The 72,089-nt window shown below is 40.9% G+C and overlaps 1 protein-coding gene across 1 annotated transcript; it reads right to left on the bottom strand.

Moving 5' to 3' along the window:
• Nucleotides 1–33,315: 33,315 nt before the first annotated feature.
• On the bottom strand, nucleotides 33,316–69,126 carry LOC114454337 (uncharacterized). Its single transcript, XM_028434729.1, has 2 exons — nucleotides 69,085–69,126; nucleotides 33,316–36,025 (listed from the first exon to the last, which is right to left on the bottom strand). The coding sequence occupies exon 2, from the start codon at nucleotides 35,428–35,430 to the stop codon at nucleotides 34,258–34,260; it is 1,173 nt and encodes a 390-aa protein (XP_028290530.1). The 5' UTR covers nucleotides 35,431–36,025; nucleotides 69,085–69,126; the 3' UTR covers nucleotides 33,316–34,257.
• Nucleotides 69,127–72,089: the final 2,963 nt, after the last annotated feature.

The raw sequence follows: 72,089 nt of genomic DNA, 5'->3' as shown, positions 1-72,089 counted from the left end.
CGTTTATATACATATTAAACAATTTTGGACCCAAAATGGAACCTTGAGGTAAACCACACACAATTTCTTGACAACTCGACTGATAATCACCTATTTTCACACATTGTTTTCTATTTTTTAAATAACTGGTGACCCACTGTAGTGCTATTTCCCTAATCCCATAGTGTTCTAGCTTTTTAATTAATATGTCATAATTTATTGTGTCAAATGCTTTACTTAGGACAAAAAATAGCCCGATTGCATATTTCTTATTGTCGACAGCATTAGTTATTTCATCAGTTATATCAAAGAGCGCGTGTGAAGTTGAGTGATTATTCCTAAAACCAAACTGATTATCAGAGAACAAGTTATTTTTTTCGATAAAGCTGTCAAGTCTAGAGTTAAAAACCTTCTCTAAGATTTTGGAGAATTGCGGTAAAAGGGAAACAGGCCTGTAGTTGGTAAAGAGATGTTTATCTCCTGCCTTGAACAGAGGAATCACTTTTGCAACTTTCATACTGTCGGGAAATTGTCCAGTTTGCAACGATGAGTTACAAATATATGTTAACGGCTTAGAGATACTGTCAATAACAGTTTTCATATCCATGTCATAATAATCTGTCGAAGTTTTATTTTTACACCCTCTTACAATGTCCAGTATCTCCTTTTCCTCAACAGGTTTGAGGAACAAGGACATAGGATTTGTGTCTATGAACTCACAGCTGTATTTTTCAACGCTTGCAATTTTTGCAGCAAGGTTCGGGCCAACATCAACAAAGAATTTATTAAATGTTTCGGCTACTTCATTCATATTAGTAAGAGTTTTATCCTCATCTCTAAAATATAGAGGATACTTGATCATTCTTGGTTTATTTCTAATTAAACTATTTAAAATATTCCATAAGCCTTTAATATTATTCTTATTGCTATCTAATAATTTATTATAGTAATCCTGTTTACATTTTCTAATGACACCTGTCAATTTATTTTTATATTTTTCATATTTATCCTCAGTTTCTTTTGTTCTGTTATTTATAAAGTTTTTGTAGAGATTATTTTTTTTCTTGTATGCATTTAGCAAACCCTTAGACATCCATAGGTTTTCTTTACACTTTCTGTTTTTACAATATTTCTTCATTGGGCAATTTTTGTCATATACTTTTTGAAATACTTGCACAAACTCATCATATGCCTTCTTAGTATCAATCTCTCTGTATACAATACTCCAGTCTTGAGGTAAAAGCTCCTTTTTAAATGCATCAATAGTTTTCTCTGTTTTAAGCCTTCTAAACCAATACATGTTTTCTTGTACCTTTCTTTGATGATTATTTTTATATAATACAAGAACTGGAAGGTGATCACTGATATCATTTATCATTAGTCCACTGACTGTATTACTTTCTATTTCATTAGAAAAAATATTATCAATTAAGGTGGCACTGTGGGTTGTAATTCTACTCGGTTTAGTTATTAGAGGAAACAAGCCTATACTAAATAAAGTATTTATAAATTCGTTCGTCTTTTTGTGTTTATTTGGATTTAACAGATCGATATTAAGATCTCCTCCCACAAACATGACTTTCTGATTTGAGCTTGGAAAGTGCTCCTCCAACCAGTTAGAAAAAACCTCTATATCAGAGCCAGGAGCTCTATAAATACAACTTACAATAATATTTTTCTTTTTCTCTCTTGTAATTTCAACAGTAAGGCGTTCAAGAATGTCATCCACTACCATAGTCTTATTTTCTATCACTTTATAACTATAATTTGAGTCAACGAACATGGCTACCCCCCCACCATGCTTATTTCTTCTGTTCATGCTTAGAAACTCATAACCTTCAATAGAAAACTCACTTTCTCTGTCACTATTAATCCATGTTTCTGTTATTAAAATTACATTGAATGGTTTTGAAAATTGTTTTAAGTAGGTCTTAATGTGATCAAAATTTGCAAAAAGGCTTCGACTGTTGAAGTGGATAATAGAGAATGCGTTAACGTTTTTGAATTTGCAGTTGTGGAAATCCTCAGTGTAATACTGACAGTCAATCACAGTTCTAGTAAAAAAGTTGTTTTCGGGGTCGATGTTGTTCTCAGTGTTCTGTAGTTCATATTGCGGGTATTTAAAGTCCAGTTCTAATGCTTCTGCATTTCTCCTTATTGAGTGTTCTAAATTGGAACTTCCTATGCTAGATGTGTTAGTGGCCATTTGAAATGAAGTGCTTCAACATACCAGAATTGTCCAACTGTCTTAATGGTGAATCGGTGAACTGCTCCGAGGGCGAATGACAAGTTTGTCGTAGCGCAGAAAGGCAATGTCCCCTCTCAAGTGCGCCGCTTTCATATCTGGTAGCAGATCCTTCCTTTTCCTACGGACAGCCTCTGTGAAGTCTTCGTTGATGTAGATATTAGTTCCTTTTAGTGCTTTTGCGCGTTGGAGAATGGCGACTCGGTCCTTGTGGCGCAGCAGCTTAACCATTATTGGCCTCGGTCTTTCACCCACTCCGGGTTTGCCGGAGCGGTGTGCCCTCTCCACCTCCACCGGCCGCTCCAGATGTAGCTTCTCCGTGAGAACTTTTTTGATTTTTTCTTCCGTGTCGGTCCACGTTTCACTGGGTGACTCCGCAATTCCGTCAAACACGAGATTGTTTCGTCTGGACTGTCCTTCAAGGTACTCCATTTTATCTGTCATTGTCAGTAAACTGTCACAGACTTTGTAAATGTCCGATTGCATTGAGTCGCTGCGCTCAGTTTGTTTAACAGCGTTTTCTTTCAGGTCATCTACGTCTTTTTGTGTGTACTGCGGGCTCACTTTCACTTCTTGTAATTCCTTTGTCAATGAGTCCAATCTGGTGTTTATATTTTCCACGAAAACTTTGACACAGCTTTGGAAATTGTCTCTTTGTTGCTGCAATAGCGCCGTGAACGCGTCTTTCTGCTGATGCAACAGCTTATTCATTTGGCTGAGTGACACGCACTCTTCCTCCAACTTTTCAGCTTTTGCCGTCTTGGGAGGCATATTGGCGTCGATTTATGAGCCGGTTTTTTGAGTCCAACTTGTCAGCGAGGCTCTCGGCGTCTCTCAAGGCGTCGCCACGGTGACGTCACGTGTGCGACTCCAATCCAGTGTTAACATTTAGATTTAGGATATACCATTTAGATTTAAAATTTAGATTTAATGCTTTTTTGACCTCTATATGTGTGGTTAAATGTTGTGTTAAATGTAGGAAAACATGCCAAATATGAGAAAAGTGAGATAAATAATGAAAATGCTACAACTTTTATACTAAATTTTTACACTTGGCACCCCATACATTTCCATGGGAACTTTTCATTGGAATTATTTATTCAAGCAGAAATTGAATTAAATTACTGTATCATATCCAAACATAAATATTGGCATCCATGCAAAATAATACACTTAAAAAGCACAGCATTTCAACAGATTTATTTGGAAGTGGAACTACAATTATTCAAGTGGAGTTTCATTGAATTTGTCCCAAGTTCAATGAAACTCTACAATACTTGCATGGTTTCACAGTTTCCCCAAACTTGTGGAACACGATTAAGTAATTTCTATTTTAAAATTGTTGAAAGAACCCTCTTTTTTCAAAAAAGTCCTGCTCAATCATCAAATTATTTGACATAATTTCCCTAAATTAAATAATTATGCACCTGTCACCTTTTGATTGGATATTGTCGGTACCTTATAAATTACATACTTTTATTTAATTTATACATGAAAAAGCGAGGTCTATTCCCAACCTCTGCTGCCCACTTGAGATCAAACGTATCTGTATTTGGCCCCTGAACTAAAATAAGTATGACATCCCTAATTTAAGGGTAAGAACAATAACTTATTTAGCTTTAATCAATGTGCTAAGCTAAGTTTGTTATTGTAACAGCCTGTAATGAAGAAAGAACAAAGTGATAACTCGCGTTCTTAGAGCGGTGAACACAATTTCCTCTTCTCTAAAAAAAACTTCTGCCCTCATGTTTATTTCTGATTTTTGTCTTTTAGATTCAAACCAGGGCAGAGATGAATGAGCTCACAAAATCTTTCAAGCTTGTGTCTCCTTTTTGTATAGCTGTGGGTTGTTTAAAGTGATTTTGACGTCTTCCTGTCATCCCAGAGAAGTGCGTCTCCGACTCGTCGTTGTGTGCATGTGGAAGAGAACCTCGCTGAGGCTTGTTCTCATCAAACAGCCCAATGCGGCGTATTTACGCATATGTCTGTTCTCACTACAGCGCATGCTTTCACCCTGCATCACACTCTCCTCTTTCATACCCTGAGAACATTACACTCCACTTTTCACCCGCTGCTTCCTCTGGGGATGTGACTTGTGCTACATCGACGCTTTGAACAAATGAAGCAGGTGACAAGCAGGATACAAGGCAGACTGTCTCGCTTCTTTAGGGAGTGAGCAGAGACAAACGGAAGCCCTGAAGCTGTCTCACAGGTACAAAATATATGGATTATCACACAGTGTGAGTGCGTGGGGGGAGCAGTGTGTATAAGCAGGTGAAAAGGCTAATAATGAAGACTTTAATAGGTCATAGAAACAGTGTTTTACCTTTTTATTACTAATTTATTCCAAGGCAAATGGTAGAATAATCTTTAAACTACTATTTCATTTAATGTTACAGATTGTTGATTCTTAACAAGAATCAGTCATTATAATATAATTATCTTCACAATCATTATTGTAAAAGTAGAAGTCAACTGCAAAAAATAAAAAACAGGTTAATCACAGATTCCAAATGAGAAGTAGATGAGGAGCACCACAAGTAAAATCAAGAGCAAACAGGACAAATTCTCATTAGGGGCACATTTGGGTAAAAATACATGTCTGGGCGCGATACTTTTTAACATATTGTTTACAGGAAAAATGTGACCCACTGAAAAATCAAGTGTGTATTGCTTAATAAAGCAGAAAAATTCTAGCTTTCTAGTTCCACCTGTTTTTTTGTTTGGTAGGTTCAATTGACAATTTTTAGTACTCTTCTCTTTGCAATGAAGGACATTAGGTATTAGAATGAGATGAGATGAGATATTCTTCATTCGTCCCACAAGGGGAAATTTGCATTTTAGTTACATCCCTTTCCCCCCGTCCAAGGGTTGGGGGTAATGAGGGGTTGGGGTTTAGGGTAAAGAAAAAGAAAGGACTGCCAGCCTCTGGTGGGTGGCCGCTGGTAGCTTGCCGGGAGGAGGCGTGAACGGAGGGCCAACTAAGGTGTTCAAATATAATTCCTTCACTCTGTTCTGATACAGTCAGATGCTGTGTGATGACCTTGAGTAGATCTGGTTCAGAGACAAAGTTCCAGGTGGTGGTGGGAAAGAGGAGGAGGAGGAGGAGGGGGAATGAAGCATCTTTCTGCACAACATCCTGGTGGATAGATGAGACAGCCTTGATGGCTGGCTTTGGGAGCCTATGATAAGGGATTTGTTTTTTATTCAGGCTAGCTCAATTTTGATAGCCTTTAGTCCCGTTCTCCAGCAGTAATCCAATAAGGTGGTCTTTTAACTTGCAAGCTGAGCATTTAACTTCTCCAAGTTGGATTAAATTCCATGTAAACGTTCCAAAGTAGCCTGCTTACTTTTGAGATTGTTCATCACATGAGTCTGAGTGTTGAGAGCCCTGTTCCATCCTTCAGAAATGACTGGCAGCCTTCCCAAAACAGCTGCTGAGATATTACTGACTATGCAATAGGTCAGAAAGCTGCCAGCTCCAATCAGCAGCATGCCTGCTACCATAACTCCAATCATGCGGATGTCTTGCATGTACTCTACAGAAAGAATCAACAGACAAACAACTCACCACTTGCTCCAAGGGTCGAGTGCGTATCCAGCCACAAACGTACCGCTTGGACAGGCGGGTTCACCACTGCCAGTTTTTTTTGTTGAAAAAATTTGGTCGATTGCAGAGAGACCAACTGATCAATTCCATCATTTTGGTTTTGAATAGAGATGTAGAGAGAGGCTCCTATTAAATTCACAAGACCAGACCAAACGAAAGAAACAGCAGCAAGGACAGATACAGGGGGGCGAGAGGGAGCAGAGAAAATGCAACCGCCCTCGTTGAACACATTAGGTGAGTTCCTGTAACTTAACCATTACAATGATGTATTTTATTGCATTAGCCTCAGAGAAAGTAAATATATTCAAATAATTAATAAAAATAGTGTTTCTTTTTTGCTGTAATATCTACATATCCATAAGATCACAGTGGTGCACATATGCTACTTTTTCAAAAGAATGAAGGGCAGCATAATCAACTGTAGTGGTTTATTTCAATAACTATTTACCAAAATAAAAACACAGGATTGACTCTTACAGCTGCTTGGTTGTTGACAGCACATCATAACACAGAGAAATGACAGTTTCTACTGGCCAGTTTGGATCCTCAAATTCTCGTGAAAATGTCCCCAATTAAATTCCAGATTTTACACATTTCCATTTTGTGGGTGATTCACCAGTCGGTGATATTTTTAACTGAAAATGAAATGGAAAAAAGCTATAAAACTTTATACACTCATATGTTTTAGGACCAAATCACACATTTACATGGTTTTCTCATTAAATGGGTGACATCAAATTTTCCAGGAGGTGATCTCACGAGGTGGTAGCTTAACGCTTTAGGAAGTGGGCTTGTAATGTTTACTGGTTTAAATACAGCCTGGTGTTGAGGTGTTAAGCAAGTCTCTTAACTCTAACTGTCTGTGTTGTACGTCACTTTGGTTAAAAGCGTCTAACAAATTAAATTGTAATCTTGTAATCTCATTGATTTCAACTTAATCTTCCCAGCCTGCATAAATGATTTAAATATTAACCCTATTTAGCATGATTGGTATAATTTCGGGAAGTTTAATAGCCGGTAAAATCATCTAAATAAGGAAAAACCATGAAACTGAAAGAAAAAGGAAATGGGAAACTGACTGAGGAAATTTGGAAACTGAAAAGTGGAGTCCTTATGCTAATTATTGGATATGTTAAAAATGTCAATAATAAATGCGTATTTAAAAAGATGAAGATATAGGAAAACAACTGCGTCTTTAGTATAAAGACTTGAACTCTTCATAGCATGGGTTCCACTCAGTGAATAATTTGGTTCTCTATTTAATCAAACATTCCATTAGAAGCTGCCACAGAGCTACCACCTGACCCCTCTCTCATTACCAGAGGAACATTCAACTATGTTCTGAACCTGAGATTAGGCCCAGTTCTTCAAAAGAATCCCCTGCACTGGACAAAAGACAAAGGAGGATCTCTTTTAATGAGTCTTTCCTCTTTTCCCACTGACCATTCAGCTCAGACTGAGCTCTTCCTCTCAGTCTCCAAGGATAAAGCCCAGAGCTCGGCCTGCTACACCAACTACTGCTAACTTTCTCCTAGAAGCTCAGAGCACAGGCTGAATGTGGACATTAGTGGATGAATGAGGTGGTGAAATTACTAAACAGCTGATTCATCTTCAGCATTTCTTTAATCACTGGAAAATCTTTCCATGATGCTCTACAGTATGTGGGATATAAAAACAAACTACAACTAAAACCATAATCTGAGCTAAATGACCTGCTAATAATCATATAATTAAGTGCAAATCGCTAACTCATCCCTTAACCGCAGTTTAAACTCCTAGAATGAATGATGCATGTTGTACCACCTAATTATATTCTAAATAAGAAATTAAAGTGCAAGTCCACCCTACAATCACTTTTTACAGCTGAATAAATATATGATCAGGTATGAAGTAATATTATTGATTGATACAAGTCCTATTCTTTACATTTTAGTCTAAGCATTTTAATCTAGTGTTTTTAAATGTAAAATGTCAGAGTGACTGCCCTCTATGGGTTGAACACTGCTATTACAAGATAATTTTGCTATTGGCTGAGATTAGACCAGTAACATCACTGGTGTCACTGTTGGCCCCGCCCCTCCTATAGCGCCATGTGGATTATGCAGTGCTGTGGGGATGGGGTTGCTGTGACGGGGCGTATCTTAACTACTCTAGGAGCAATGTCCATCATCAAGGCATTTTTTTAATTTCCCCATAGTGGCAGGTTAGCAAAAACCTGGTGGTGGACTTACCCTTTAAGTTATGTTCAAGCTGCTGAAAACGATACTTTTTTGTAATCAGAGAAACACACAGTTTAGGCCTCATAGATCAATAAATCAAAGATTATTTGCTCGAAAAAAAAAAGAAGTAAAAGGTTGAAACTGCTGCTCTAAGCTCTCCAATTATTGACATCGGCATTGTGGGATATAGAGTCCTGTAGACGGATGCGTAAAAATGTTTTTACTTCATTCTTACTGTGATTTTTTTGTTTGCCTCCAAAAACTCCACCAAAGGGACTTCCCCACACATTTCTGGTGTTTTCATGGACTCAGAGTTGTGGGGGCTCTCTTCGCGGGGTCTCTCCGGGCGGTGTCGGCCCGGCGGGGAGTGGGGGTGCCTCTTCCCTATGGGTGTGGCTTGGCCCTTGTCTCGTCTCCTGGTCGCCTTGGGGGCTGTCCTCGGTGTGTGAGGGGCCCGGGGCGGCCCGTCTCGCCGGTGTGGGGGGTGGGCGTGCTGGCGTTTGTAGCGGGGTTGGGGCGGAGTTGCTTGGCACTTCGAGATGATGCTGTTTGGTGGGGGGCTGCGCTAGCTGTTCCGGTGGTTGCCGTCGGCTGCCTGGTAGGTCTGTCCTGCTATCTGCGGATCGGTGGGTGGGTCTGGGGCGCCCTTAGTTGAGGACTGCTCTTCCGCACTGGGTGGGTGCCATTGGAGTGCCTCCCACTTGCGGTGGCGGCCGCGGGTTGCTCGCGCGCCGGTGGGTGGCATTGCCTTGTGGCTTGCGCTGTCCGGTGGGCGGCGGGGCCTGGGCTACTTACTGTCTGGTGGGCGGCGAGGCCTGGGCTACTGTCCTTGAGCAGTCTGGGGCTGTGCGGTCCTGCTTGACTGTGGCTGTCGGTGGGGGGCCTTGGGGTTGGGGGGTTGGGGGCGGTGGCGGAGTGCGCTGGCTCCTCGGCTTCTAGGTGCTTTCTCGGGTGTGTACATGTATGTGGGGGGCGGTGGCTGCCTCTCGGCTTGGTGTTTTGGGGGCGTCTGGGGGGCTGCTCGGCCGGGGGGGGGGGGGTTGCCTGGGCTCCCTGGCCCCCGCTCTTTCTGCTATTCTGGCTGTGTCTTGCACATACATCAGTCTACGATGCACTAGCATGCCTTGGACTATGGGCTAAAACTTGTAATGGGCTTAACTTTAGACACGTTGATCCCAAATACCTGTTTCAGGTATTACCACTCACTCCTTCCCTCTGTCCACAGCCACCACCATTATAGTTAAGCCTCACACCTACAACTTCACATCTCACTCTCACTTTACAGTAATCAACTCCTCCCCACCCTTCCATTTCTCTACCGTGAATCACTGCCCTCTCTTTTTATATTCTCCCTTTAATAAAGTGTTTCTTACCTTTCCTTAGGGAGGGCTGGTGATGGTCACAATTATGCAATAAAATAATGCAATTTATTTAATTGCAATAACAAAAAAAAAAATGCATTGCTGTCTAAAAAAGATTGCACTTCTTGTAGTGTTGACCTTTGACAGCATGTGCAGACAAAAAAAAAAAGAAAAAAAAAGGTGTACAAGAAATCTAAAATACCCAATTGTCAACCACTTACTGATTTTAATTATGTGATTATAATCTGGTAGGTCGACCTTTATTAACATTAGAATGCTGAGAAACATTCCTACTAGGGCTGTGTGAAATGGACCAAAACTCATATCTCAATATATTTTCTCAAAATGGTGATATATGATCTCGATAATTTCATTAAATAAAGTCTGACCAGAAAGACAATTCTGGGTTAAATTTGCTGATGCAAAATGCCACACAGGGACATTTATTAACAAACAGCTGATCAATATGTGACACTCAGAAATCCATCTAACTGAGCTTTACATGTTGTTCTGAGAAGTAAATGAGCGACTCCTAAAACTAGTATTTTGTTTCAAATGATATATGAAATATTATAGTTTTCTATATCGCCAAAATAGAAAACTCAATACATCTTGAATCTCGATATATCACCCAGCCCTAATTCCTAAATTATAAAACAGCCTAAACAAAAACATACATGTGTATATATAGCACGTGTTTATTTAATATACTTACAGTTTATATACAAGTCAACACATTGCATATTTACTGTTAATTTCACATTGCTTGTCTTTACGTTAAAGATTAACATTATATATTATATTATATATTAAATTATATTAAATATTATGTATTTTCTGATAATTTTTCATGCTCACTCATGTGGTTCTCTGGTATTCACTAATGACTTATTAGACACATTTATTACAGACTTTAACACTTTTTGAAAGCAGTGTATACAGTATTTTTGGTGCTTGTGATTGGCTGATTTTTCATGGTGACTTACATCTTTCCTTCCGCTGTGGGAGACGTTAAAATCTGAGTTATTAATCTAACAGAACGTGTAACTGTGTCCCATCCTGCTGCTCTTTATGAAGATAAACTCTGTCAGATTTTACAATGTATTTACACCAGTTCTTTGTTTTTTTCGCTGGAACGTCTTCATTCATCATCTCTTTTCCGAGTTGTTTCCGGGTTTGTTGCCGCTGTCGGCACTAATCTTGCTAGAACTGACACTCAGGTCATTTCAGGTGGCAGTTCTCGTGAGGCTAGTGATGGCGTTCAGTTTAGTAAGGCATCTTTTAATTATTATTACATTAAAATACGGGATATTTACGGGAAAATACTAATACGGGAAGATAGTGGGAAAGAGGGGTAAAATACGGGAGTTTCCCGGCTAAAACGGGATACTTGACAGGTATGCCTTAGACGGCCAAATATGAATGTCATTTGGAGTGAGGTGATATGATGGGGGAATACCAAGAACAATCTAGAACAAAAATGGAGTCAAACAAATCACTGTCCTCTTTGTCTGAAGAAGAAACACAAGAAATTAGTTGCCTTGACTTAAATGAAACATCAAAGCGATCAGCCTCTGACGAAGACTGGCTGTTGACAGTCGAAACATGTGAGGAGATCAAAGTGGATTTCTTTAAGAACATTTGTTGGAATAAATTAAACCTTAACACATTACTCAAAAAGGAGACAAAAATAATCTTGATGGAATTAAAAACACTTCTATACATCCGTCTACAGGACTCCACAACCCACAATGCAATGCACCAAAAAAGTTTAAAGCGGCAATTTCAACATTTTTTTTGTCGAGCGAATTATTTATTGATCTTTGAGGCCTACACAGATTAACATAAATATATGTATCATCCCAAGCAGCTTTAGGTTTTGTAAGAATAGGACTCTAAATGCATCACATAATTTATTTGTTATCATCTTATCCTGCTTGTAGAACCAAAAAAAGCAGATGAAAGTAACCAACATGTGTTTTCTAACACAGAGGTGACTGTGACTTGTTTTCCAGGTTACCAAACGACATCATCATCATCCACATAATGTTTCTAATAGATCCAATTCTAGCCTAAAGGGCTCCCGGGCAGCCCGTGATGATGCCTGAGAATCTGCCCTCTTGTTTCATGTTGGTTAATATTGTGCAAATTGCTCCCTTCTTCCTCTACGTCTCTCTTTTTCTTTCTTCCTGGTGACTCTTTGATGCTGTGACAAATGTTCAAAGTGTTGACAGATATGAACACAGGTGGAGAAATTGGTTCCATCCTCTTACTGTAGGCCTGTTTTCAACAAGTTGAATAGGAAGGACCTTGATGGACGTGAGTGCTCCTGCAGCCAGCAGACTTGTAGCAAAAGATTGCCATAAGGTGTATTATTTAAAAAAAATACTTTATTTATATGAAGCTTCATTCAAGTTACAAAGGAGAGTCCAACAATTTTGACTTGTGAGACATTCCTGAAGAAATGCAAATATTGAATGTGTGTATTTGGAGGAGCTGAGATATCTACAATCTAATTAGTTGGTCATTTAAACAATGATTTCTCAGTCATTTCTACTTTCTTCTACGGGCCGAATTGAATGCTCCAAACCCACCGATTTATATCCAGACAAGCACGCACTGAGCTCATACGCTGTTTCAGTCGACTTGTTTTTCTCGTTGCATCACTACAAACAACAGACTTATGGATCTATAGATCACCCGCGATGTCCGCAATGTTGTGAACAAACAAATCTCTGAGCTGCTACGGGAAGCAGGAGGGTCAAATGTCATTTGCTGCAGGTCCTTCAAAACTTTTTTACTTGATTTTATTTTGTGAACGTTTGAATTTTATATTGCCGTTTTTATCATTTTCTAGTCACTGTGATGTTGGCACTTAAAACATTTGTACATTATATTAAGAATTTTATTTTTTCAAACGCCCACCCAAAATTTAAAAGGCTTATTCAAGGTGCATAAAGCTGTAAACGTGCGCCCGTAGAAGAAGTGTACAGCCCTCTCGCTGCAGCTCTTTCAGTCACTTGAAAAGTTCAACATTATTTGAGCGACTTGTCGCGCAACTCAATCGCACGATCTAGTTGCTGGAATTGCGTGGGTCACGTCGCTTAAAGGGAGGTTGCTCGTCGTTGCTTCATTTACATTGATTTTAAATATGATCTGGTCACCAGAGTCGCTGAAGTCACGTTTGATGTAGACTGAGAGTCTCTGTTTTTGGTGAAACCTGTGTTGATGTTCCTACCATTAGAGGCGAGTTTTAGTTCCTGTGATTCACAGTGAAGAGAATTTATTTTTCCAAGTCTTTGAGGCTAATCCAGCCCTTCTTGTAATATCTGCTTTTCCCCTCTTGATGACTTCTCTTACGTCTGATGAAGCTGCTTTGATCCAGGTGATTTTTCACCACGTCACTTTGGTTAAGTGCTCAGGCTGGATTAGGATGGATAGACGAGGAGAGGAAGGAGGCCCTATCTGTGCTCTCTCTCCTCACATCAGCCCACGGGGAACTGACAGCTGAAGATTAACCTTGTCTCCTACCTGGTTCAGTGGGGGTCTGCTTCCTCCGTCAGCCATCCTTTCACTTTTTGATCACTCTTCTTCTACCTCACCCTCCAGAGACCCTCGTTGTAGAGGATTAAAGGTGCTTTAGAATGATTCATGAGGTACTGAACTCATTCTCTGCTGGTTAGGAAAAACACAGAATCCTGAGAGAAAGAAAAGAAAAACATTGCAGCAATAATCTATTGCAGTTTCTGTGTCTGTGTTGCCAAATGAAATGTTGCTGTCTAAATGAGGGCTGTCGTTGGGTCCCTGGTGGGGTTATCTCTTCCCTCTCTACCCATGCGCATCGCCCAGACTCCGTTGGCTGCTCCCCACTTGGGAGAACAAGGAAGATGATCTGCCGCTCCACAGCTTCCAGCAAATATAACACAAACTAAAGAACCTTTCAAAGTTAAACAAATCACCCTCGGGCGTCGTGTCCTTCCATATTTGGCTCCAGCTCTTTCAGCTCACTAATGTTTGCAGACTGTAGAAGACTCAGCTGCACAGAAAAGCAAGAGGCATAAGCTCGTCTGTCTTTAATCAAATTATTTCTCAATGCTGAACTCCCGCCAAAGAAAGAGCGACGCAAAGTGATATCTTCAATTTGGACTTTATGATGCTAAGCCGCAGATTTGGCAATGACAATTTGTGAGTTTTCTCTTTAACTCTTTCAACATGCCATAATATGATGTATCACACATTCACAGCTGGAATGTAGATAAGAAGCTTTAACACAAGATGTGTTATGGTGTGAAACGGGCTGATATTGGATCTCTGTCTGTTGTTTCTAAGTAGTAAAACTAGATGGAGACAATGGACCTCATAAAGGAAGTAAGTAAATCAAATCAAACACCAGAAAAATATCATATTTCAGAGCAGGGTTGGGGTTAATTAAAATTGTAATCACGTATTTGATCATTACAATTATGGCATAATTATAATAGTAATTGTAATTTTAAAAATTTGTTGCGGTCGTAGTCATAATGAAATTGTAATTGAGCTCAGATAATTGACTGTCATTGTAATTGCCATGAAAATTCTATAAAAATTCAAAACTGAGGAACCATGTTACAGTTCTATGTATACAGTTCTACACATGTAGTTAACATGAATTGAAATATGTTTCATATTAAGCTTTCCCACATTTTACCATTTTCAAAAATATTAAAACCAGTGACGTGCCGTGACCACTAGGGTTGGGTAGCCACGTTGCAAACCGAGACCACCAATGACAATTTCATATGTTTCTGCAGTCAAGTGTTAATTCAATTCAAATCAATTTTATTTGTATAAAGCAATTTCCAACAAAGTCATCTCAATGCACTTATCAAAATATAAAATTCATAATAAGAAAGAAAAAACCCAACAAGATCCACATGAACAAGTATTTAGCCATCTAACAAAATCAACATTGTAAACACCATTAAAGAAACATAAACAATTATTTAATATAGCCTCCATACTCTGCCAACAAGACATATCTCATGACATGGCAGCACATACGTTGTTTGTGTTGGAAACACAGAAACACGGAGAAAATGACAACAACAACGCACCCTCAGTGAGGCTCATCCACAAAGTCAATCCTTCCTTTTGTTCCATTCACTGTAGAAAGTATGAAACATTTCCTGACTTTACCTTTGAAGTTCTGGTAACTCAGGTGTTGGTCTCTCATCTCTTGTGCTGTCATCCTGACTGTAGTGTTATCCTGCCCACTAGCTAGAGAATGTAGCAGCAGCGGTCACATGGCATCTATTCACTAATGTACTGTGAACTTACATATAGCATTTAGAATAGCGCGATTACGTCCAAAGGCAGCTTAGAGAGCTGCCTTTAGACGTAAATGGTTGTCGTCTTGGGGACCTGACTGCGCATGCACAAACACGTAAAAACACACAATGGGAACAGAGGCAGAGGAGCAATGTGCCTTTGGGAGGGGGCGTGGCCTCCCTCTGCCTTACAGCGGAGTGAGACTGTGCAGCTGTTCCAGGAAATAGCGCTGTTTAGTAATTTGGGCTATGAAACGCACAAAATGCGGACACTTTAAAATTTATAGGTACTGTAGGCTATTGGAAATGGAAAAATAAATAATTCATAATTATTAATTAAAACAAATAAACAAATAATCAAAAATATCAATTCCCCCTTGGGTAGGCACTGCCTACCACGTCACTGATTAAAACCTATATTTTCATTGATTAGGAAGCCTAACAAGGTAATCAATAGACAGGAAAGAAATTAGATGATAGATATTTGTTTTTAGTGTATTTTACAGCTGATTTAGGACCAGTTATCATAAGAGATGCTAACAGAAAGCTAAAGAGGAAGATTCACTTTTATTCGGTTATTAATTTCAGGCTCAGTATTTGTGATGAATTGTAATTGAACTTTAGTAATTGACTTTCTGAGGATAAAAAAAGAAAAGAAAAATAATAATAATAATTTAATTGTAATTGGGGGAAAATGCTGGTAAATGTTAATGTAATTTACAGACACAGCAAAAACAGAGCCATGTAAAAACATGTGATGCTGTGGATACTGGGTCAGCATAGGGATACACAGTTGCAGATGCAAAGAAAATAATTTCATGTTCACCTTTAAAAAGTTCAGTGAAGACCAAAGGATTTAGGAAATAACTGGAGAGGAAGTACGGGCATGGAGTATTTTTTTATCTCTTAAAGTGTTGGGAAAAAACAGATAAAATGTTAAAGTAAAGAAAGAAGCAAAAGAATATTGTTTAAATGCTCGTGGCATTTGAAAACAGCTCTAAAGCAACATGTGTCAATTGATCTCCACACGTGCTCTCTTCTTAGTAAGTGTTTGGCTATAAAACGTGGCGATAAAAATAATTTTATCATGATTTTGCTACAGTGATATACATCTCTTTAGCCTCATTCAGAGGAACAAAGCTGAAAAAGTTCTGTTTCCTCCCTCCCTTGTTATGACACATTTTGTAAAAAGGCAGGTCTGATCGTACTACACGCAATTTTCCTCTGCTGGCTTAGCTTGTCGCACTATTATCGTCACTTACGCTCTTCGTTTGATTGGTTACTCTGCGTGTTTGTCCCACCCCTGTATTAAACATTGAATAATACAAAGAAATTAGGATGGATTCCAGGCTAGAAGATGACAGAAAATGGTAAAAAAAAAAACTATAGGAATAAATCTATTCAGGATGCACTAAATACTGTTTTATTCTACTTATTATATTGTGTGTTTTATCACTCATTTATTGTATCATGATGCTCTATAGTTGTATTTTCAGAGTATTATAGCAAAATGTAGTCGACAATGCGGATATTTGAGCCAAACAAGTTTGAGAACCACTGCTGTAGACCAGAGTTTCTCAAATGGAGGCACGTCTACCCTTAGGGGTACGCAATGGCACTACAGGGGGTACTTGAGAGAGAGAGGCAGGAAAATTAACAAATTACTTTTATAATGTTTACTTTTTTTAAAAAATTATTATCATATTAAATATTAGCAGCAACTCACAACGACAACAAAAACATACAAAGAGAAAAATATACTGAATAATTAAAAGAACAAACAACAACAAAATGATACCAAAAACACACACACATCAAGAGAGAAAAATACTTACTATCACCAGCAACACACAGAACGACAACAAAGACACACTAATTGAGAGAAAAATACACAAGATCCATACAAAATACACAAAAATAACATACAAAACAATACCAAAAACACACACACCGAGTGAGAGTAATTTAAATGCTACCAACAACACACAAAAACAACAACAAAAACACACTAAATAAAGAGAAAATATACTGAATAATAAATAGAACTGACAAACGATAGTAAAATACACAAAATAACACAAAACAATGATAGACATGATCTTGATTAGAACATGAACTGAAAATTCAAGGGTCGGTATTGGTCCCACATCAGGAGGGAGATGACAGGAAATTATAAAAACTATAGAAATAAATATTTTCAGGAGGCACTAAACATCGTTTCATTCCACTCATTTATAAAACTAGTACAGTGCCCATTGGAAGTATGTATTCATATAGTGGGAGGAGCTTAATTAGAGTTGTCAGTTATGGCCAAATGAGTATGTGTTTGAAAGTTGGATATACAAAGAGGTGTACATACTCTGTAGTTATATAAAGGGGTTTATTTGCGGGTGCAAAGTGTACGGAATCAAATCCTCCAAGTTGAACTCTGACTGAGATACTAGTCTCACCATTGAACGGAGTCAGAAGGTCTGTCTCCCACAGTGAAATGCAAACATGCCTCACAGGGGGACCTTTTCCCAATTCCTGTCCGAACAAAGGAACAGGAGAATCCATGAACAGTTTTGCTCCTGTTATCACCTCTCTGTTACATTACGATCAAAAGGAGCAATCAGTCAATGTTTACATGCTAAAATTTCAAACTCTGGGCTCCGACCCCCTGCAGATTTTGTCACCTTCAGAACCCAAACCAGAGGTCCCACAGGACGTTGGAATAATACCAGCTTTCTGTTTCCCGCTCAAAACAAAGAACATGTACTTGTTTGAAAAGTCACAAAAGAAAGCATTATTGGAATGGTTCCTGCAGAAATTTAAATTGCAAATATTGTCTGTCCTTTGCCACACTTCAGGTAATTCAATAATCAACAGAATGTTATTTTTTAAAAATGTTTCATCATTTAAAAGGTGCTTGAAATACTAGAAAACATCACAAAGCTTAGTTTAAGGTATTTACAGTTAACCATATTGTAGGAGGATGAGTCATTATTAATGGGTTATATAAATAAGAATATTAATTATGATTATTAATATTAATATTACTTCAAATTTTGCGGGGTGCCACTCCTTTTAACAGGAAAAATATGTCTAAGTTTTTAGACTAAACTCATTAATGTGAAAACAGGGAAAAGTGAATTCGAACAGCAACATCTCCACCATAATCACAGCTTTAATGAATCAGAGGAATCAAAGATTACGTTTAACCTTTTATTCAAAATTCAACAATTAACACAGTCAAAATATCAATTGAAATTAGATAATTAAATCATTATAAAATTCATTTCTAGGCTAATAAAAGTGAGGATTATATGTAGAAAGTGAAATCACTATTCTAGGAGAATGCTAGTCTACTAAATATTGAATAAAAATGCAGAGTACATATTCGAATAATAAGATCATAAAATCAAAGAATAAAGAGAGCTCATAAAACAAAGGGGAAGACAGACAGGGGAGACAAACAGACATGAATGAGATGAAGTGTGTGTGGAACATGTTGTGAGTGTAAGTGTGTAGTTATGGAAGTATGTATGTGATCTATTGTGGATGAAGTTTGCTGATGAAAGTTCATTTAGGTACCTTGAAGATGATGTCAGGGTTGGACCTGGAGGTGCTGTTTGAAGAAATGCAGTAGGACGTGCCACCGTTGAGTTCTGTTGTGTTTCAACAGTATAGCCCCTTCAGCCGATCAAAGCGGTTCTGGCCTTTGCAGCTGGGTTAGAGAGTGACTCGTGGCTTACCCCAGTGGGTCGCGGGCCAGGCTTCTTTTTCTGCTGTTACGCACGTCACTAGATGCTGGATTCGTCTGAACCAAGCAGCTGTTGATTCCAAAAATCTAACTATTTCAACTAAAAATATAATTAAATAAATGAAAAGGTGGGGAAGGGAAACGCGTTGAGCATGAAACGCCAGCGTCCCAAAACTAAAATTTTTAAAAGGTTATCTTTGAGACTCGCCTCCCAAGAGGGAAGCTTCGTTGATTGGTTTAAAGTTGCCAGCATCTCAGCTGGCTGCCTTTGGGTGTGTCTGGGGTGTGTGTTTATGTGAGACAAAGACAAACAGGAGGGATGATTCCTAGATTTACACATAAACCATAATAATGAGTTCAGCATATTCAAATAATCTTTTCAACATCATATCTTGAAATGTCATGTATTACGAAAGAGTTTGATACCAAACACGACTGGAAAATAGCCTAGGATCACTTTAGGAACCGGTTAATGAATTTTACTTGTAATTACTCATAAACATAAATGTCAAAAATCATGTTATGCCTCTTCTTTACTATATGGTTGCAGTAGATACCTAAACTAACTTTTGTGATGTTTTCTGGTATTTTTAGCACTTTTTAAATGAGGAAACATTTAAAATAGCATTCTGTGGGTATAAAATTATCTGAAAAGAGTGGAATAGGAGAGACAATATTTGCAATTCGAATTTCTGCAGAAACCATTCCAATAATGTTTTCATTTGTGACTTTTCAAACATAATACAATTTCTTTGTTCTCCCTTCTTCACTGGGGAAACATCTCAGAGAAGGGGCCCTGGCAGTGTCCTTGTGTGTCAGCTCACCACAGGGGTCAGGGGTCAGTGGGACAGTTCTGTGATCTTACAGCATCCCAAAGGTATCTGTTTGTAAAGGAGGGAGAAGACAGATGTTCTTCCCCCATGTGGAGTTGTTAAAAGAGTTCGTACTGAACATTTCAAAGAGTTGGGTCAGTCTTTTCGGCTACGTTACTGGGTTCAAAAGGCCGCATAGTGGGGTTAGATATGCACCTCAAAGTTGCTGGGGCAGTTGTTCTGTAAACAGTTCGTGATAAAGAAACAGATTCCTTGGTAAATTCCTGTGAGGAAGAGGGTCTTTAGGCTTGATGTGGTTTGGTTCCCTACAATATGGTAAAGAAAAAGCCTAACATGAATTTAGACATTAAGGTTTATGATGTACTAACAATGCTATTTTTCAGCCGTGTCTGGTATCTAACTGTTTCATAATAGATGATATATTAAGATATGATGTCGAAAAGACGCTTTGAAATATGTGGAATTATTTATTAGGCACGCCCACAAGCTGAAAGCAGAGACATTGACCAATCACCGATATGATCTCAGAATGATCAACCAAGACACCGATAGAAGGCGTCTCCAAATTTTAAAAAGACGCGCTGCTCCACAAACTTTAGTTTTGGACGCAGGCGTTAATGCTCACTCGTGTTCCCTCATGTTTCCAGTCTTTCATTTCTTTTTCTTTTATTTGTAGTTGCATCAGTTAGACTTTTTAAGAACCTTGCTCGCAGCAAAAGTGAAAGACGTAAAACAGCATGCCTGAAAGCCGACCTTCCAACATCTGAATCGTGGACCAAACCGTGGTCCCTCTTGGTCTGAAACCGGCTGTGATCATCCAAAAAAGGGTTGTGGATTGGCCAATAGAAACCCTGCTGTTTAACAAAACAGAACTCAACGGCGACACGCAGACGTTTTTCCTGCAAACCCAGAACGTCTCCAGGTCCAACCCAGATCGCAACAATGGACCAGCAGAACTGACTCATTTAAACTACAATACATCCTCATTCAAACACTCATATCTATACTCCAGTTACATATGTTTCACTCACAATCCGCCACATATATGTTTATCCGTTCTCCCCTGTCTGTCTGTCCCTCTTTGTTTTATGGGCTCGCTTTAGGATTTTTTTCTTTGATTTTACAGTAGTTTGTCTAGATTAGTTTAGAATAGTGATTCACTTTACTACACAGTACAATAATAATCAGACAACCATTCATTCAAAGAAATAAACTTTAGCTTTCCAGCTCTAACTCTTTTCACATAATTCATGCAGTTATCCGATTTTTAAACAAGTAGCACTTTCTAGACAGGGTTTCAACCTTCAATATAAGTCCATTATATTTAATCATTTTAACTTCCACACTTAGTGTTTATTTTATTTATTTAACAAAGAAACAAATCATCTCTTTTTATCATTATTCTTTTTTACCACCTATTTAGCAAACCCAGATTGTTGAAAGAAAGTTAACTTAATACCTAATAACTCATGTCTCTTTTTCAACAGCTTTAATATTTCTACTGAATATAAATCATTTTAAACTACTTATTTAATAAACTATTTTTAACCATTTAATGTTATCTTATTTATACTTATATGTATATAGTTTTACCAACACAGTTAACTTTGCACCAGACATAAATTTAATAACCCCTTAAACTAAACAAAGTATCAAACTCAAACATTTTTTCACTGCCTGTTAAACAAACACTTTTGTAGAAATGAACAATAAATGGATTCAACTCAATTTTCCATTTTAGCAGTGTTTACGTCTTAAGTCTAATGAATTGTCCGATAAACAGAAGTTATCTCTCAGCGCTTACCAGCTGCCCATCCAATCATTTAAAGAGTCTTTTGCACCTCACAGTAAGTTCAGTCCCAGGTGAGGGGACAGAACACTTTCCCACTGGAGCTAAGCACTGCTACTGTCTCAGCTTCACCCACAGTCACTGGTTTGCCATTAACACCCTCAGGTGTGCTCACTCATCGGTGGGAAGGACTTTTACCTGGCCCCTCCCCTGGACTAGCAGGAGGGTGAGAGGCAGCTCACATGCAGTTTAGCAGAACACCTCCCACTCGGTCTTCATGCAGGCACTGTCGGGAAGGCCGCACTAAACAGCAACTGGAAAACTGCTCATTAAAGTCCCTTGTTGGAGCTTCCCGAAGTCTCCACCTTGTTCCTCGACCGGCAGAAGAACCACCAACCGCCGGACGTCTCTATGAAGTATCGTACTTTGGCAATCATTTCCCGTGGGTCTAGGTTCTTTGGCGAAAGGTTTCAGAGTCTTTGATGCACACACACTTGGAGAGAACTTTACGTGGACTTCCCGGACGATGCCTTTAGGATCCGCATTCACGCTGACGACTCTTGCTAGCTTGAACTGGCCTCTTAGTGCATTCTGGTCGCAAAGCCAAACCACATCTCCACTGGCAACGTTTCTTTCAGTGGTATGCCATTTACTGCGAACAAACAGGTTTGGGCCTGCAAGTTGACTTCAGGACTTCCAAAAGTAGTTAACTTGATTTTGCACTTCCTGCAGCCTTTTGAATGGGTAGGTGGCATAGTCGAACGTTTTGAAGTCTCCACTCTGCGTGGCTCGACCAAGCAACAGGGTGTTCGGCGTGATGTACAGGACGCGATCCTCACGACTCTGTACTCTGGCATCGTTAGGCCTCTCATTTGCTAGGTTGGCAGCTAGTTTGAGTGCAGTCAGGATTTCGCTGAAAGTAAGACCTTCTCCTTTACCAAGACTTTGCAGTGCTCTTTTGGTGACCTTGACAGCAGCCTCAGCAGCGCCATTTCGGTGAGGTGAATCGGCAGGAAGGATTCGCCACATCCAGTCGGTCCCACTCTTGGCAGCATATTCTTCAAGCGACTCTTTGTTCTGCCGGCTTAGGTAGGTGTACATCTCCTCCAGGACCGGTTTCGCTCCAATAAAATTTGTGCCTGGATCCGACCAGATTTTCTGGGGATGACCTCGCACAGAAGTGAACCTCTGGTACGCAAGTAGAAAACTTTCCGTTGTTAGTGTGTTTGCTAGTTCAACATGGATGGCTCGGCTTGACATACAGCAGAAGATCACGCCCCAAACTTCCATGCTTACTCTTCTCTTGATATCGTCCTTTACTTGGTATGGCCCGAACAGGTCAACAGATGTGAATTGAAAGGGTGCAGCTGGTCCCAACCTCTCTTCGGGCAAGTCTCCCATCACTTGTCTGCAGGTTCTTGCATTTGCCTTTCTGCAAACAACAGACTTGTTGACAACTTTTCGGGAAATTATTCTCCCTTTGATGACCCATGCTTTCTTTTGCATCCGTAGCAAAGTTCCTGCTACCCCATCATGTCCCTCATTGTGTGCCTCTCGGGCCAGGAGGGTGGAGATCCAGGCATGGAAAGGGAGCAAGGGGACAGCTTTGCGGTCCTTTTTGAAGGTTTGGATCCTGCCGCCACACATCAGGAGCCCATTTGCTGGATCTCTGTAGACAACCAGCCTATCAGTTGTTGTGTTCGGAAAATGCACACCATTCTGTTCTGCCAGGCACAGGTCTAGAAACACATCTTTTCTTTCTCTCACTGTGATGACACCAGAGGAAGGTACTACCTCCCACTTTTCTTTGTCTTTAATCTTGCCATGCAGGAACTTTTTTGCGGCTCTCCAGGTCTACGCTATTGTCCCGACCAGCCGCCTTAGGTTGCTGAAGCGCTTTACGTCCAATAGCTCTCGGACCGCTACTGCTGCCGGTGCATTATTTGAATTGGCCGCTGCCTTCTGGTCACTGTTTGGACTTTGTGTTTTGAGTTGCAGCATAGCAACAATTTTGCTGATCTTGTCTTTAGCCTGAGCAGCAACATTTCTGGCTGATTTCCTCGGCCACTCATCCTCAGGAAGCTGAAGAAACTTTGGACCCATCTGCCACTTGGATTCCTCAGTAAGGTCATTCGGGCTGGCCCCTCTAGTGACAATATCAGCTATGTTTACCGAACCCGGAATCCACCACCAATCTTGAATGTCAGTACTGTTCTGGATCTCTCCAACTCTATTAGCGTAAAAGGTTTGGTAGCCATAACTCTCATGTTGTATTGCGCCTAAAACGGTTTGACTATCAACCAAGTGGTACCACTTCTCAACTTTAATACGGCAGTGTCTCTGGAAGTAGTTTCTTAGCCGGGCTGCAAAGACTGCACCGCACATCTCTGCTTTCACGGGGTCGCCCTTGTGATCAAGAGGGGTCAGCTTGGCCTTAGACTCCACTAGCCTCACGACAACACCATGGCTGCAGCTCCAACGCAAGTACAGTACAGCACCGTATGCATGCTCACTGCCGTCAGAGAAGGTGATGCCACTTGCCTTTGCACATGGATCATTTGGTGTCAGGGGTCTGGTGAATCTGAGTTGGCTCAAGTCTGCATACTCTTCGAGGAGTTTTATGGCGTCTTCTCTGAGTTCTTTCGACAAAGCAGCATCCCAGGTGTCCTCTCTGTGATACATTACTTTTGCTTCTTGAAAAGCCCTTCTGATCAGGATGGCCCCTTTCTGCTTGGCAGGGGCTACCAGGCCAAGTGGATCATAGAGACCAGAAACTTGGCTTAACAGTTCCCTTCTGGTGAGTGGGTCGGGGGTTTGTCTCCTCACTTCCTCCCTCCATAAGTCCAGACCAAGTCGTATCTTCCTCTTCTTCCTGGAGAAATTAACTGCAACCATGACATGCAGTTTGTAGTCTCCAATTGTGTAACCCAGACCAAGGGCCTTGTTGTCCCCTTCTTTAAGCTGGTTTGGCAGGATCATAGTCTTTGAGTCCATCTTGTTACCTCCCTGAGCCTTCCTCCCACTTAGATCGGAGTAGGCCCAAGGTTTCATGATGAACCCTCCAGCTTTAAGGATCTGCTCCACATTTGAGGTGAGGACTTTCAAGTGGTCAAGGTTATTATGGGAGGTCAGGATGTCGTCGACGTATGTGTCTTCCTCCAGCACACGTTTCTCTTCCTTGAAGTGACTGAATGGAGTCAAGTTGGCAGTCTCTCTCATGGCGACTTGGGCTATGCAACCTGCAGGTATGTCTCCAATGTTGACCCTAGTTATGGCAAAATCTTCTATTTCAGCATCTTCGCTGTCACGCCACAGGAAACGGTGCAGGTGGGTCTCTCTCTCCACCAACCAGACAGTTATACATCTTGCGGATGTCACCAAGGGCAGCAAAGCTACCAGCTCAGAACCTTAGCAGGACAGCTCTGATCGGATTGAGGACATCAGGACCTTTAATCAGTATGTCGTTCAGGCTTAGGCCCCTGTACTTCTGGCTGCTGTTCCATACAAGCCTTACTGGGGTGGAGACTGAATGTGGATTTGGTGCGATCAGGTGACTTATATACCACACTGGACCAGTATAGCCCTGCAGATCTTCTTTGGACAGTTTTATTGCAGCTTTGCGATTAATCATCTCATGGATCTGTAAAGTGTAGGCTCTCTTCCATTCTGGTTCCTTTGCCAACTGCTTTTCTGTTTTGAGAAATGTGGCTTCAACTGCTCTCTTGTTGTTGGGTAGAGATTCTGGATCAACTGTCCATGGATATTTGGCATGCCAGTGTGGTTCAGGACTATGGTGGTCTCCGATCACATACGTCAAGCCTTTCTTCACCATCTCCATCTCCTTTTCTTCAGCCAGGGTCATTTCTTTTCCCCCGGGTTGGCAATTCCCACAGCGACACCCTCCACATTGCGGTACACAAGCAGCTCCTATGCTTTCCCACTTCCACCACTTCAGAAAATCTTTGCTGCTTGTGGTTCTATTGGATTGGGTGTGGAGCTCATCAAGGGGCGGACAGGAGGGGGAATTTCTACAAGTGAGTTCACTGTACTTGACTGCTGCAGTTCTCATCAATCTAGCAAAGTGTGTTTTTGACATATGCGCTGCTAAGGTGACTTCTTCAAAGAGGTCCGGGTGTGCGCCTCCGATTGTTTTGTCAAGCGGGCCATCCCAGAGCACTAAATCACCAACTAAACGAACTTTCTGCGGCACCAGCTGGCCTTCTTTATGGCTGATTAGAAGTTGTATTTCCCTAGGTCTTTTGAGGTCTTTGAGGGAAACATCTGGGAAGATCTTTTGCAACTTGGAAGCTTTAACATGTCTGTGGACTTCTGCGATTTTATCAAGCCCATAGCAGATCAGTTGGTGGGACTTAAGAGTACCTCTCGGAGTACTGACGCGTATCTTGAGAAGGTAGCGTTTAGTTCTTCCTGTGCTTTAGGTCACCGCAAATGATGCATCCCATTTCACCACTGGACTCGGTTGTCCTTGTTCTGGCATATTTTAGGAATCTGTTCTTCTCCTTGGCAGGCTCACTGACATCCCTCAGCTGATCGAGTTGTTCATATATGGACTCTTGGGACTTCAGGAATGAGATGAGCTTATCAAAGCGGTTCTGGTGATTAACAGCGTTCCCTACGTCAGCAGCAAAGGTTAGCCAGTCTTTTTTCAGGGTTTCAGGCAGCTTGCCCTCAATGGATTTAGTCATTAGTGGGTTCTTTATATGGCATCTACATTTCCCAGTTCATTCAAGTCATAGAGGGCCTTTTCCACTGTTTGGATGAGTTCGAGAATCCTCCTTGGATGGTTGCTCCTGACCGGTGGAGTTTCTTGCAACTCTTCGACAATCTCAAGAGTAATGGCGGCTTGGTTCCCAAACCTGTTTTCAAGTACTTTGAAGATTTCGTCTGATGAGCTGTATGGTGAGAGGCGAAGATCTCTGGCTACTTTGTCATCAAGGCTATCAAGTAGCTGAAATTTCTTCACCTCTTTCGAGCCAGTTGGCTCCCCTTGCTTCTGTAGAGCCTCCCATTCTTTCCTCCATCTGTAGAAATCACGCTGGTAGCCAGCAAACTTTGGCAAGGCAGTGGCCTTTAACTTTATTGCTGCTACTGCAGGTAAGCGTTGGACTGAGGTGGGTTCTTGTTCTCTGTCTGATTTTACACCTGCTGCTTTGATGAGGGTTGCCTTCCATGACACTAGTTCTGGGAGGCGTATCTCCAGCTCTTTTATCCGGCAATCAAAATCCCTCTGATCGGCAGGCGGAGCCCAGCGGTTCCATTTCTGGTGCATTTTTTTTACCTTGTTCACCAATTTCTCTAGATGGGTCAGCATAAACTCATATGCCTCCAGTGTTGTGTCTGGTTGAATGGAGACTTTCCTGTAATCAGTCTCCGCAACATGTAGAGCCAAAGACAGTTCTTTTTCCCCAAATGAGGCCCACACTGTCTCTCTGATTAGGAGTTTAACTTCCTTTGTCTTTTGCCCACATTCCTTCTCAGTCTTCATTATGTCCGCTTTCCGAAGGTCACTTAACTCTTCTGCAGTAGCTGCATCGCCCTCTGCCATGTAAGCGGCCTCCACCTCGTCATTTGCCTCCATGACTCTGGAGCTCTCTAGTGTCAGCTTCTTGAAGTTTTCTACTAACTCCTCCACAGACATCTCCATGCAGGTCCTTCTAATTCTATTGGCAAGACGTGAGAAATGTCTTTTAACTGTGCTCCTTTCTACTTTCAGCTCATCGAGTGACTTTGGCATGGCCATCTTGCTCCTCTTTGGCTGCAGACAACAGACTTTATTTCCAGGCCCCAGGTGGTGTATCCTCCCACTCTTTTGTGGCCGCACTTGGAGTCTAAGCTTGTCACGAGTCACGCTGGTTTTTCACTGTCAAGTCCTCCTTAATTTTGTGCTGTTCCTGACTTGATGGAACCTCTCTTTACTGGATGTTTGCCCCGGATTTCACTCAAGAACCAGACGTTCATTTACTTCTTTCTTTTTTATTTTGAAGTAATGGCTTTAGGTTTGCACATCAGTTTAGCCTCAGCTTTAACTTCAGCCTTAGGTGAAAAACCTCGAAAGAAAAATACACAGTACAATAATAATCAGACAACCATTCATTCAAAGAAATAAACTTTAGCTTTCCAGCTCTAACTCTTTTCACATAATTCATGCAGTTATCCGATTTTTAAACAAGTAGCACTTTCTAGACAGGGTTTCAACCTTCAATATAAGTCCATTATATTTAATCATTTTAACTTCCACACTTAGTGTTTATTTTATTTATTTAACAAAGAAACAAATCATCTCTTTATAATCATTATTCTTTTTTACCACCTATTTAGCAAACCCAGATTGTTGAAAGAAAGTTAACTTAATACCTAATAACTCATGTCTCTTTTTCAACAGCTTTAATATTTCTACTGAATATAAATCATTTTAAACTACTTATTTAATAAACTATTTTTAACCATTTAATCTTATCTTATTTATACTTATATGTATATAGTTTTACCAACACAGTTAACTTTGCACCAGACATAAATTTAATAACCCCTTAAACTAAACAAAGTATCAAACTCAAACATTTTTTCACTGCCTGTTAAACAAACACTTTTGTAGAAATGAACAATAAATGGATTCAACTCAATTTTCCATTTTAGCAGTGTTTACGTCTTAAGTCTAGTGAATTGTCCGATAAACAGAAGTTATCTCTCAGCGCTTACCAGCTGCCCATCCAATCATTTAAAGAGTCTTTTGCACCTCACAGTAAGTTCAGTCCCAGGTGAGGGGACAGAACACTTTCCCACTGGAGCTAAGCACTGCTACTGTCTCAGCTTCACCCACAGTCACTGGTTTGCCATTATCACCCTCAGGTGTGCTCACTCACCGGTGGGAAGGACTTCTACCTGGCCCCTCCCCTGCCTAGCAGGAGGGTGAGAGGCAGCTCACATGCAGTTTAGCAGAACACCCATTATTAACTACCCTTATCCTCCTCCAAAAGTAAAATAACATGTGCAATTTCCCTGTTATAATTCTGTGGGACATGTGCATGATAAATGTGTTTTTTTACTCATTTTTATATTTTTTTTGTTTGGTGTATTTCTGTAATGTATGTTTTTTTTGTGCATTTCTGTTGTCATCTTCTATATTTTGTGTATAAATATTTAGTTTTGTTTATTTTTTGCTGTAGCGGGTCCCGGTCTGGTCTCCGCTAGCAGATGTATATATAATTTTCCTGAGCGGAGTGCTGTAAGTGTAGGGAAGACACAGCAAAGCCGGACACATGTGACTCTTTCTCCATTCAGTTGGATTATATTTATTTACACATTAAAATGAACCCTTTTCTGCATTTATGAATTATTCTTATTATTTCTGCTTGCAATGAAGCACTGTTATAACCACAGATGTTATCATTTACACAGAATGTCCATTTTACATATTTTCACAAAAATATGAAGTTCAGTATAAAACCAAAAATAAACATATTTCTTGGCAATCATGTCATCTAACTGTATTACCAATCATGTATATATTCTTGTTTAAACACCTTGTTTTTAACCTCTTAATTAAGAGTGTACATTTTGTCATAACTAAACATATTTTAAGTATTTACTTAATGTAACAAAATAACCTTACATGCAGTTATCGATTTACACACACACACCATTAACTAACCAACTTATTAACAATCAGAAACATGACTAACTCCTGGCTTGTCACCAAACCCAAGAACTCTAACCACACCAACAGTCTCAGTTTAAGTACAGGCTCTAAACCTAGGCTTCAGATGTAGCACATTTGTATCCCTACATTAGCATTAGCTTAAACAACCAAACAATGTATTGCACTCACACATCATATTTCACACATAAAGATAAACTACAAACACATTATTGTCCCACCAAACAACCCACAAATGACCAGGAGCCAATAGAAATAGCTAAAGTACATAAAGTACACACTTACTACGGTGTCGACCGCCATTTTGCTTACTCTCCTCGTCACGTAGCATGAAACTTACATTTCTACACACATTTACACATTTTAGCTAACAGGCAACTTATCACTGGAGCACCGTATTATGTTTTAAACACCTGTACTCACATAAAAGGTGAGAAACTAACCTGTAAGTGTAGGGAAGACACAGCAAAGCCGGACACATGTGACTCTTTCTCCATTCAGTTGGATTATGAGGCACTTCCGGTGTGCACTGCTTACGTTTCAGGTTAGTGTCGCCATCTAGTGTCCGTTTCACAGCATTACATGGTAAAGTAAAATGAAACATTGCAACTACAATAAACTTAAATTGACTTTGCATGGGAAGGAAACAAAAATAAAAACATCTCAACAAAACACTCATTTTGTGAGTATCACATCCACCCCGACAAACAAAAATGGCTCCTGACATTTGTTACCACCAAAATAAAAACACCTTATTTTCTCTCTAATAAACTTGAGGAATGACAGGCACATAGTATACGTAATCCATGTACATTTGTGGCATGAAACAAGTAGGTAGAATGAACTGTCTGGTTGAATGTGGCATGAAAGGTAAGGACACTGAGGTAATCTGAGAGGAGATGGAATCTACATGAGTTTGTATTGAAGGTTGGCCCAGTGACTCATACGTGAACACTGGTCTTGGTCTCCTCTCTCTGGCTGACCTCCTAATCTCTCTGTGTGCATCTTCTTTAGGTACAGTCATCACAGGGGGGGGATTTGTCCTGTCCACCTGTATTTGTTCAGCATGGTCAATTTGTTCATCTTCTTAAGGCTGAGATGAATGTACAATTTCACTTTGTTCATTCGTCTGTGATCCATCACTTGCTAGTTCCACTTCACTTCTGTTTGAGCTTTGTTTTTCTTCTCCTTCAGGTAAGATAACCTCATCCGTGCATGTGCCAGTGGGTCTGCTTTCTCTCAACGATACTGTATTTGAATGACTCTTGTAGGTCATGACTGGTCCCTTCAGATTTTGGGAGGGGACTGTTGGAGGTAATTGCTTTGACACTGTCATATGCTCCCTATCCGAGGCTGTTGGTCTGCCTTGTACAACCTGATCATTTCCCACCTTGACTGAAGGTGTTCTCAACCAATAACCTCCCGTAGACTCAATCTCATCCTCAGTGTCTGTGGTCTCAGCATCGTCGGCAGGGCTCACTTTCTGTTGAGGTAGTTTTTGTCTTTGGGGGCATTTTAAGACAGTGTCAGTTGGCTGTGCCGGGCTTTCAACAGGCAAGTCATTGGATAACAGTAGCAAGTTTCTGTGCATGGTCCTGTTCCTCGCATATGGGTCACCTTCAGGGTGAATGACATACACGGGGTTGTCAGAAATTTGCTCTTTCACCACATACATTTTCTTCTCCCAGTATGAGCGTAGTTTACCTGGTCCGCCTCGCTCACCCATGTTCCGTACGAGTACTCGATCACCGGGTTTTAGGACCACTCCTCTTGCCTTTTGATCATAATAGGACTTGTTCTTTGCACTTGATGACAAGCTGGTTTTGTTTGCTATCTTGTACGCTTCTGTCATCCTTTTTGACCATTTCTCCACATATCCTTTGTGTGTTACTGATTCAGTGTTTTCCAATAGACCAAACAAAAGATCTACGGGAAGACGGGGATGTTGACCATAAAGCAGAAAATGAGGTGAGTAACCTGTGGACTCGTGGCGAGTGCAGTTATAGGCATGGATCATTTGCGGCAAATGTTCTTTCCATCTCTCTTTTTCCTTGTCGGTCAGTGTGCGTAACATTTATAACAGCGTGCTGTTGAACCGCTCAGCAGGGTTACATTGTGGGTGGTACGGAGAAGTTCGTGAGTGTCCTACCCCTGATAATTGTCCGAGGGTGCGAAAAAGGTTGTTTTCAAACTCGCGTCCTTGATCGTGGTGAAGACGATTTGGATAACCAAGACGAGGTATGTAGTCATTGTAAATGCGTTCAGCTGCAGTTTGTCCAGATTTGTTTTTGGTCGGGTAAGCTTGAGCAAACCTGGTGAAATGAGCTATTACTACCAGAATGTACTCGAAGCCTCCTTTGCTCTTTTCCAGGTGCATGTAGTCTATGCAAACCGAATCAAGAGGGGAAGCCGAGGTTAGGCCACCCATCGGTGCACAAACATGTGTGGAGGGTTTCTTTTGTTTTATGCAACTGCATCTTCTTGTGACATAATGCTCTATACATCGCTTCATATGTGGCCAATAGAAGCGTTCTCTGGCAAGGTGTAGCACACGCTCTGTGCCAACGTGTCCCATGTTATCATGGAGGTGTTTAAAGGCAACTGACCGATACTTGACAGGTAGCACTAACTGTTTTCTCTCTGGTGTTCTGCGGTACAGGACTCCATTCTCCAAGTAGAGTTGACACCACTCATGAAGAAGCTTGCGGGAGAGCCCACCCACTGAGTTTCTGACTTCACTAGTAAGAATACTCTCTTTCAGTTTTATCACTTCCCCTATTTCAGGGTCCTCTCGTTGGGCTTTTGCCAGCTCATCTTGACTTATTTCAGGCAAAAGTGAATGAGACTGTGGCATTATATCAACAGAGGAGGCACAGAGTGCAGCTATCCATGCCACATCTTTCTTCTGAGCTGCTCTACCACCTTCCCACGTTGCATGCAGCACTTCATCAGACAGTTCCTCAGTGCACGTTGCTACACAGGTGTCAAAATCAAGTGGGATGCGTGAGAGGGTATCAGCGTCAATATTGTTTTTCCCAGGTCTGTACTTAATATTGAAACGAAACTCTGACAATTCCCCAACCCAACGGTGCCCAACTGCATTGAGTTTTGCCGTACTCATGACATATGTGAGTGGGTTATTATCAGTGTAGATGGTAAAAGGTGGGGCGTAGAAAAGATAGTCTCTGAATTTCTCACACACTGCCCACTTCAAAGCCAGGAACTCGAGCTTTCCACTGTGAAGTCTGTAATTTCGTTCTGCAGGTGTCAGAGTTCGTGACCCATATCCAATCACTCGCAATTTCCCACACTGTTGCTGATAAAGAATTGCGCCGAGCCCTTTCTCCGATGCGTCAGTGTGTAGGACGAATGGCTCTTCGAAGTTGGGGTATGCTAGGACTGGAGGATTGGTCAGCATGGTGACTAGTCTTTCCAAGGTGCTTTGATGATTAGCATTCCACTCAATGGTTGTTTTGGAAGGGAGTTGAGGACCTTTAGACTTGCAGTTACGTGGAAGTAGTTGGGACATGGAGGACTTGACTTGGAGCAGCTCATACAATGGTTTTGCTATTTTAGCAAAATCTTGTATGTATGAACGGTAGTAACTTAGGAAGTCGAGGACCTGGCGGAGGTCACCAACTGTTTGGGGTGTTTTGGTTTTTAAAGCCAGCACCGCGTCGAGGTCTTTGGGGTCAACTCAAACTCCCTCAGCTGACACCAAACGTCCAACATAGCGAACTTCCTTCTAGAACATCTCACACTTCTCTGCTCGTAACTTCACCCCATGGTGTTGTAATGCTTGGAGAACCTTGCGGGTCACCTCAACATGGTCACTGAAAGATCTGGAGTAGCACAATAGGTCATCCAGGTACGGAATGCAGCACTCATCTCTAAGGGGGCCCAGCATTTCCTCCATGCTCCTCTGGAAAGCTGCAGGTGCATTTGAAAGTCCAAATGGGATTCTTGTCCATTCATAAAGCCCCCAGGGGGTAATGAAGGCAGTGAGATGGCGTGAATCTTCTGCTACAAACCCTTGGTGATAACCTTTACCTTGGTCGAGTATGCTGAACATTGAATATCCACCGAGAGTGTCTGTCAAATCCTGTATCCTTGGCAGTGGATGTCTGTCCGGTACAGTTTTTTGGTTTAAGAGTCTATACAGAGGCGCAGAGTGCCATACTTCTTCCGTACACACACTACTGGGGCAGAATAAGAAGACTTCGATTTTACTATCCATCCCTTTACAAGAAGATCTTGGATGTATTCTTTTACCTCTTTGAAGAGTGGTTTAGGAATGGATGTGTACGCTCTCTGCACAGGAATGTTGTCTTTGAGGTTGATGACCATTTGCAGATTTGGAATACAGCCGATGTCATTTCCATCCCTCGCAAAGGCATTTGACTCCTCATGCAGCAGCTTTCTTGCAGCCTCCTGCTGTTCCTCCTCCAGGTGGTCAAGCTTCACTGGTGGGTGCCACAGGGATGAGTCTGAGCTGCTGATTTGAGTCGTGGTGACCTCTCTTACAATCGCAGCAGGTTGTGATTTGTCCCAGGTATCTGCCTCCACCACATTTTCAATATGCTGCAGGATTCCTAGAGCGGTTTTGCCTGATATTGTGATGTCATGGTTAGTATTGTTACAAACTGGAATGGTGACATAGGGCTTTGTTGGATTCTGGATTTCTAACAAATCTGGACCTGCATTCCATTGTTCAGCTGACAGGGTGTCTTCATCTGTTTCAAAAAACACCAGCCGAGTAGAGGCATCCATATTTGATGGAACCCGACATTTCACCCATGACACTTGCCTAGCTGGGAGTACAATGGTTTTGGCCCCTGTTCTTAATTGTCCCTGTTGCATGACTGATTTTGCTGTCTGAACAAAACTGACAAGAGTTTTAGCTGTTTCGTTGGGGACAGATATGGCATTACTGAGAAGGTTAGTAAGTACCGGCATTAGTCTCTCTGGTTGGCCACAGATTAACACTTCCAAAACATTAAAGCCAATCAGTGGTTTATCTGTGGGATAGCTGCTGATCAGAAATGGAACACTAATTGACATAATAGGATCCAAATTCCCTGGTAAGTTCACTGTAATAGCTACCCACCCATCATATGGAATGAGGCCACCATTTGCTGCAATGACCTTCAGTTCCTCCTCACCTAAGATCTCAGAAACTGGGTGAATACTGAGGTCAGGTAGGTATTAATTTTTCCAGGCACGGCTGATTATACTAACTTGTGACCCCGAATCAAGCAATGAGGCAACTGCTAAGCCATTTAAATAACTCTGAACTAGGGCCTTTTTCCCAATCAGACCAGCAACCACTCTAGCTTTAGCTACACGGGGTAGTTGGGAGGGGGGTTGAGCTACTTGCATGTTGTGACTTCTGATGTTTATTATTACTGGTTGGGGGGTGGATGTTGGAGATGAGAACGGTATTTTGTCATTTTTGACCTCACCCACTGGCTGGGACTCATTTACAGACTCGGCCACTAGATGCCCCCCTCCAATGACCGGTTGAAGTTTCCCTGTCTCTTTGACCGTCCTAAACAGCCTGCAGCTCGGTGTCCTTCCCCCCCACATATGAAACAGTGTTTACAGTCTTCTCTGTCTTGTTCCACGCAGCTTGGACACTCATAGTGTTTCCCACGTTTTGATTGTGTCCTATTTTGACTGTACTGGTGGCCATTGTGAGCTTGCTGCTGGTGGGTTTGCATCGTCATGACCAGCTTGGTGAGTGCCTCTACTTTGCTAGTGAGGTCTCTCAAGGGATCTGGCTTTGTTTGGGTTGACTTTACCTCTTCACTCACCGAATTTGTGTTAGGTCTTTTGACCCCTTCAGACTCGAGCTGCGCGCTGTGTGCATTTGTTACATTCTGTCGGCGGGATGAACCAAGTCTTTTCATTCTCTCGTTTTCCTCACTGGTGGTTTTCATCACCTGTCGAGGGATCATCTCATCAGTGACCCCACTGCTGGATAATAAATGTTTCAGTTCTCTCCGAATATCAGTGTGTTTGTGTCCAAAGCCTTGGTACACTGTATGCAGGAAGACATCTTGTACTGTGGCTGCCGAGTATTTAATGTCAGTATCAGTCAGTTTTGATGGAAATAGGATGCGTCGCTTTAAACCTATCACACAATACAGAAATTGCTGTGGCGTCTCATTATCGTCCTGTCTGGTGCACATCAACTCCTGGAATAGTTCTGTACTATTTTTTTCTCTTAGGTGACTTTGGAGAAACCCCTTGAGTTCAGTAACTGTAATGTCATCTTTGTTTATCAGCATCTCTTTGAATATGCCTGGCCTTATGATTTTGAGCACCCCACGAACAATTTCTGATTCAGAAAATCCTTCTTTAATCCCATCATCAATTTGTTTGCAAACATTGCTGTAGCTGATGTCGGAGGATTGATCACCAACTTGACCACCTTGCACTTTGAATTCTCTCCTAGGAAGGTAACTGAGGTCTCTTAAGGATACCATCCCCTCACGAGCTGACTGGGGGACAGGCTCACCCAGCATATTTCTGCACGGCTGACTAGGTGGGGCAGACGGTGATGTAGCATTTACTGGTAGAGACTGTATGAGTTTCTTGCTCAGTTCTTCGTAGTTAGAGAGTGCTTTCAGCAGCTCAGCATTCGCTGTGTCAGATGTGTTTAACATTGTAGCCCTAACTGAGCTAAAAGCTTGTGCAGCAATATCACTAGGTGATGCATTACTGGCTGAAATGGGTGTGAGCTGACTCTGAACCTGCGTATAGGTGGTGATTTCAGGTGGTGTTTGGCTAACGACTGAAGCATCAGACAAGCTAATAAAGTCAACCAACTTTCACCATCATGTGCAGTATTTAACCCATAATCACCTTTTACTTTTTCCTGTGACGTACCATCATGAGATTTCACTAAATCATCAATAGCATCTTTTAACATCAGCAACTGGACCATTCCTTCGTCCTCTCTTTCGAGTAACTCTTTACTATACATGAACGAGTTGAGGTGGTCATAGTATACCTCCTGATCCCCCTCCAAAAACTCTGACTGGTCCACGTCCAATGCTGGGTCCACCGCTTTGGCTAACCGAAGAAGCTCTTCAGCTGAGAAGGTTAGTAGGCTCTTCCTGATGTCCCACACCAGGCTCTTCCTCCCACCATTTGACATGATGGCTCCTCTTCTCCCTCACGGCTGGCAACACAGTTCGACGATGGTGCAGTCGGCTACGGATGGCTGATCTCCAACTGGATAGGACGGTTGATTGGTGGCTGGATCAGAATCAGAATCAGAAATGTTTTTAATGGCCATGTACAGTTTTAAGGACAGTACAAGGAATTTGTCTTGGTAGTTGGTGCACAAAACAAACAAAAAAAAACCAAAAAAAAAAAAAAAAAAAAAAAACCAAAGAACAACCCAGCAACAATAATAATATAATAATAATAAAAATAATGATAAATATAAAGGATGAGGGATAAATAAAGGATAGATAGAGAATAAAGGATAAATAGATAAATAAATGGACTTGATTTATATAGCGCTTCATCACCACACTGAAGCAGTCTCAAAGCGCTTTACATATCAGCTCATTCACCCAATTACTCTCACATTCACACACCAGTGGGACAGGACTGCCATGCAAGGTGCTTGTCGACCACTGGGAGCAACTTAGGGTTCAGTGTCTTGCCCAAGGACACTTCGACACATAGTCAGGTACTGGGATCGAACCCCCAACCTCTCGATCAGAAGACGACCCACTACCACCTGAGCCATGGTCGCCCATAAACAAAAATAGAAAACATATATACAGTATATATATATATATATATATATATATATATATATATATATATATATATATATATATATATATATATATATATACAGTGCAGCAGATAATGTCATCATGGAGGTGGTGATCGGGTCGGGGGGGTTCAGTGGGTGACTTGGGGTGTGTTCATGTGGATGGTGGCAGAGGGAAAGAAGTTGTTTTTGTGTCTGAAGGTTCTGGTCCTGATGGACCGAAACCTTCTTCCAGAAGGGAGAGATTGAAACAGTTTATGATCGGGGTGGGAGGGGTCGGCCACAATCTTTCCTGTACGCCTCAAAATCCTGGAGGCGTACAGGTCCTGGAGGGAGGGCAGATTGCAGCCGATGACCTCTGCAGAGTGGATGATACGCTGCAGTCTGGCCTTGTCCTTGGCCGTAGCTGCAGCGTACCAGATGGTGATGGAGGAGCAGAGGATGGACTGGATGATGGAGCTGTAGAAGTTCACCATCATCTTTGTTGGCAGACTGGACTTCTTCAGCTGCCGCAGGAAGTACATCCTCTGCTGAGCTTTTTTGATAAGGGAGCTGATGTTCAGCTCCCACTTGAGGTCCTGAGTGATGATGGTCCCCAGGAAGCAGAAGTACTCCACAGAGCTCACTGTAGAGTCTCCCAGGGTGAGGGGGGTGAGGGGGGCTGGGTTCTTCCTGAAGTCTGCTATCATCTCCGCTGTCTTGCGGCCTTTCCTCCTAGTTGCTGATCTGCGTTGTTATTAACGTCATTCGGCTTCCGATCCAGTAGGTGGCGCCCAACAATCCCGGACGAGTCCCCAAGAATCTGTAGCGGGTCCCGGTCTGGTCTCCACTAGCAGATGTATAGATAATTCTCCTGAGCGGAGTGCTGTAACTGTAGGGAAGACACAGCAAAGCCGGACACATGTGACTCTTTCTCCATTCAGTTGGATTATGAGGCACGTCTGGTGTGCACTGCTTACGTTTCAGGTTAGTGTCGCCATCTAGTGTCCGTTTCACAGCATTACATGGTAAAGTAAAATGAAACATTGCAACTACAATAAACTTAAATTGACTTTGCATGGGAAGGAAACCAAAATAAAAACATCTCAACAAAGCACTCATTTTGTGAGTATCACATTGTCGTTTGGTAGTTTTTTTGTAATATGTTTTTTGGAGTCATTTTGTGTGTTTTTGGAGCCTTTTTGTATATTTTTGTGCACTTCTGTTGTCGTTTTGTTTAGTTTTTGTTTTATTTTACTCATTTAGTATATTTTTTATTATAAATACTGTGTGTGTGTGTGTGTGTGTGTGTGTGTGTGTGTGTGTGTGTGTGTGTGTGTGTGTGTGTGTGTGTGTGTAGGCATACATGGTTTACAAGACCAATTTTCAGGTTTACTCACCAGCATTACAAGACCAATCGGGTTAAGGAACCAATTTTGATGGTCTCGAAAGCATAAAACTTTATAATGTTATAATTATTGAATATTAATTGTAAAAGTCATTATAAATATATGTGTGAATACTTAGTTTATAGTGTAATCAGTTAATATAGTTGTTATAGTGTTATGACACACACCCTGCCTTTCTGAGCTTCACACAAATCGGTCTCATAATGCAGGTTAGGTTTGTGAGACCATGACGTGTGTCTAACAGCGCCCCCAGAGGCTGCAGGAGACATTGCAAGTTACACACATTTGCGGGAAAATAAACACCATTTCCCGCCAAAAATACACACAAGGCTGGAAAATCATCAGCTAGGTTGTAATCCAGTGTGAACCAGCCAGCACTACAGTTAGCTGCTAAGCTAATTCTGTCATCACAGGTTCCTGGCTTTAGCACTTTAGTTAGAAGCTAAGCTAATGCCCAAGCCTATTCATGACTGCCTTGAAACATTTCCCATCATGCTTTGCGCTTTCTACTGGCGCCATTTACGGTAACTGTGGCTCGCCATAATAGAAAAAAGCATATAACTCTAATATACAAAGTTCAAAATGCCTCATAATTGATACACATGATGACTGTCTATCCCTAAACAAGAATCATTGTGAAAACTACCCATCATGCATTGCGTTCTCGACTGGCGCCATTTAGCACGCCATATTAGAAAAACCATTATAACTGTCATATACAAACTTCAAACTGCCTCATATTTGACACACATTATGACTGTCTATCCCTAAACGAGACTCAATGTGATGATTACCCATCATGCCTTGCGTTCTTGACTGGCACCTTTTAGCACGCCATAATAGAAAAACCGCTATAACTCTCATTTACAATGTTCAAACAGCCTCATATTTGATACACATGATGACTGTCTATCCCTAAACAAGACTCAATGTCAAAATTACCCATCATGCCTTGCGTTCTCAGAGGGCGTCGCTTTTAGTGGCGTCCGACGCTAACAGCTCTAGCGGAAAGACAATATGTCATATTAACGTCAAATTAGTGTTGGATGAATCTTATAAGATGGGAGCAGGTCGCTGATGATGAAAAAACAGGGTGTGATCAGTGGGAGGGGCCTAAAATGTCACTGGAAAATCCTTCGCCATCACATCTAAGTGCTGTATCTGGGTTATTTTTCAATGGATTTGCATCAAAATTTTTAACTGGTTTTCTCTTCATAGTGGGTTTTTAACTAATACTACTGGGTAAACAGGCCTTCTAATTGGTTTTACTAGTTATACTGGTTTTTTGTGTTCTACTACAATATCATTGCTATTGCTAGACTAATGCTAGGTTATGTTAGGTTCGTGCTAATGCTAAGCTATTGCTAACTAATGTTGATGCTAGGTGAATGCTATTGCTAGGTTCATGCTAATGCTAAGCTATTGCTAGCAAATGTTAATGCTAGGTGAATGCTATTGCTAGGTTCATGCTAATGCTTGGTTAATGCTATTTCTATGCTAATGCTAATGCAAGGTTATTGCTAATAGTAGATTAATGCTAATGTTAGCCCAATGCTAATGCTAGGTTAATGCCAATGCTAGGCTAATGCTATTGCTAGGTTAATGTTATTGCTTGGTTAATGTTATTGCTAGGTTCATGTTATTGCTAGGTTAATGTTATTACTAGGCTAATGCTAATGGGCAAATGCTAATGTTAGCCCAATGCTAATGCTAGGTTAATGTTAATGCTAACTTAATGTTAATGCTAGATTTATGCTAATGCTACCTTAACGTTAATGCTAAATGTATGCTAATGCAAAGCTATTGCTGTCTAATGCTATTGTCACACTAATGCTATTGCTAGGTTAATGCTATTGCAAGGTTAATGCTAATGCTAAAACATTTTAAATGCAATATGTCAGCTGTTTTTCTACCAATTTGCACCAAATTTGATCAGACCGAACCCCGATCCCCAACATTGGGATACTCGACCTTGGGTTACCAACCCCGGCAACTTCTTTGAACCCTAAAACGCCGCTCACAGCTTTAATTTTAGCTGTATTTTAGACGAGGTCTGGCTGATTCGATTGATGTATCACAGAAATAGTCAACTTTTATCACAGCGGGGCCACAAAAATGTGTTTGTTTGATCGGAGGGCCACATGATCAACATTCATGTCAGCATTTAGTATAATGAGCAATCTGAGCATTAATACAGGAAAGAACAAAGTCTGTTTTTCTATCATTTTGTGTACCGTATTTTTCGGACTATAAGGCGCACTTAAAATCCTTTAATTTTCTCAAAAATTGACAGTGCGCCTTATAATCAGGTGCGCCTTATGTATGAAATTAAGAGGGTAAAGAGTTATGTATGACATGCTGGTGACGTGCTGACGTGCTGACGTGGTGACGTATCGATCATTTCCTGTTTACGCTCTACCGCTGCTTGCAGCGCTCTACTACTGTGTTCTGCTAACTCTAATCAAACTTGTTGTCATTGATATTTTAGCCTTGAAAACACTTGTTTTAATTTTTTACCGTAGAGTTAAATGTACGAAGGTTAAGTAAAAAGCAATCTCGCCTCTTATAGGAAGTGTAATCTCCTTTAAACTTCCTTTTGTCCTTAGCTTAGTTTAGCTTAAATTTAGCACCTATGGCTTCTCTCTCCTCCCCTCCGCTCTCCTGCCCGGTGTGTCAGATGTTTAGTTACTCCTCGTCCTCCTTTAGGGACAATGATAGTTGCATAAAGTGTAGCGTACTGTTAGATATGGAGGCGAGGATCAACAATCTGGAGAAGCGGTTCCGCACCCCTGATACCAAAACCGAAGCTAGCAAGTAGGACCTAGCCGGTGCGGACCGTGCTAGCTCTAGCTTAGCCTCCCCCCCGGCCAGCAATGAGTGGGTTACTGTCCGTGGTAAGCATAGTCGAAGGTCAAAAAGCCGCTCGGGACACCACCATGTTCACGTCTCAAACAGGTTCTCCCCCCTCTGTGAGGACAACACACTCACCGGGGAACAAACTCTGATAATTGGCGACTCCATAGTGAGAAACGTGAAGCTAGCGAAGTCAGCGGGCATCGTGAGGTGCATCCCAGAGGCCAGAGCGGGCGACATAGAATCAAATCTAAAGTTGCTGGCAAAGAGTAACTGTAAGTTTGATAGGATAGTCCTCCATGTCGGCACTAATGACTCCCGACGTCGTCAGTCGGAAGCAACCAAAGTGAACATTGAATCAGTTTGTGCTTATGCTAAAACAATGTCGGACTCCGTAATTTTCTCTGGTCCCTTACCAAATCTGACCAGTGATGACATGTATAGCCGCATGTCATCATTTAACCGCTGGCTATCGAGGTGGTGTCCAGAAAACGAGGTGGGCTTCATTGATAATTGGAGATCCTTCTGGGTAAAACTGAACCTGAAAGGAAGAGATGGAATCCATCCTACTTTGGAGGGAGCATCTCTACTATCAGAAAACATGGCACAGTCACTGTTATGACATCTCATGAATGAGACCATGTTACAGAGGTGGAGTCCTCCACGCCCCTCTGCGCTTGCCTTAGGACAGTTTCCCTCCCATTGCTATTATGTTAGCTGTGTTCATCGCCATGACAACTGTTGTGATGGTGATGAACATTATTTTATGGAGACGGTGTCTGTCCCCCGACCCATATTTCACAATGATTTTAACATAAAATCAAATAAAAGAGCTATCAATTATAAAAATCTGAAAAAAATTAAAATCTCAAATCTAGAAACACCAAAACATAAAACCATTAGATGTGCTCTATTAAATATTAGATCACTGAGATCCAAATCTCTACTAGTAAATGACCTTATCTCAGAAAATAACTTTGATTTATTCTGTTTAACTGAAACATGGCTGTATCAAGATGAATATGTTAGTTTAAATGAAGCCACTCCTCCCAGTCATTTAAATACTCATATGCCACGAGACATAGGCCATGGAGGTGGTGTAGCAGCTATTTATCATTCCTCTCTGCTAATCTATCCTAAACCAAATGCCAATTACACTTCCTTTGAAAGCCTGGTTCTAAATTTATCTCATACCGAATCAAAAACCTGCCAGCCAGTCTTATTTGCGATAATTTACTGTCCTCCAGGCCCTTATTCTGAATTTCTATCAGAATTCTCTGAGTTTATATCAAACTTAGTCCTCAGTTCTGATAAAATACTGATAGTAGGAGATTTTAATATCCATGTTGACAAAGATAGTGATAGCCTGAGCTCAGCCTTTATGTCCCTAATAGACTCAGTTGGCTTTTTTCAAACTATTAATGAAGCTACTCATCGTTTAACACTAGAAGTCCCACAGAGGGGTCAAATGAACTTTTTACCCATAAAACCCAGAGAGGGGTCATTTGACCCAAAGGATTTGAGCTAACGCCTGTCCTCAGCTGCTTTTGTTATGTCAATGAGGCAGTAAGTGTCGCACCACAGGAGGGGCCCTGCATCCTGGGTTCAGGAAGAATTTCAGTTAATATATAGTTATATACAGTTGCATTGATATTTTAACTCTTTTTGTTTTTTTTTACATGTGTTAATGGATTATGTAAGAAATAAATATTTAAAATTCTCATAAGGTGGAGGCTTTAACCCTCTATGACACAGCAACCTTTTTTTCCTGATTTTGTCATTTTTTGTATAACATCTACAATTTTTCTGGTTACTTTTTTTATTTTTAAATGCCAACTTTCCAACACAAGCGTCATTCAAAAAGAACACAAAAATTATTTATTTTTAATGACTGTGTGTTGGAAGCAGTCAGCTATTTATTCCCCACAGCACAAAAGGCTGCATGAAAATAGGCTTTTCCTATAGGTATGGAAATTATCCCAGCTCCTCCCTACCCCACCCCAACCTGTGAACATACTCTGAACACATTCTGAACATGCTATGATTTCATCAAAGTTCATAAATTCTGATGCACATCAGCGTCTTGACCAGGTTGTGAAGGGATTGTGATAATAAAATATATATATATATATAATTTTACACTATGGCCCTTATTATACAGTTTATTGTTGAGAGGCACACCCAGGTTCTTGAAGTGCTCAGTAACAATGTCCTTACTGGATTTGTCTCAGGCCCCATTTACACTACACATTAAATCTGATGTTTTTTTGCCTTCAAGTGACTCTGTTTCTTTCAATGTTTGTAGTCTGTGTTTGTTCTCCCCCAGCATCAAGCAGAACGAGTTAATAAACGGGGCATTGTGACTTTAGCTTCCAGGGCACTTCCCCCTAACATTCCAGACTTCCATTGTTAGAGTCAGGCTCTCCCCCCTGCTGATTTCTCAGGTGATTCATTTGCAAATGAATAGATGCAAATTGTAGCCATCAGAGTCGTCAGTTTGGTCCTAGAGTTCATTTGACCCTGCTCTGGGACTTCTGGGGGGATATAGAAATCCCTGGGACTTCTAGTGTTAAATCATACTCTTGATCTTGTTCTAACATATGGCCTTGATATTAATGAACTAAAAATCTACCCTGAAAATCCTCTGCTATCAGATCACTTTGTAATATCTTTTAACATTATCCTAGAGGATCTCGCACTGTTCAATAAAATAGTTACGAGTAGAAATCTGTCCAATAGTGCTGTGGCTAAATTTAAAGAGGCCATTCCTGCTGCCTTAAACTCAGTGCACCATCCAATAAATAACTATGATATTAATTATAACCCCTCTCAACTGGATCTGCTTGTCGATAGCTCTGCTAGTCTACTAAAATCCACCTTGGACTCAATTGCCCCATTGAGGGAAAAAACTATTAAACGTCAGAGGAAAGCTCCGTGGTTTAGCTCTGAAACTCACACACTCAAACAAACAACCCGTAAATTAGAGAGAATGTGGCGCTCCAATAAAACAGAGGAGTCACGAATACTCTGGCAAGAAAGCCATAGTAAATACATGACAGCCTTACGACATAGTCGATCTACATACTATTCCTCACTAATTGAAGAAAATAAAAATTATCCGAGGTACCTTTTCAGCACTGTAGCCAGGCTAACACAAAGTCAGAGCTCTATTGAGCCCATGATTCCTTTAGCCCTCAGCTGTGAGGACTTTATGACATTTTTTAACCATAAAATTCATAAGATTAGAGATAAAATTAGCCACTCCCTGCCTTCACCTGGGCCTGCTGTACCATTAAATGTAAATAGGCCTAACCTAAACTGTTTCACACATATAGGAATTCAGGAACTTAACTCTATTATTTCATCCTCCAAACCATCGACCTGCCTTTCAGATCCGATCCGAACTAAGCTGTTTAAAGAAGTTATTCCCCTAGTCTGCCCATCTTTGTTGGAGACAACAAATATATCCCTCTCAATAGGCTACGTGCCACAGTCCTTTAAAGTAGCTGTAATCAAACCCCTTCTCAAAAAACCTACTCTTGATTCCAGCACTTTAGCAAACTACAGGCCTATATCTAATCTTCCTTTTATTTCAAAGATTCTTGAGAAAGTTGTGGCGGCTCAGCTCTGTGAATTTCTTCAAAACAACAGCCTGTTCGAGGACTTCCAGTCAGGTTTTAGAGCTCAACACAGCACAGAGACTGCTTTAGTTAAAGTAACTAATGATCTACTCTGGGCTTCAGATGAAGGACGACTCTCAGTGCTGGTTTTATTAGATCTTAGCGCAGCTTTTGACACTATAGATCACTATATTCTACTAGAGAGATTAGAGAAATTACTTGGAATCACAGGGACTGCCCTAAACTGGTTTAAGTCCTACCTATCTGATAGGTACCAGTTTGTACACGTGAATAATAGGTCTTCTGTGTACACTAAAGTAAGCTACGGGGTTCCTCAGGGCTCTGTGCTAGGTCCAATCCTCTTTTGTATCTATATGCTCCCCCTTGGTAATGTTATGAGAAAATACTCTGTTAACTTTCATTGCTATGCTGATGATACCCAACTGTATGTATCAATGAAGCCAGGTGAGACAAATCAGCTATCTAAACTTGAGGTCTGTCTAAAGGACATTAGGGCCTGGATGGACCAAAATTTTCTTCTTCTCAACTCAGACAAGACTGAGGTCATTGTACTGGGCCCACGACACCTTAGAGAAACCTATGCTAGCCTAACTGCCCTAGATGGCATTACTCTGGCACGAAGCACAACTGTTAGAAACCTTGGGGTTCTATTTGATCAGGACTTATCCTTCAACTCTCACATAAAACAAACTTCAAGAACTGCCTTCTTTCATCTCCGTAACATTGCTAAAATCAGATCAATCCTGTCTCAGGGCGACGCCGAAAAACTAGTCCATGCTTTTGTTACCTCTAGACTGGATTATTGTAATTCTCTTTTAGCAGGCTGCCCGAGCAAGTCGCTTAAGACACTTCAGCTGGTTCAAAATGCTGCAGCACGTGTACTGACTAAAACTAGGAGAAGAGATCACATTACTCCTGTATTAGCCTTTCTGCATTGGCTTCCCATAAAATATAGAATAGAATTCAAGATTCTTCTTCTCACTTATAAAGCCCTAAATGGACAGGCACCAGTCTGTCTCAAGGAGCTTGTAGTGCCATACAATCCCCCCAGAACACTACGCTCTCAAAATGCTGGACTACTCGTTGTTCCATTTGTCTCTAAAAGTAGTATAGGAGGAAGAGCTTTCAGTTATCAGGCCCCACTTCTCTGGAACCATCTACCAACCATGGTTCGGGGGGCAGACACCCTCTCTACCTTTAAGGTTAGGCTCAAAACATTCCTCTTTGGTAAAGCTTTTAGTTAGGAACCAGCTCATAGCTCATAATTAAGATGCAATAGGCATAGACTGCCGGGGGGGGGGGGTCTGGCATGCTCGGTTGGAGAGAGGTTGGAGAGGGCGTTAAGAGAGAGGTCATTTAGGCTAGAGAGGGACCGGAGAGGGTCCCATTCCTCTCTCAAACACTCCCTCTATGTCTGCTTCTTCCCTTGTGTGTTTGCTCCTGTACTCCATCTGGCTTTTGTCTTGCAGGTCAGTGGGATCCTTAGTGTGGAGTTACAGAGTCTCAGCGGCTCTGTCTCCACCCTCTCCTTTGCACACACCCAACACAGCATAACGTGGATGGCTGTTCATCCTAGGAATGGGATCCACACAAGGTTCCTGCTGCTTAACAGAAGGTTTTCCTTGCCGCAATGATGAATTCATGTTGGGTGTGGGATACATATGTATGTGTATATACGTATATATGCATATGTGTGTATCCATAAAATGAAGAGTTCGTCCTTAAGACTGCTCTACTGTAAAGTGCCTTGAGATACCATTGGTTATGATTTGGCGCTATACAAATAAAGATTGATTGATTGATGATTGATTGAACTACTGTGCTTCAACATACTGAACTGAAAAAGTGAATGTATTGTTCTGTATTTTATGTGTAAAACCTGAACAATGTTGAGCGTTATTGTTAATGAGTTGAATAAAGTTTGACTTATCTGACTATTTTATTTCGCTTAATGCGTCTTAATAATAATAATAATAATAATAATAATAATAATAATAATAATAATAATAATTAAAGCCGCGAGCGGCGTCATAGGGTCCGATGAAGCGGCCGGGGGCGGTAATCCACGGTCACGTATACCACTGTTAGGGATTTGGGAATTGGCCTGAGCAAATTTGGTGTAAATTGGTGTAAAAACAACTGAGATATTGCATTTACCAAGAAATGGCAACAGATTTTCCTGTCATGATAGGCCCCTCCCACTTTTCACAGCCTGCTCTATTTGCACATAGCAATGTGCTTCCATCTAATAAGATTCATCCTACAGTGTTTTGAAGTCAACACGACATGTCGTCTTGCCGCTAGAGCTGCTGGCGTAGGACGGCCCAAGAAGCGGCGCCCTCTGAGAGCGCAAGACATTGTGGGTGTTTTTGGTTATTGTTTGTTGTTTGGGGCTGTACGGTCATCATGTGTATCAAATATGAAGCACTTTGAACTTTGCATTCTGGAGTTGTAAGCGTTTTCGTATAACGGCGTAGTTATGGCGAAGGATTTTCCTGTGTCATGATAGGCCCCTCCCACTTTTCACAGCCTGCTCTATTTGCCATAGCAATGTGCTTCCATCTAATAAGATTCATCCTACAGTGTTTTGAAGTCAACACGACATATCGTCTGTCCGCTGCAGCTGCTCGTGTAGGACGACCACAGAAGCGGCGCCCTCTGAGAACGCAAGGCATTGTGGGTAAATTGGTTATCGTTTGTTGTTTAGCTCTGGACAGTGATCGTGTGTATCTAATATGAAGCAGTTTGAACTTTGCACTCGAGAGTTATAAGCGTTTTCGTATAACGGCTTAGTTATGGCGAGGGATTTTCGTGTGTCATTACAGGCCCCTCCCACTGGCCATGATGGGTGATTTGGTAATCGAGCGTTGTTTATGGATGGACAATCATCCTGTGTATCAAATATGAAGCAGTTTGAACTTTGCATTGGAGCGTTCTAAGCGTTTTCCTATTACAGCGTACTGATGGCGAGGGATTTTGCTGTGTCATTATAGGCCCCTCCCACTGGCCATGATGGGTAATTTGGTCATCGAGCGTTGTTTATGGATGGACAATCATCATGTGTATCAAATATGAAGCAGTTTGAACTTTGCATTGAAGCGTTATAAGCATTTTCCTATTATAGCGTGCTGATGGCGAAGGATTCTCCCGTGTCATTATAGGCCCCTCCCACTGATCACAGCCTGTTTTTTCTTCCATAGCAATTTGCTACCCTCTGTGTAGGTTCATCCTACAGTGTTTTGAAGTCAACACGACATATCGTCTGTCCGCTACAGCTGCTCGTGTAGGACGACCACAGCAGCGGCGCCCTCTAAGAACGCAAGGCATTGTGGGTATATTGGTTATTGTTTGTTGTTTAGCTCTGAACAGTGATCGTGTGTATCAAATATGAAGCAGTTTGAACTTTGCACTCTAGAGTTATAAGCGTTTTCGTATAACGGCGTAGTTATGGCGAGGGATTTTCCTGTGTGATTATAGGCCCCTCCCACTGGCCATGATGGGTAATTTGGTCATCGAGCGTTGTTCATGGATGGACAATCATCGTGTGTATCAAATATGAAGCAGTTTGAACTTTGCATTGGAGCGTTATAAGCATTTTCCTATTACAGCGTGTTAATGGCGAAGAATTTTCCAGTGACATTTTAGGCCCCTCCCACTGACCACAGTCTGTTGTTTCTTCAATAGGAATGTGCTCCCCTCTGTGTAGGTTCATCCTACAGTGTTTTGAAGTCAACACGACATATCGTCTGTCCGCTACAGCTGCTCGTGTAGGACGACCACAGAAGCGGCGCCCTCTGAGAACGCAAGGCATTGTGGGTAAATTGGTTATCGTTTGTTGTTTAGCTCTGGACAGTGATCGTGTGTATCAAATATGACGCAGTTTGAACTTTGCATTCTGGAGTTGCAATCGTTTTCGTATAACGGCGTAGTTATGACGAAAGATTTTCGTGTGTCATTATAGGCCCCTCCCACTGACCATGATGGGTAATTTGGTCATCGAGCGTTGTTTATTGATGGACAATCATCGTGTGTATCAAATATGAAGCAGTTTGAACTTTGCATTGAAGCGTTATAAGCATTTTCCTATTATAGCGTGCTGATGGCGAAGGATTCTCCCGTGTCATTATAGGCCCCTCCCACTGATCACAGCCTGTTTTTTCTTCCATAGCAATTTGCTACCCTCTGTGTAGGTTCATCCTACAGTGTTTTGAAGTCAACACGACATATCGTCTGTCCGCTACAGCTGCTCGTGTTGGACGACCACAGAAGCGGCGCCCTCTGAGAACGCAAGGCATTATGGGTAAATTGGTTCTCGAGTTTTGTTTATGGCTGTACGGTCATCATGTGTATCAAATATGAAGCAGTTTGAACTTTGCATTCTAGAGTTATAAGCTTTTTCCTAGAACGGCGTCCTGTAAATGCTAACCGTGTACATGACCTTAAAAGACACCGGTCGAAAACACAAGGCATGATGGGAAATGTTTCAAAGCAGTCATGACCAAGCTTGGGCACATGTCCTTTGTGTGAAATTTGAAACTGATGGAAGTTTGTGTGTCAGAGTTATGGAGATTTGGAATTTTTTGCGTGCTAACGAAAATTAGCATTGCATTTTTGTGGCGGCGCCACGACCAAACCGTGACAGATACGAAAATTCTTTGGATAACTTTTCATCTTCAATGGGTCCTATGTGGTGTTGCCAAGTTTTAAGCGAATCGGATGAATCCCCTCAGGCTAGTTCGCGCAGATGCGTTTCGAGGGCGAAACGCCATGTTTGACCTTTGACCCAAGATGGCTGACTTCCTGTTTGGTTTTGGGCGGGGTCACAATGTAACTTTTTGCTCATTCTGGGGCGAAGACTACATGTGGCGATTTTCGTGCAAATCGGTCAGGCCTGGCGGTCGTGTGGTTCCATCGTTTGTTTTGGCGGCGAAAACGCACGCTATGCGTGCGTTTTCTGTCCATTTTTTTTCACGCCACCAAATTATCAAATTTTTCGCCAGGCCTGAGGTGCGTGCAAATTTCGGTGAGTTTTCGGGCATTTGCACGCACCTCAGGCCTGGCGAAAAATTTGCTAATGATACACAGGATGATTGTCCATCAATAAACAACGCTCGATGACCAAATTACCCATCATGGCCAGTGGGAGGGGCCTATAATGACACACGAAAATCCCTCGCCATAACTACGCCGTTATACAAAAACGCTTACAACTCCAGAATGCAAAGTTCAAAGTGCTTCATATTTGATACACATGATGACCGTACAGCCCTAAACAACAAACGATAACCAAAAACACCCACAATGCCTTGCGCTCTCAGAGGGCGCCGCTTCTTGGGCCGTTATACGCCAGCAACTCTAGCGGCAAGACGACATGTCGTGTTGACTTCAAAACACTGTAGGATGAATCTTATTCGATGGAAGCACATTGCTATGGCAAATAGAGCAGGCTGTGAAAAGTGGGAGGGGCCTATCATGACACAGGAAAATCCCTCGCCATAACTACGCCGTTATACGAAAACGCTTATAACTCTAGAGTGCAAAGTTCAAACTGCTTCATATTTGATACACACGATCACTGTCCAGAGCTAAACAACAAACGATAACCAATTTACCCACAATGCCTTGCGTTCTCAGACGGCGCCGCTTCTGTGGTCGTGTTACACGAGCAGCTGTAGCGGACAGACGATATGTCGTGTTGACTTGAAAACACTGTAGGATGAATCTTATTAGATGGAAGCACATTGCTATGGCAAATAGAGCAGGCTGTGAAAAGTGGGAGAGGCCTATCATTACAGGAAAATCTTTCGCCATTTCTTGGTAAATGCAATATCTCAGTTGTTTTTACACCAATTTACACCAAATTTGCTCAGGCCAATTCCCAAAACAGTGGTATACGCGTCCGCTTCATCGGAACCTATGACGCCGCTCGCGGCTTTAATTAGGTTCCGATGTCCCAGAATGGGACAGAGGAACCTATTGTTTTCGCTTTTATTTCCTATTATTAGGTTCCGATGTCCCAGAATGGGACAGAGGAACCTATTGTTTTCGCTATTATATCGTTTTATTATTATTATACCCCGCCCGCCTTTGATCGCTAATTCGACCCCCTAAAAATGCCCGAAAACTCACCGAAATTTGCACGCACCTCAGGCCTGGCGAAAAATTTGATAATTAGGTGGCGTGAAAAAAAACGGACAGAAAACGCACGCGTAGCGTGCGTTTTCGCCGCCAAAAAAACGATGGAACCGCACGACCGCCAGGTTTGACCGATATGTACGAAAATCGCCACGTGTAGTCTCCGCCCCAGAATGAGCAAAAAGTTACATTGTGACCCCGCCCAAAACCAAACAGGAAGTCAGCCATCTTGGGTCAAAGGTCAAAAATGGCGTTTCGCCCTCGAAACGCATCTGCGCTATCTAGTCTGAGGGGATTCATCCGATTCGCTTAAAACTTGGCAACACCACATAGGACCCATTGAAGATGAAAAGTTATCGAAAGAATTTTCGTATCTGTCACGGTTTGGTCGTGGCGCCGCCACAAAAATGCAATGCTAATTTTCGTTAGCACGCAAAAAATTCCAAATCTCCATAACTCTGACACACAAACTTCGATCAGCTTCAAATTTCACACAAAGGACATGTGCCCAAGCTTGGTCATGACTGCTTTGAAACTTTTCCCATCATGCCTTGTGTTTTCGACCGGTGTCATTTAAGGTCATGTACACGGTTAGCATTTACAGCACGCCGTTCTAGGAAAAAGCTTATAACTCTAGAATGCAAAGTTCAAACTGCTTCATATTTGATACACATGATGACCGTACAGCCATAAACAAAACTCGAGAACCAATTTACCCATAATGCCTTGCGTTCTCAGAGGGCGTCGCTTCTGTGGTCGTCCTACACGAGCAGCTGTAGCGGACAGACGATATGTCGTGTTGACTTCAAAACACTGTAGGATGAACCTACACAGAGGGGAGCAAATTGCTATGGAAGAAAAAACAGGCTGTGATCAGTGGGAGGGGCCTATAATGACACGGGAGAATCCTTCGCCATCAGCACGCTATAATAGGAAAATGCTTATAACGCTTCAATGCAAAGTTCAAACTGCTTCATATTTGAGACACACGATGATTGTCCATCCATAAACAACGCTCGATGACCAAATTACCCATCATGGCCAGTGGGAGGGGCCTATAATGACACACGAAAATCCCTCGCCATAACTACGCCATTATACGAAAACGCTTATAACTCTAGAGTGCAAAGTTCAAACTGCTTCATATTTGATACACACGATCACTGTCCAGAGCTAAACAACAAACGATGACCAATTTACCCACAATGCCTTGCGTTCTCAGAGGGCGCCGCTTCTGTGGTCGTCCTACACGAGCAGCTGTAGCGGACAGACGATATGTCGTGTTGACTTCAAAACACTGTAGGATGAATCTTATTAGATGGAAGCACATTGCTATGGCAAATAGAGCAGGCTGTGAAAAGTGGGAGGGGCCTATCGTGACACAGGAAAATCCCTCGCCATACCTACGCCGTTATACGAAAACGCTTATAACTCGAGAGTGCAAAGTTCAAACTGCTTCATATTTGATACACACGATCACTGTCCAGAGCTAAACAACAAACGATAACCAATTTACCCACAATGCCTTGCGTTCACAGAGGGCGCCGCTTCTGTGGTCGTCCTACACGAGCAGCTGTAGCGGACAGACGATATGTCGTGTTGACTTCAAAACACTGTAGGATGAATCTTATTAGATGGAAGCACATTGCTATGGCAAATAGAGCAGGCTGTGAAAAGTGGGAGGGGCCTATCATGACACAGGAGAATCCTTCGCCATCAGCACGCTGTAATAGGAAAAAGCTTATAACTCTAGAATGCTAAATTCAAACTGCTTCATATTTGATACACACGACGACTGTCCAGCCATAAACAAAACTCCATAACCAATTTACCCATAATGCCTTGCGTTCTCAGAGGGCGCCGCTTCTGTGGTCGTCCTACACGAGCAGCTGTAGCGGACAGACGATATGTCGTGTTGACTTGAAAACACTGTAGGATGAATCTTATTAGATGGAAGCACATTGCTATGGCAAATAGAGCAGGCTGTGAAAAGTGGGAGGGGCCTATCATGACACAGGAAAATCCCTCGCCATAACTACGCCGTTATACGAAAACGCTTATAACTCTAGAGTGCAAAGTTCAAACTGCTTCATATTTGATACACACGATCACTGTCCAGAGCTAAACAACAAACGATAACCAATTTACCCACAATGCCTTGCGTTCTCAGAGGGCGCCGCTTCTGTGGTCGTTCAACACGAGCAGCTGTAGCGGACAGACGATATGTCGTGTTGACTTCAAAACACTGTAGGATGAACCTACACAGAGGGGAGCAAATTGCTATGGAAGAAAAAACAGGCTGTGGTCAGTGGGAGGAGCCTATAATGACACGGGAGAATCCTTCGCCATCAGCACGCTATAATAGGAAAATGCTTATAACGCTTCAATGCAAAGTTCAAACTTCTTCATATTTGATACACATGATGATTGTCCATCCATAAACAATGCTCGATGACCAAATTACCCATCATGGCCAGTGGGAGGGGCCTATAATGACACACGAAAATCCCTCGCCATAACTACGCCGTTATACGAAAACGCTTGCAACTCCAGAGTGCAAAGTTCAAACTGCTTCATATTTGATACACACGATCACTGTCCAGAGCTAAACAACAAACGATAACCAATTTACCCACAATGCCTTGCGTTCTCAGAGGGCGCCGCTTCTGTGGTCGTCCTACGCCAGCAGCTCTAGCGGCAAGACGACATGTCGTGTTGACTTGAAAACACTGTAGGATGAATCTTATTAGATGGAAGCACATTGCTATGGCAAATAGAGCAGGCTGTGAAAAGTGGGAGGGGCCTATCATGACACAGGAGAATTCTTCGCCATAACTACGCCGTTGTACGAAAACGCTTACAACTCCAGGCCAATTCCCAAATCCCCAACAGTGGTATACGTGACCGTGGGTTACCGCCCCCGGCCGCTTCATCGGAACCTATGACGCCGCTCGCGGCTTTAATTAGGTTCCGATGTCCCAGAATGGGACAGAGGAACCTATTGTTTTCGCTATTATATCGTTTTATTATTATTATACCCCGCCCGCCTTTGATCGCTAATTCGACCCCCTAAAAATGCCCGAAAACTCACCGAAATTTGCACGCACCTCAGGCCTGGCGAAAAATTTGATAATTAGGTGGCGTGAAAAAAAACGGACAGAAAACGCACGCGTAGCGTGCGTTTTCGCCGCCAAAAAAACGATGGAACCGCACGACCGCCAGGTTTGACCGATATGTACGAAAATCGCCACGTGTAGTCTCCGCCCCAGAATGAGCAAAAAGTTACATTGTGACCCCGCCCAAAACCAAACAGGAAGTCAGCCATCTTGGGTCAAAGGTCAAAAATGGCGTTTCGCCCTCGAAACGCATCTGCGCTATCTAGTCTGAGGGGATTCATCCGATTCGCTTAAAACTTGGCAACACCACATAGGACCCATTGAAGATGAAAAGTTATCGAAAGAATTTTCGTATCTGTCACGGTTTGGTCGTGGCGCCGCCACAAAAATGCAATGCTAATTTTCGTTAGCACGCAAAAAATTCCAAATCTCCATAACTCTGACACACAAACTTCGATCAGCTTCAAATTTCACACAAAGGACATGTGCCCAAGCTTGGTCATGACTGCTTTGAAACTTTTCCCATCATGCCTTGTGTTTTCGACCGGTGTCATTTAAGGTCATGTACACGGTTAGCATTTACAGCACGCCGTTCTAGGAAAAAGCTTATAACTCTAGAATGCAAACTTCAAACTGCTTCATATTTGATACACATGATGACCGTACAGCCATAAACAAAACTCGAGAACCAATTTACCCATAATGCCTTGCGTTCTCAGAGGGCGTCGCTTCTGTGGTCGTCCTACACGAGCAGCTGTAGCGGACAGACGATATGTCGTGTTGACTTCAAAACACTGTAGGATGAACCTACACAGAGGGGAGCAAATTGCTATGGAAGAAAAAACAGGCTGTGATCAGTGGGAGGGGCCTATAATGACACGGGAGAATCCTTCGCCATCAGCACGCTATAATAGGAAAATGCTTATAACGCTTCAATGCAAAGTTCAAACTGCTTCATATTTGAGACACACGATGATTGTCCATCCATAAACAACGCTCGATGACCAAATTACCCATCATGGCCAGTGGGAGGGGCCTATAATGACACACGAAAATCCCTCGCCATAACTACGCCATTATACGAAAACGCTTATAACTCTAGAGTGCAAAGTTCAAACTGCTTCATATTTGATACACACGATCACTGTCCAGAGCTAAACAACAAACGATGACCAATTTACCCACAATGCCTTGCGTTCTCAGAGGGCGCCGCTTCTGTGGTCGTCCTACACGAGCAGCTGTAGCGGACAGACGATATGTCGTGTTGACTTCAAAACACTGTAGGATGAATCTTATTAGATGGAAGCACATTGCTATGGCAAATAGAGCAGGCTGTGAAAAGTGGGAGGGGCCTATCGTGACACAGGAAAATCCCTCGCCATACCTACGCCGTTATACGAAAACGCTTATAACTCGAGAGTGCAAAGTTCAAATTGCTTCATATTTGATACACACGATCACTGTCCAGAGCTAAACAACAAACGATAACCAATTTACCCACAATGCCTTGCGTTCACAGAGGGCGCCGCTTCTGTGGTCGTCCTACACGAGCAGCTGTAGCGGACAGACGATATGTCGTGTTGACTTCAAAACACTGTAGGATGAATCTTATTAGATGGAAGCACATTGCTATGGCAAATAGAGCAGGCTGTGAAAAGTGGGAGGGGCCTATCATGACACAGGAGAATCCTTCGCCATCAGCACGCTGTAATAGGAAAAAGCTTATAACTCTAGAATGCTAAATTCAAACTGCTTCATATTTGATACACACGACGACTGTCCAGCCATAAACAAAACTCCATAACCAATTTACCCATAATGCCTTGCGTTCTCAGAGGGCGCCGCTTCTGTGGTCGTCCTACACGAGCAGCTGTAGCGGACAGACGATATGTCGTGTTGACTTGAAAACACTGTAGGATGAATCTTATTAGATGGAAGCACATTGCTATGGCAAATAGAGCAGGCTGTGAAAAGTGGGAGGGGCCTATCATGACACAGGAAAATCCCTCGCCATAACTACGCCGTTATACGAAAACGCTTATAACTCTAGAGTGCAAAGTTCAAACTGCTTCATATTTGATACACACGATCACTGTCCAGAGCTAAACAACAAACGATAACCAATTTACCCACAATGCCTTGCGTTCTCAGAGGGCGCCGCTTCTGTGGTCGTTCAACACGAGCAGCTGTAGCGGACAGACGATATGTCGTGTTGACTTCAAAACACTGTAGGATGAACCTACACAGAGGGGAGCAAATTGCTATGGAAGAAAAAACAGGCTGTGGTCAGTGGGAGGAGCCTATAATGACACGGGAGAATCCTTCGCCATCAGCACGCTATAATAGGAAAATGCTTATAACGCTTCAATGCAAAGTTCAAACTTCTTCATATTTGATACACATGATGATTGTCCATCCATAAACAATGCTCGATGACCAAATTACCCATCATGGCCAGTGGGAGGGGCCTATAATGACACACGAAAATCCCTCGCCATAACTACGCCGTTATACGAAAACGCTTGCAACTCCAGAGTGCAAAGTTCAAACTGCTTCATATTTGATACACACGATCACTGTCCAGAGCTAAACAACAAACGATAACCAATTTACCCACAATGCCTTGCGTTCTCAGAGGGCGCCGCTTCTGTGGTCGTCCTACGCCAGCAGCTCTAGCGGCAAGACGACATGTCGTGTTGACTTGAAAACACTGTAGGATGAATCTTATTAGATGGAAGCACATTGCTATGGCAAATAGAGCAGGCTGTGAAAAGTGGGAGGGGCCTATCATGACACAGGAGAATTCTTCGCCATAACTACGCCGTTGTACGAAAACGCTTACAACTCCAGGCCAATTCCCAAATCCCCAACAGTGGTATACGTGACCGTGGGTTACCGCCCCCGGCCGCTTCATCGGAACCTATGACGCCGCTCGCGGCTTTAATTATTATTATTATTATTATACCCCGCCCGCCTTTGATCACTAATTCGACCCCCTAAAAATGCCCGAAAACTCACCGAAATTTGCACGCACCTCAGGCCTGGCGAAAAATTTGATAATTGGGTGGCGTGAAAAAAAACGGACAGAAAACGCACGCGTAGCGTGCGTTTTTGCCGCCAAAACAAACGATGGAACCACACGACCGCCAGGTCTGACCGATTTGCACGAAAATCGCCACATGTAGTCTTCGCCCCAAAATGAGCAAAAAGTTACATTGTGACCCCGCCCAAAACCAAACAGGAAGTCAGCCATCTTGGGTCAAAGGTCAAAAATGGCGTTTCGCCCTCGAAACGCATCTACGCTATCTAGTCTGAGGGGATTCATCCGATTCGCTTAAAACTTGGCAACACCACATAGGACCCATTGAAGATGAAAAGTTATCGAAAGAATTTTCGTATCTGTCACGGTTTGGTCGTGGCGCCGCCAAAAAAATGCAATGCTAATTTTCGTTAGCACGCAAAAAATTCCAAATCTCCATAACTCTGACACACAAACTTCGATCAGCTTCAAATTTCACACAAAGGACATGTGCCCAAGCTTGGTCATGACTGCTTTGAAACATTTCCCATCATGCCTTGTGTTTTCGACCGGTGTCATTTAAGGTCATGTACACGGTTAGCATTTACAGGACGCCGTTCTAGGAAAAAGCTTATAACTCTAGAATGCAAAGTTCAAACTGCTTCATATTTGATACACACGATCACTGTCCAGAGCTAAACAACAAACGATAACCAATTTACCCACAATGCCTTGCGTTCTCAGAGGGCGCCGCTTCTGTGGTCGTCCTACACGAGCAGCTGTAGCGGAAAGAAAACAAACGATGGAACCACACGACCGCCAGGTCTGACCGATTTGCACGAAAATCGCCACATGTAGTCTTCGCCCCAGAATGAGCAAAAAGTTACATTGTGACCCCGCCCAAAAACAAACAGGAAGTCAGCCATCTTGGGTCAAAGGTCAAAAATGGCGTTTCGCCCTCGAAACGCATCTGCGCGAACTAGTCTGAGGGGATTCATCCGATTCGCTTAAAACTTGGCAACACCACATAGGACCCATTGAAGATGAAAAGTTATCGAAAGAATTTTCGTATCTGTCACGGTTTGGTCGTGGCGCCGCCACAAAAATGCAATGCTAATTTTCGTTAGCACGCAAAAAATTCCAAATCTCCATAACTCTGACACACAAACTTCGATCAGCTTCAAATTTCACACAAAGGACATGTGCCCAAGCTTGGTCATGACTGCTTTGAAACATTTCCCATCATGCCTTGTGTTTTCGACCGGTGTCATTTAAGGTCATGTACACGGTTAGCATTTACAGGACGCCGTTCTAGGAAAAAGCTTATAACTCTAGAACGCAAAGTTCAAACTGCTTCATATTTGATACACATGATGACCGTACAGCCATAAACAAAACTCGAGGACCAATTTACCCATAATGCCTTGCGTTCTCAGAGGGCGCCGCTTCTGTGGTCGTCCTACACGAGCAGCTGTATTGGACAGACGATATGTCGTGTTGACTTCAAAACACTGTAGGATGAACCTACACAGAGGGTAGCAAATTGCTATGGAAGAAAAAACAGGCTGTGATCAGTGGGAGGGGCCTATAATGACACGGGAGAACCCTTCGCCATCAGCACGCTATAATAGGAAAATGCTTATAACGCTTCAATGCAAAGTTCAAACTGCTTCATATTTGATACACACGATGATTGTCCATCCATAAACAATGCTCGATGACCAAATTACCCATCATGGCCAGTGGGAGGGGCCTATAATGACACAGGAAAATCCCTCGCCATAACTACACCGTTATACGAAAACGCTTATAACTCTAGAGTGTAAAGTTCAAACTGCTTCATATTTGATACACACGATCACTGTCCAGAGCTAAACAACAAACGATAACCAATTTACCCACAATGCCTTGCGTTCTCAGAGGGCGCCGCTTCTGTGGTCGTCCTACACGAGCAGCTGTAGCGGACAGACGATATGTCGTGTTGACTTGAAAACACTGTAGGATGAATCTTATTAGATGGAAGCACATTGCGATGGAAAATCTACCAGGGTGTGAAAAGTGGGAGGGGCCTATCATGACACAGGAGAATCCTTCGCCATCAGCACGCTGTAATAGGAAAAAGCTTATAACTCTAGAATGCTAAATTCAAACTGCTTCATATTTAATACACACGACGACTGTCCAGCCATAAACAAAACTCCATAACCAATTTACCCATAATGCCTTGCGTTCTCAGAGGGCGCCGCTTCTGTGGTCGTCCTACACGAGCAGCTGTAGCGGACAGACGATATGTCGTGTTGACTTCAAAACACTGTAGGATGAATCTTATTAGATGGAAGCACATTGCTATGGCAAATAGAGCAGGCTGTAAAAAGTGGGAGGGGCCTATCATGACAGGAAAATATTTTGCCATTTCTTGGTAAATGCAATATCTCAGTTGTTTTTACACCAATTTACATCAAATTTGCTCAGGCCAATTCCCAAAACAGTGCTATACGTGACCGTGGGTTACCGCCCCCGGCCGCTACATCGGAACATATGACGCCGCTCGCAGCTTTAATTTTTGTTTATTTCTGTTGTCGTTTTGCTTATTTGTTAGTACTGTGGGTTTGCAGAGTCATTTTTTGTGTTTTTCTTGTATTTTTGTGTATTACTGTTGTCGCTTTGTTAATTTTTGTAGTAATTTCTGTGTTTTTCTCTTGTCTTTTTCTGTATATTTCTGCAATGTTTTAATGCTTTGTGTTTTTTAATATGTTTTTGCTCTTGTTTTGTATACATTTACTTTGGGGGACGTATAAAATTTCACCGTGTGTCAAATTTCACAATGTTTTCATCAAGTTATGCCTTTTGCCATTGAGGGAAAAAAGTAAATATTGTGAATCTGTACAGTATAACAGTAGATATTTGATGAGTGAGTTAACAAACGTACAGACCCTTCAAAAACAAAAACACAAAAACAGATCCCAAGCTGTTTGAAGTCCAGTGTGAAATATCCACAGTCAGTCATGATTTTGGGTGCACTGTTCTGTTTTGTTCCTCACCCGTCTTCCTCCAAACACTTGGACCTTGATACCTGAATAAAAGACAGTCCAGTCCTTCTTTTCCTCTTTTTTCTGCAAAAACTGAGAAATAAATGGTGATTTCTTCACAGTATTCTAATTTTATGAGCTGGAAGCCTTATATAAAATTAAACAAATAAGTACTTGAAATTGTTTAAATTGTATGCCCTGAATCTGTAATCTATGAAAGTTTAACTTTTTTAATGGGTTTTTGGAAACTAAAATACTTTTTCATGATATTCTAATTTTTTGAAAAGGGTCTGTACTTATGTCATTTCTTTAAGAAAAAAAAAAAATCTGCTTTTTACTGTTGGGTCAGACTTGGATGAGAAAATGTGGCCCGATCCTCACTATAACTGTGATACAGTTATTTATTTACTCGTCGTTCATGTGACTGTTTACTGCAAGACCTGTGCACATGCCTCTGCGTACATCTGTCGACAAGTACACTCATCTATATACTACTGGTGTACTAAGTATATACTTTTTGGCCACATTTTAGTTTATTAAAGTATACTTAGATTATACTTTAATAAACTACAATTTTTTTTACGAGTTTACTTGTTATACTTTAAGCATACTTAGAGGTTTGCTTAACATATTTGCAGCATACTATCTATATACTTGAAATATGCTAACTCATTGCAGTCTACTTACTGTACGTTCACGAGACTACAATAAACTTGATCAATAATGTCAAGTCAAATGTTTCTCTGTTTTTGAACATGTTTTTAAGGTACATAAAGTTAATGCAGTTGAGCACACAAACTATTACTGTAAACTTTTAAACTCCAGCACTATATGATGTTGAACATGTAAGTTTATAACAACGGTAATACCCCAAAGCAAATGTGTGTAGTGAAAAACTTTTTTATTCTGCTAAATGAAATGTAAGCAAAAGGACTTGACCTTATTTTGTACTTGGATCAAGATACTAAATAGTAATACTTTGTGGTAGAAAGAAGTAAAAAAAAAGTATACTAATGTACAAGTATAAGCTTTAAGTGTAAGTCTAAGTTCAATGTACTTAGTCTTAGCTTTTACTGAAAAGCATAAAGAATAGTCTAAGTATTCTTCATTATACTTTTCTTAAGTATATAAAACATAGTATATAAAAAAATATATTTCAAGTACGCTGTTTCAGTTTTAGTATAAAATAAGTACACTTATAGTACAAGTATAAGCTTTAGTATTAAAATGTAAGTCTAAGTATTATTGTACTTAGTCTTAGACTATTCTTTATACTTTTCAGTATCAGCTAAGTATACTTCACTATAGTATATAAAACATAGTATATACTGTAAAAAGTATACTTCAAGTATGCTGCCTCAGTTTTAGTATAAACAGGTATACTTGTAGTACACTTGAATAAACTACTTTATGCTAAGGGTCCCACAGTCTTAATCAAAGAGGTTTGTCAGTACACTGTGTCAGTGAAGATTAAAACACAGGAAGTGCTTTAAAATGACCTGAAATAATGCTGATTAACTGCTTCTGTGTATGACTAAGATACACTATGGCTTGTGTGTTTTTTGTGTTTACATGATCATGGTGTATGAGACCAGAGTTTGGCATATGAGGACAGTCACACACAGTCAGTGTGAACCAATACTTTAGTACACATACTTGTGTGTGTGTGTGTGTGGTCCAGTTATGGTTTAAAAGGACAGAGTGAAACATACAAGGTCATACAGTAAAATACACTATGTCACATCACAGTTTTACATGATTTTAAATATTGGCATGACAAAAGCAGTTTTAGACAAATTTCACCATGTTTTTATCAAGATATGCATTTTCTTATTGAGGAAATACAGTAAATATTGTGAATCTGTACAGTAATGTTGAGATGATATTTGATGAGTGAGTTAGCAGATCTTAGGAATTTCACCTCATGATTGTCATTTTTTATCATAATTTAAATTTTTCATCTAATAAATTTACTTTTTCATTATGCTCGTTTTCATTAACTGTTATTTCTTTCTTTATTTATTTATTTATTGATAGGTGGAGGTGTGTTTGCATTGGAGCCAATTAATAAAAGCTCATTAATTTTGGAGAAGACTGCAGCATGGAATGAGTTTACATACTGTACATCTTCAAATACAAAAGAACAGGTAATTGGTTAGTAAGATGAATTGCAGGATGTTATTCTTGATCAAAAGCCAAACCACATATGACCAGTGTTGTTCTATGACAAAATGTAACTTGTTACCGTTACCAGTTACTTAATTCACAAAGTAACTCAGTAAGTATTTTGATTACTTACACCAAAAAGTAATGCGTTACTGGAACAAGTAACTTTTGAGTTACTTAGTAATTGGATTATTTTTTGGGTCATTAGTGTCTGTACAGCTTCATATCAGTGCCTCTGATAAATGAAATGTATCCAACCCTACAGTTTATAATCATTTACATTAACAGAACTAAACTCTGCTCAGTATTAATCTTTCCAAACACCAATCTGACTGAAACACTAAGTATTCTTTCAATACCAGTTTATTTACCCGAGACCAGCAGAAACTGTAAATGTTACAAGGAATTGTGAAATAAATAAAACACAAAACAACCTGAATATTATTAAAAATCAAAGATCAAAAATTTAAATGGCTTCAGCATCATAAAACAGTTGTGTTTAGCCTTAGAATGTTCCCTTACAGCTTTAGTACAAAAACTAGCAACAATGTTCAACATAAACACAAAAAACCTTCTACAATTAATAAATGAAAGCAATCGGAATTAAATTTTGACCAACTCTGCTTTACAAAAACTGCTATAAAACAACCATAAATGATGTTCATATAAAGCACAAAACCGCTGCTCAAAACTGCAATTTTTCAACCTTTGTACAGTAATGTAAAGTAAGCTGTGCATATTCCAGTTGCACATTCTGCTGTTGAAAATGCTTATAAATAAATAAATAAAAATAAAGGTGGAAAAACTAATTCACAATGCTAAACATATCAGGCTAACAAGCTGCTGTTAGCGGTGACTCAGCAGTAGCGACAGGCTGCTTATTTACAACAACATACAGTGCAATAGTTTGGCTGATCTATCCCTGGATAATGGTCACAGTCCATTAAAATCCATACGCTCTTGTTCTGGTGCAGAGGCTTCCCTCAAGTCCATCAACGCAGCATTAGCTTAGAGCTTGACTGATGTATCTTTTGGTAAAATGATGCGCGTATTTCCACTCTGAGAAGCTTGTCCTGCTCTCGCATTGACTCACCATGATTGGTGCACGTCATGTAAACAGCAACACGCTGACAATGCTTTTTCTTCTTCTGTTTTACCTTGGTTGGCACGGCATCCCGCAAAAAAATTTAGTGCCACTGCAAACAGGAAGTACACTGCTGCTAGCAAAGTAACAGACAAACTCACCATATTGTAACGGTAACTGTGTTATTGATTTTAAAAATATTGCATTAGAGTATTAGTTACTGTCAAAAGTAACGTTTACACTGCATATGACCCGTGTTTCTACTATGGAGCCGTGAGCTTTGATATTCGTGTAATCATTAATATGGCTTTACAGCTCATATCAGAACAAAAATGAGATCCATGGGGTCAACAGAACTGAAAAACAGCTGGAGACAGTTGTAGCAACACACAGAGCTGGACAAGGTTGTTTGTTGGTGTTTTTTGTAAGAGCTCAGTGGTCTCCATAATTCTGGTATGGAAGATGTTTGGGTCAACCAGGACTCTTCCTACAGCTGACCGTCCAAACAATCTGAACAGCTGGGGAGAAGAGCCTTTCAGACCACGTAAAAACGTTTCAGACCACATGAAAGGCAGAATAGGGTTTTCAAAAACACACCTGAAGGACTCCCAGGCTGTGAGTAACTCTGTGCTGCCTTTTTATTTGTCTATCACTGAGGAGAAGTTTTCATTGGTCCACTCTGCCATAGAGCCCGGTTTTAGTGCAGAGCTGCAGCAGTGGTTGTAGGCCTGGAACTTTCTCCATCTCCACACAGGATCTCTGGAGCTCAGTCACAGTCATCTTTAGGTTCTTTGTTACCTCTCTCTCACTGAGGTCCTTCTTCCCCAACTGCTCAGTTTGGCTGGACGGCCAGTCTTGGTTGACCTGAACTTCTTTCATATCAAAATTTTGGAGACTACTGAGCTCTTAGAAATTATAGATGGAGATAATTTTTTTCTAGCCTTCTCCATATCTGTGCCTTCTACAACTCTGTCTCTGAGCTCTTGGGGCAGTTCTTTTGACCTCATGGATCTCATTTTTGCTTTGATATACAGATACATATATTTAGACAGGAATTCAGCTGGACTCCACAGCTGAACTGTGATGAAGGTATAGAACCATCAAATTTTTTTTTACATGAAGATGTAAGACATCCTGACCTTTGGTGCCAACAACAGTGACTTTTACCCCTGCGTCCTGTGAGCAGAGTTCTGTCCTGGTTTTGGTGTTGAAGTAGGTCATTCTGGCTAGTTTACTGGGGTCTAGAATTATATTACAAATATAACTAAATAAGAATCTTTCTAGACAAATTATCATAACTCTTCCGCAATATAAAAAATAAATTATATTTTGGCCGCAAGGAGTTGCAGTTGTCGATCTGTGCTGCTATGGCATCAGCCGTCGCTGGACCCCGGACAAATCTGCCAGCCTGGACACCTTTGGTACTTACATTGGCAACATCTGGCAGGGGGACAGCCAATGTAAATCAGCCTCTAGCTGCAATCATTTTTTATTTATTTTTTTCTTATATTCAATGTTGCACATTGTCCCGTTAAAATAAAATAATTGAAATTGAAATCTCTTAATTGTGATAGCAAATGTTCTTTACAATATTTACGTCAATATGTAATGCTACACAAAAAATTTAGGGCTTCAAATTGACGGTGTGATTGGTAAAGGTTATCGCGCCAAAAAATCCTAATAGTAGCACCTCTAACGTCAACCACATTTTTATGGGTGAGTAAAGCTCCAACAACTGCTGCATTTTATCTATTTTTTGTGCTGCCTTACAACAGTATGTGTTTGTCAGGTTTTTCGTACTCTTCCTCAACATGCCAAACTTGAAAGGCCTAGAAAATGTGCGGCGACCGTGGCTCAGGTGGTAGTGGATTGTCTTCTAATCGAGAGGTTTGGGGTTCGATCCCAGTACCTGACTATGTGTCAAAGTGTCCTTGGGCAAGACACTGAACCCTAAGTTGCTCCCAGTGGTCGACTAGCGCCTTGCATGGCAGTCCTGTCCCACTGGTGTGTGAATGTGAGAGTGATTGGGTGAATGAGCTGTTATGTAAAGCGCTTTGAGACTGCTTCAGTGTGGTGATAAAACGCTATATAAATCAAGTCCATTTTAGAAAACGCAGATAACTCAGTTCATTTTCCTTTTCTTTTTTAATTAATTTTGTTTATTCAGATGGAGGTTCAGTTTCAGGTTCATAACATTAACAAATTATAAAGGAAAAACACAATTACTGTATTATCAACTTTCATTAAGGGTTCGAGACTGCGACCAAAATGGTCGCATATGCGAGTATATTTTCAATGTGTGCTAGTGAAAATTTTATCTGGTCGCATCTGTGCGAGTTTGTATAGGGTGACGTTATTTTATACGGAGCGGCTGAGCGCCTCATCACGTCCCACAGAGTGCACTTCTCTTTCTCTCTTTCTTCGCGCTGCGGGATTACCGTAAAACCATCTATAAACAGGCACTGCAAGTGAAGGCTGGCTTGACCGCAGTGCTGCAGGTGAGGAGACGGTGCACGCTCACGCATCTTTGCTGCGGGTAATGCTACGGTGAATGCACCGACTATAAACACCAATGTGCTCCTTTGGAGTGCGCGTGGTCCGTGAACGGAGCCAGGAATAACGAGTCCTACACTGAGTGCGCGCTCACATTGAGGGCAGCAGTAAAAAGGAAACATGGAAAAACTTCTGTATATAACATTGTGTTCATGTAAACTCAGATGTGTAAGAACTTGAAGATGCAAGATACTGTTTTAGTTCTTGATGTCAATTTATTTTATTTTAAAGTATTTTGAAGTTATTTTTAAGGTATTTTTTGGCTCCAGGAGTACTTTAATCCAGGTGAGATTAGGTTAAATGGTTCCTTGCAGAGTAAAGGTTGCAGACCCCTGACCAGGGGAAGAGGGTTAGGAGACCCCACTATCAGAGCTGGACCCTCTGAATTTAATTCATGTGGTGAAGCAATGCAGATGCTAAGTTGGTTATGCTACTGTTAAGTTATTTCAAGTACAGCATTTCTGCAAAATAAAAAAAACAGAATACATGTAACCTGTTGTTATGCTTTGCTGTTATTTAAAAATTATATAGAATAAATGACCTGTTATTTCAGCCACTGCTTGTTGCAGAAAAACTTAATATTGACACAAAAACATTAAAACTTTTAGCAAATATATCTCGAGTCATTGTCAATCTTTACTTCAGACAAAACTACGGAACGCCAGTTAAAGGAGACATATCATGCTTTTAAATCTTTCCTTTTTACATATAAACCATACAGTTGTGGTCTATATAAAACAGAACTGCAATGCTTGGGTCTGAATTCCTCATTATTATAGCTCCACCCCTTTTCTACCACTTTTCTGATGTGCTTCTGAGAGCAACTCGTTTTAGTGCTGTCTCTTTAAATACCCCGCCCCCTCTCCAGGTTGCAGAGGTGACACTCGGTTCAACTCCACCCTGTTCGGCCATTTTTGTAGTTTGATAGAAGAGATACGATTATGTAGCGGCGTAGAAAATGTTTATTCACACGTTATTTACAAAATGTCAACAACGGAAGACTTGTCCATCCAGCCTTACATGTTTGAGCCAGAGTCGGACCCAGCGGAGTGAGATGAAAATGAAGATGATGAACCTGCAGAACCCTAACAAGTGAGCTAACACAAGCACCGAGCTAACGCTAGCGCCAAGCTAACGTCACGAAATGCATTATAATACAGTCTTTTCAAAGACAAAAACAGCAAAATGAAATGACTAATGAAAACTTTAGACTTAAATTAAATCACGTAGGCCATATCATCAAGGATCTAAAACGAGCACACAGCGCTAACAAGACGGTGCAGCTGCTAATGCTAACAAAACAATGACAGGGACATCTTATCATCGCACTTTTGAGCGTTATTTACAGCTTACTGAAGTGCTCTGTTTGTCGTCTCCAAAGATAGAAGGAATTGAACCCTCAATCAGACAAAGTCTTTTGGCAAATCATTCTTTCTCCACACATGTGTGTTACATGTAAACAGGTCTTGTAATGTTTGTAAGTCCTCTTAAACCATAACCTGGTTTGTGTACGTGTGTTACATGCAAACCGGCCTCATAAACACTGTTGGTCTCATAAACCATGTCCTCATAACCCTGTGATATGTCACATATTTTTCTAAAAGAAAAATGATGATTTTGAAGTCAGATTTATGTTCTGCTAAAAAAAAAAAATCAAAATTTTTGATATGCCTTTTAAATTCATCAGATGTTGCGTTAGGTGTGGTCTCATAAACCACCAAAACGCAAGAAAATCCAAAATCGGTCTCTTAAACCACATATGCCTGTATGTGTGTGTGTGTGGTGCACACACGCACTCAGACCTTTGTTGCTTTTTAGCTTTGCTGTGTGATCACTCATTCATACAATGATTAAGTTCTATAGTATATTTTCACAGAATTTTGTGCAAATTGTGGTAGTGGGACAAAGGGGGGACTTGGATTTAAAAGTAAGAGAAAGTGGGTACATGAGCCACTGCTGTAGATGGATGCAAAGAATTGTTGTTTTGTTTTGTTTCTTTGCCAAACCAGGAGGACAGTGGGTCTCTTTATACTATTTATGTTCAACTTTAGCAGTGCTTTTTCAGTATAAACCACATTCGCTTGTTTTTTTTTAACCACTTTCGATCAATGTGACTTGGCCAGTGTGTTTAGGGAGACACTGGCGTCAGTACTGGATCAGAACAACTTGCTCACTGTTGTTAATTATTATTCCCAGAAGCTTTAAATTGATGTTTTAATAATAAAAAGAAAACTATGTTTGATTGGCACATAAACCATCAATTTCTGCTGTATCATTTAAAATGGAATGAAGGGGATCTTAAGGCCATGCAGGTAATAATCATGATTTTTTTACTATGGCCTCACTGTTACGAGAATATCTTTTTTTTTCCCCATACAGCTTCTATACTCTCCACGACATCATATTCAGTGACTGAGGATTAATGCATCAATACCACTTTTACTGAACACTTGGAGGACTGCAATGCTTGAATTTGAAGTGACGCGGCATCATGTCAGAGTGAATCAGTGAAATTATTAAGTCCACGCACTTGATCATTAGTCTGAATGGGGATACTTGTGTCTTCACAGCACCATTGTTGAAGGAATTGAATAGATCAGTGATCACAGTTTTTTTTACAGCAGAAATGGTGTGTGATGTAAGTAACCACCAGCCTCTTAAGCACTATTATCTTACAGCTATTATCTAAATTGTACAGCGAGAAATGTAGAAATGTAACTGCTTCACATCGGCTGACATTTACAGATGTGGAACATTATTGATGATGCAAAACCTTAAAACATTTATGTAGTTCTAATAGATTTTTTGATTTTTAAGGTAAAATGATAAAAAAAAATAAAAAGGTTATGGAAGCATGTATTGAAATCTAAAGCAGCTTTATGTTTTAACCTCTGAGTATCCTTTGGTTTATTAAGCCTGAGCCCCACAAGCTGGTGAAGAGCCTCTGGCCACACTATGAGAGAAGGGGCAGAGCCAATGCGAACGCCACATGCCTGTCAGTGACCAGGGACCCTTGTCATGCCGTAGGCATACCCCTGCGCTTTCCGAAAATGTATAGTTCATGATACTCAAAACGGGGAAACATTGTTATTGTGCTGGAATATTATTCTTTCTTTCTTTCTTTCTTTCTTTCTTTCTTTCTTTCTTTCTTTCTTTCTTTCTTTCTTTCTTTCTTTCTTTCTTTTTGTCTTTCCTTTTTGTTTCCCGGTGTCGGAACCAACTGACCTACTTTTCACCCACTGAACCATTATGAAGGGTCACAAAAATTCAAACAAAATTAAATTGCGCACTTCTCTAATTTCTGAGTTTCTGAATTTAAAAATGCTAAAATTTGACGCGCCAGCGCCCCCAAGTACGCCAAAAATGCATTATGAGATAGGAATTGCCAAAAAAATTAATTCACTGCAGAATGAAAATTGACACAGAAGTAGACCATGACAAGACAAGTAAAACAAATATTATCAAGACCACACTAAAAATACTCAGGAAGTTCACAATCTTGAATTGAAAAAATTAAAATTGCAAAACTGCTATTTCACTCACGTTGTATTTTAATGCATTTCTCCTAGGACGTTTCACTGACGGGGTTCAAAATCGCTGGAGATCATCTGGAGAAGATAGAAATAGATAACTCATTTCCATGTTGGAAAGATATAAGATGTCATAAGTTTAAACCATCCTGACAACAGGCAGAAGTGTTTCTCTTCAGTCCGTGAACCCACTACACCCTACCCCCTACCCCCTACCCCCTACCTATCTCTGAGTGGTTGAGTGATTGACCGTCCATCCATGATAAGAAGCTCTTGTTCATCATATGTCTCACCGTCCCTCAGCTTCATAGCAGGATAACAACAGGCCTGGGACACAACGGTAAATCACTCTCAGCTCGGGAAGCAGCAGGAATTCAGTTTACATGTGACATTTAAGACAACTTTGACCTGATCTAAGCAACAACGACCCATCTGAACAATAATATATTGATATGTTTGTTGTTGATGTTTTGTGTGTTTGTGGAGTTGTTTTGTGCATCTTTTTCTCATTTTGTGTTTTTGTAGTGTAGTGTATGAAGCGCTGTATATTGTGCTTATTAATAGTTTCTAGTGCAGTAGTATGTATTCATATAGTGGGAGAAGCTTAATTAGAGTTGTCAATTATGACCAAATGAGTATGTGATGAAGGTTGGATGTACAAAAAGGTGTACATGCTCTGTACTCTGTAGTGTTATAAAGGGGTAAATTTGTGGGTGCAAAGTAAAATAGCGTGTGAAATTTCCCTGGTTTAATTCTATGGGACATGTGCATGATAAATGTGTTAGTTGTTTATTTTTACACATTTTGATATATTTTTTTTGTTTGGTGTATTTTTCTGTGATGTATGTTTTTTGGAGTCATTATGTGTATTTCTGTTGTATTTTTGTGCATTTTTTGTATAATTATAGTTTTTTGTTGCAATTGCTGTGAGATTCTGAAGTCATTTTGTGAATTTTTCTATCTTTTTGGATTAGTTTTGTGCATTTCTGTTGTTGTTTTTTGTATTTTTTTGTATAAGTATTTAGTTTTGTGTATTTTTAGTCATTTTCATTTTTAATTGTTTGGTGTATTTTTCTGTCATGTGTGTTTTTTGGAGTCATGTTGTGTGTATTTGGAGCCTTTTTGTATATTTTTGTGCATTTCTGTACTTTTTGTATAAATATTGTTTCGTTTTTTTTATTTTACTCATTTAGTATTTTTTTTTATGAATATCTTTTGTCTGGTGAGGGCACGTTTTGAGGTGTGTGTGTGTGTGTGTGTGTGTGTCTCACACACACACACACACGGAGGACATCTTCATGATTGGAATAATGATAGTAGGCATGCTACCGATCGGAGCTGCTGGCTTCCTAATTTATCAAAAAGTCCGTACTACGCTGGCAATTGTTTTGGAAAAGTTCTCTTCTCTGATCATCAGGAAGTTTCTGCAGACGGCGGCTCTTAGAACCTTCTGTTAGCAGTTTAAACTGTGTGGCCCCGGACAAGAGGCTCCGGCACAGTTGATTCATAGTCTGTTCTTTTTTGAGCTGATCTTGGTGAACACCACCTGTTGTATAACATATACCGTCAACTATATATGCACTGCCTTTTGCAGCCTAGCCCTCAGAGCAGCTTCAGACTCACTAATTCTCTCCAGACGTAGCCATGAACGTCTGTATGCTGACATTGTTTACTATGTATTCATAAATGTTATATTTATATCATGTCAGTGTCAGCGGAGACTCCTTCAACATCATCACATCAACATATACATAGGGAAAACCACAACAGTAGTTTTGTGTATTATTGTTGTCTTTTTGTCAACATGTTTTGTTGTCATTTTGTGTGTATTTGTATATTTTTCTGAATATGTATTTTTGCTGTTGTTGTTTTGTAAAGTTGTTGAAATTGCATGCATTGTTTTACTCTGTGTATTGTTGTCAATTTTTGTCTTTTTGGTGTAATTTTGTGTATTTTTCAGAAATTTTGTGTATTTTGCTTATCATTTTGTGTATTTTATTGTTGCCATTTTGTGTGTTTTTGAGCTTTTTTGTGTATTTGAGTCATTTTGTATAATCTTATGTCATTTTGTGTATTTTTAAGTTTTTGAAATGGCATGTTTTTTGGGGTTTTTTGCATTTCTGTTGTAACATTTAGAATCTTTGTTGTCATTTTGTGTGTTTTGGTGTCATTTTGTGCAATCTTCTTGCCAGTTTGCACATTTTTCATACATTTTGAGTATTTTGGTTATCATTTTGTGTATTTTTTGTAGTTTTGTTGTGATTTTTTGAGTTATTTTTTGTATTTGGAATTGTTTTGTGAATATTTGTCATTGTTTTGTATGTTCCTTTGTCATTTTGTGTGTTTTTGGTGTCATTTTGTGTGTTTTTGGTGTCATTTTGTGTATTTTTCTGAAATATTGTGTATTTGGTTATGGTTATGGTTATGATTTTGTGTATTTTTGGTTGCCAATTTGTGTGTTTTTGGAGCTAATTTGCATATTTGGTGTCATTTTGTGTATTTTTATTTATTATTTATTTATTTATTCAGTTTATTTTTGACATGGTTACATTCACTTTCACACAATTTTTTGTGAGAAGAGAGAAGCAAATTGCTTATCTAAGGCCCGTCCCCTGTTTATTTATAAGTCATTTATGCAAATTCAGTTTTGGGTTTTTCAGTTTTTTAAATGGCAAGTTTTTTTGGGGTTTTTTTTGCATTTCTGTTGTAACATTTAGTATTCTTGTGTGTTTTTGGTGTCATTTTATGTAGTTTTCATGCCATTTTTTACATTTTGAGTATTTTGGTTATCATTTTGTATATTTTTTGTTGTGTTGTGATATTTGGAGTCATTTTGTGTATTTTATTTGTCATTTTGGATATTTTTCAGTCATTCTGTGTTATTCTGTTGTTTTCTATTTTTGTTTATGGGCAACCATGGCTCAGGTGGTAGTGGGTCGTCTTCTGATCGAGAGGTTGGGGGTTCAATCCCAGTACCTGACTATGTGTCGAAGTGTCCTTGGGCAAGACACTGAACCC

This window comes from Gouania willdenowi, chromosome 20 (genome assembly GCF_900634775.1).
Source record: "Gouania willdenowi chromosome 20, fGouWil2.1, whole genome shotgun sequence".
In the NCBI taxonomy this organism is placed as follows: domain Eukaryota; kingdom Metazoa; phylum Chordata; class Actinopteri; order Blenniiformes; family Gobiesocidae; genus Gouania; species Gouania willdenowi.
The sequence above is the reverse complement of the archived record's forward strand: the minus strand, read 5'-3'. Positions and strand labels throughout refer to the sequence as shown.

Coding starts and splice junctions, on each gene's coding strand:
- LOC114454337 (XM_028434729.1), bottom strand. CDS start 35,430: ATGTTAAACACATCTGACACAGCGAATGCTGAGCTGCTGAAAGCACTC.